Here is a 64,187-nt window from a genome sequence, read left to right as displayed (position 1 = left end):
TGATTGCTAAGAGGGAGGCAAAAAACAAGTTGCCACAGCCAATCTGCCACATTGGGAAAAATTCCTACCCGGCCCCCGTTCCAAAACAGGCAACCAACCGAAGTCCAAAGCAAGGCCAAACACGACCTAATTGGTGGGTGGGTGGGTGTTCGACAGCGAGAAGCAAAAGGAAGTCCCTACGTCGTGCTGCCAAATAAATACCCCCAACCTTGCCACAATGCTGATTGGCTAAAGGCCAGTGGCATAACTGTGGCACCACCAGCTTGGAGCGGGGCAAGCCCCACCCACAAGCCGGTTGGGGAACAGTTTCAGGGCCGAGCACAACATGGACCCTCTGTTAGGAGGATCCAACTTAGCAATGTACAACAATGGCTACTTGCATGTCCAGACCTTTTTTTTGGGGGGGGGGGGGGACTGAGAACCTCTGCTTAGCCTGCTGCATCTCTTATTTTGTGTCCAGACACCTGGTGATAAGGTGGCTCTGTTTTTATCTCTTGCTTAGTCACAGGCAACAAGGTTTCAAATTCAGCCACCTATTAAAGAAGCACTGATGTTTAGTTGTGCAGTCTGTGTGATCGCTTATGTTTGCAAGTTATAAAAAGGGCACGGAAACTCTCCTCTATGAACTTCAGCATAGACTGAAACCATGGAAGGTGCTACAGACTGAAGAGAAAGAGGTTCTTTTTATCATATGTGGTAGTCTTGTAGTAAGGTTAAAGCTTATTGGGAAATGATATATTATGAATGGGAAAGGATGTTCAAAATAACTTTTATTTAAAAAACCAGAAGCTTTTCTTTTGGGAATTATAGGGGCAGAATTACCTAAATTGTATAGAAATTTATTTATGTATGCTACTACAGCAGCAGGAATGTTACTTGCTCCAAAATGGAAAGAAGCAGAAGTCCCAGTAAAGGAAGAATGGATACACTTATGGAATATGCAGAAATGGTGAAACTTACTGGAAGAATAAGAAATCAAGATAACAAACTCTTTATAAAAGAATGGAAATGGTTTACTGAATATTTACAGATAAATTGTAAACAGATAAAAATACTAGCAGGATTATAGTGATATATATAGTATAGTAGTATATATTTACAGTAGATAATTAAATGAGTAAGTTAAATGAATTTAGGTATAAAAAATAAATTTAAGGAACTGCAGAAAGAGGAGGAAGGAAGTCAAATTTTGAAATGTTAAATGGATTGTAAAATTAATGAAATGTATAAATTTGAAATGTGTGTGTGTGTGTGTGTGTGTGTGTACGTATGTATGTATGGTGCTGGTCATTGCAAGAGTCCCTCCATTGCTGTCCTGATGGGTTCCCAGTGACTGAAGTGATGTGAGACATCTGTCTTGTGTTTTTGTGCTTTACTCTTTGCATTATTATTCACTCTGCCAGTAATTAAAATCTGTGTGCTCTTTGCCTTGTTCAACTACAACTCCCATCATCCCTGACCATTAGCTAAACTGATTGGGGATGATGGGAATTGTAGTAGTTCAGAAGACTGACGAAGACAGCTTTCAAAATGTACTGGTGGGGCTGTTTTTGTCCTCTTTATTCACATTGGCTAGACCCCTTGTCTGTCCTCCACAGACTCTCCCGGTTGGCTGATTTCATGCTCAGTTAATTTGCATCTTGCTTGGTACACTGAAGCAATGAGAATTTTATGCACCTCATTTGTACTTGGCTTCCGTAACTTCCTGGCCGTGATTATGTGGTGGGAAACAGATCCTCAGGATGGGCCCAGTTTTATAAGCTTACTTCTCGCCATTACTGCCTGGAGTGAGGGAAGTTCCTGCTAAAACCTTGACAGCTTGAATTATGAGAACTCGGCCAATTTAAGCAAAGGTCATTCACCATTTAATGCAGGGACGTTTGCTTCGGGGAAAGAAAGGAAGGCTTTAGCACACGTAAGGAGCTGCCAAAATACTTGTCGGCAAATAAGAGCTAAACAATGAAGGGTATAAATGGATGGCATTCAAGATGGGAAAAGAAATATGAGCTCTTTGGCAAAGGAAAAAAGACAACTGGGGGGAGGGATATTTGGGAAGTTTATAAAATTTGTACTCAATGAAAATGATGGGCAGTAAGTTCGGGACAAAGACTAGAGAACATAATTGACTGCTGCAAGATACATAACTTCCAACATTTCTCCGATGAAAATAGGGACATCAATAACAACAACAACAACAACAACAACAACAACAACACCCCGACCATGTGACTGGGTTGCCCCAGACACTCTGGGCAGCTTCCAACATATATAAAAGCATAATAAAACATTAAAAAACTTCCCCATACAGGACTACTTTCAGACATCTTCTAAAGGTTGTACAGTTACTTATCTCCTTGGCTTGGGGGTTGAATAAATCCATACCCTCCAACACATCACTGATGAAAATAGGGATGTCCTAAGGAAATGTGGAACAGTCCAGGATCAAATCAGAAACCAGGATGGGTTCTGTAAATCTGGGACTGTCCCTAGAAAATAGGGGCACTTGGAGGGTCTGGAAATGTGGTGCAGACCATAAGCTTAGATAATTAAAAAATTGTGAGTATTCACAATAGCTAAATGGAAGCTCCATATACAAAGGCAGTATACCTGAGAATGGGGTAGAATTTCAATTTTGTTCACACTAGAAGGCAACTACCTAATTGACACTGTCCAAAACATTGTCCAAATACAATCATCCTTCAAAATTCACATTTCTCTGAATTTTGCAGTGGAGTTCTCTGGCCAAGTAAAGTGTACAACAATGTATCTGCTAGGGGAAGCTGTGCATGATATTAGAGAAAAGAACACACAGAGATGCATTATTTTAGGGGAATTTGTATTGCAAAAATGTGCAGATATAGGGAAAATTGCTTACTAAGTTTGCATATTTGAAGAAACGGTACAATGCTGACGAATTTGTATGAAGACTTAAAAATCACAAACTGGTATGGAAAATGTGGAGAACTAAACTTAATGTTGGAAAAAATTGAGTGAGACTGAAATTGACCCATTTTTCCACCAGTAAGTATACTTATGAATACCAGCTCCTGCTTCTCAGATTACTAGAACCATCTAGATCATGGGTAGGCAAACTAAGGCCTGGGGGCCGGATCCGGCCCAATCACCTTCTCAATCCAGCCTGCGGACAGTCCGGGAATCAGCGTGTTTTTATATGAGTAGAATGTGTCCTTTTATTTAAAATGCATCTCTGGGTTATTTGTGGGGCATAGGAATACGTTCATATTTTTTTTTCAAAATATAGTCCAACCCCCCACAAGTTCTGAGGGACAGTGGACCGGCCCCCTGCTGAAAAAGTTTGCTGACCCCTGATCTAGATGGCCGTTGTAGGAACAAAAACAGACCTTTGCTCCAAGCCAGCAATTTTGTATGATATGCAAAATTATAATTCTATATGCTCATATGCTTCCAAAGTACACTGGGTAAACAATAGCCTAGACAAACAAGAGGAAGCAAATTTAATTTACAATTTGGTATTAAGTGAACCCTCCATTGAATATCTAATTTGTGTTTGCTGCCAGCTGCGGGGATTATGATTATGAATGATTTTATGGAACCTCTTTAAACATGCATAGTGTTGCATGCTCTTTCATATCGTGCAACATACCTATGAAGGCAGGTGGCAGCGTTCTCATTCCCCAGCTAAGCCAAGGTGTCTGTTGGCCATAATTGCATAGGGACAATGCAGGGTATCCTTTGATTCCTGTGAATATCAGCTTTAATCACTTTTAAAGAGCAAGTTTTTAACCTTATGGTTGGAAAGATGTGCTTAGAAGGGGGGGGGGGCTGACTGTCAGCTGAGATTTCCGATGGCTTAAAAAGCCTGCAATCTTATATGCATTTAATAGGGAGTGTCTTGTTGAAATCATAGGACTATTCTGGGCAGACAAGAATAGGATATCACTGTCAGTTTTCCTCTTTTTTTTTGCATTTTCTTGTTTTATTCATTTAGTGTACAATCTTTACAACAAAAGACTTCACATCCAAAATCTCTTTTGGAGTCTCATGTTTTCATTTATACTAATCTCTTCTCAGATTCCATTATTTTAATATTCCTTAATGTTTGTTTCCTTGTTTTAATTCCTTATTCTCAGGGGACGGCAGAGGACGAGATGGTTGGATAGTGTTCTCGAAGCTACCAGCATGAGTTTGACCAAACTGTGGGAGGCAGTGGAAGACAGGAGTACCTAGCGTGCTCTGGTCCATGGGGTCACGAAGAGTCGGACACAACTAAATGACTAAACAACAACAACAACAATTATTATTATTATTTTGTTGCATTACCCACTGTTTATATTTGTTGTTCCATCTTTGTTATGATATTATCCTATCTCCTTGTGCCCTTTAAGCTATTGCATATTAATTTTTAAGCTCCAAAACCAACTCTTTTCACGTGGACCTTTACGCATTCCCACTCTTCATAAATTTTTTGATTAGGACAACCTCTAATTGATGCTGTTAACTTTGCCAATTCTGCTGTCAGTTTTCCAGTGGTTGAGGGAGGAATATAGAAACACAGACCTGGAAGGGACCCCGCAGATCATCTAGTCTAACCCTCTGCAACACAAGAATATTCAGATCGGGATTGAACCTGCAACCTTGGAATGATCAGCACCATGCCCTAGCCAACTGAGCCATCCAAGCTGTCCCTCCTGGTGGCAAGCAAATATGGCTGAAGTTAATTATGAACCAGACATTTGGCCCTTTCAAATTTTTGGTGGCTTGTCTGTGAGGGTGGGGGGTAAATGGAAATGTTTGCAAGTAGAAGGGGACATTTATGTATTTAATAAGAGAGAGAAAGTAATTTGAGAGGAGAGTTTTTAGCTTTTCTTCACCACCATCTGAAACACCAGAATGACCCAGTTTGCTGAAGTAACTGAGGAAGCTGGTCATGCAATGGCTGAAACCTACAGCTGCTTTTCATTCAAATGGTTGTTCACAAACAAGCTTGTTTTTCTGAGTTCCATCAACTGTAGTGTCTACCAGCCCATTAGGCTTGGACGTATTTACTGTACTTGGAAACTATGGCAAATTGGACTCATTTAGTTGATGTGCATCTCTGCAATCCCGGGCCCAGTTTTCAGCCTTAAAATGTTTTTTATACACACACACACACACACACACATACACACAAATAAAACCTCACCACAATCTAGCAAATTCCACCTACAATTGAGAACATTGCAGCTATGCCAAACACCACACATCTTTTGCATCCTCTTTACACGCAAATACCTCAGAGTACTCTCAATCGTTTAAGGGCATTTCAAAACTTAATGGCTGAATATAGACTCCATTTTTTAAAAAAAAAAGCTGTGGATTCAGTTCAAAGCGTACGTGTATTCGGCTGAAATCCGAGCCACGCTTACTTAGGAGAGAAATGTATCGGGATCGAGACCTGAAACACAGAGGGCATGTCAGATGACGCACCTGTGGGCTGGGCTGTACCATTTCAGGATGAAGGTGGGGACTGCATGTTGGAATCCTCCCCAATGTTAAAAATGTAGCCTTACACAGACAAAACTAGCATGTTAGGGGACAAAGTGCAGGGAAGCTAAGTGGGGGAGAGATGTTGTGGAGAAAGCAGCAGCTGAGGAGAGGGTTACAGCCCACACACCCTCCTGTATCATTTGTTCTTCTCCAAATTACTCCCCTCTCAAAACAAAACATAATGCTCTCCATGGAGAGCCCTTTTTCTTGGACTACAACTCTTAGCTAGATGACTACAATTGGTCATCTCAGCTAGTATGAGGGATGATGGGGGTTGTAGTCCAACACTATCTGAACAGCCCCACATTGACTCTTCCAATTACTGAAACTCTGGCAGTTTTGGAAGGCAAAAGAGCTTGTAGAAAAGCTTTCGGTCCTAGATGCTACCAAGTAGGTTAGGTTCTTTTAGCTGTTTTATTTTATTGACAAAGTAACAATCATACACAAATAAGAATAAAAATGTCCACCCCACCACCAAGACCATTCCGTTGTAACTATCCAACCTCCCAAAACTTCAACACTTCTTGCGTTGCTTTGACCCCTTTCCATTTTAACAATACAAATTCTACGAACACCCACCATATCTCCTCAAAATCATTTCTCCTGCATATTCCCCATCTTATTTTAATGGCACATGCCAATTTATCGTTAATAGCTGTATCCCATACCTCTTTATACCATTCTTCCACTTTATATTCTGCTAGCCCCTTCCACTTCCTAGCTGTCATAATTTGTGCAGCTGTCAATAAATTTGTGAGCGAGTCCTTCATAGCCTGCGAATCTTCCACCCCATCGTAAATTGATGATAATGCTACCTCTGGACTTTGGGTCAGCTTTAACCAGTGATTTCTGTTATCTCCTTAAATACCCTTTGTCAGAAAAATTGTACATATTTACACCCCCACCACATGTGAACATAATTTTCAGTTTCCTGGCATCCCCTCCAACATAACATCAAATTTCCTTGTTTATTTGATTTTATCTGACTGGTGTTAAGTACCATCTCCAAACTAATTTATAAGAAGTGAACTTCTGAAGGCCCATCCAGTTTTCTATTCTGTTTTTATTCTATTGCCTTTGGAAACTCCCCAAACTGATGTCAGGGTTCTGTTGTCCGCATCTGCCCACAGCATGTGTTGTGGTGCCACTACTTGGCATTCATAAGCCTGCCCGTCCCCCTGTTAATTTTTTGGGGGGCCTGGCACTCTTGGTAGAACCAAGCAGGTGGATCTAGACACCTCTTTAATTACCGTATTTTTCACTCCATAAGACACACTTTTTTCCTCTTAAAAACTAAAGGGAAATGTCTGTGCGTCTTATGGAGTGAATGTCTGCTGCTCCCCGAGGTGCTCTTTGGGGCTGGGGGGGGAACCCGGGTTTCCCCCTCCAGCCCCACAAGCTCCTTTTTGGGGCGGGGGGGACCCGGGCTTCCCCCGCCAGCCCCACAAGCTCTGGGAGCTGCTCTTTGGGGCTGGGGGGGGGAACCCGGGCTTCCCCTGCCAGCCCCGACAAGTTCCTTAGCAGCTCTGGGGTAGCCCGTGAAGCCTCTGCAGGGCAGTGGGGAGCCTTCATCCCGCTGCCTGGCGGAGGCTTCGCACGGCTATCCCTGGCTTTTGCGGGAGGTGGGGGAAGGGACAGAGTGCGCAGCTCTGTCCCTTCCCCCATCTCCCGCAAAAGCCAGAGATAGCCGTGTTCCCTTTAAAGAGTGCACGGCTCTTGCGGGAGGTGGAGGAAGTGACAGAGCGCGCCTCTCTCACTTCCCCCACCTCCCGCAAAAGCCTCCCTTTCAAGAGCCGCACGGAGTGTGTGTGTGGCTCTTGGGGGCTTTTCCCCGAGGAGGGAGAAGGGCAGCCTGTCAGTGATGGGCTGCCCTTCTCCCTCCTCAGGGAAAAGCCTGCAATTGCCGCACACACGCTCCACGCGGCTCTTGAAAGGGAGCGCTGAGCAGCGCCTGGGATGCATACAGGCTCTGCTCAGCGCTCCCTTCAAATAATATTTTTTTCCTTGAATTCCCCCTCTAAAAACTAAGTGCGCCTTATGGTCAGGTGCGCCTTATGGAGCGAAAAATACGGTAACTGCAGTATCTGGACCTTGTATTGTGGGAAATTAAAGGGGTGCTGCCATACTGAGGAACGCCAATGGTGTTCACTGACAGAGGAAGGGGCCTGCAAGAATCTCTCTTAGAAATTCTAAAATATATAACGTGACTGTGATGAGTGAGAATCGTTCAGCGAGAAAGTAAAACCACCAGGCTCTGTTATTTCTGTCAATGTTTCCACAGCATTCCTCCAGCTTTTCCTTTTTTAGAAAAAGTTATTTCTCCTGTTGCGGTTTCATCAAATTTGCACACACAGGAGACCAGGGAGGGCATGAATTGTTGTTAGATTACCCTAAAAGGCCATGTGGAAAGCCGGAGGGTTGGGTTGCAAAGGAAAGCCAGCAGAATGCTGACATGCTGCTTTTGGAGCAACTTGCTATTAACAAAGCAAAGCCCGCCATTTCAATGGTCCTCTCGTTAGCACGGTGTCCGCCTGCCGTCATGTGCTAAAAGTGCTTTTGATGATAAATTTGCTCTGCTGGCCTAAGCAGATTTTGGTCTCAGAGGTACACTTTCCATCATTGATGAAAATGAAATTCGATGCAGTCGGCGTTGTACAAGGGGGAAGGGCTCTGAGAGGCAAAACTACTCTCCCAAAGAGAGATTTCAGACACAGGGCCTCTGTTTGCAAAGTGTCTCCTAAACATGTTTTGGTGGTTTCAAAGCTATTTATTAAAGGGACACTTTATTAAAGTGGCAGCGATTAAGTGCACCATTTGGGACAGGGTTGTATCAATATGTATTGCTCATTAATTGAAGGCTGGGGTATTGCCCATCTTGCACCAACTGAGCAGAAATAAGGAGGAACAGGAAGTTTCAACTGGCTGGACCAAACATTCCCTCGCATGTCTTCTCTAGCATTACAAGGAATGTTGTACTTGACTGCCTCTCATGGATCACATTCCACAGCAGCTAGGGCAGAGGAAGGTGTCCTGCTGTGCTACATATGCACCATGGTGTTTCTTCTCTCAGAGTTTTTCCTAGCAGTCATTCCTCCTCTGGTCACTGTTATGGATACACAACCTGTCTGTCTGTCTGTCTTCGGGTACTGCAAGGGCAGGGTTGATGTCGCCAGGCTTCACGTCATGTTTGCAGACATCTTTGTAACACAGAGTTGGTCTGTCAAGGGGTCTGGTGCCTGAAGCCAGCTACCTGCTGAGCACGTCCTTCCGTTCCGTGGACATGACCAAGCCAGTGTAGCTGTTGCTGAGACAGGACTGCAAACATGCTGGGAATATGGGGTTGGGAGAGCACATCTTTCTTGGAGATTCTGTCCTGCCGTGTGATGCCAAAATTCGTCCTGATACAGTGCAGGTGGAAGGCAAAATCAAATTTAACCTGAATTTGCCAGTATGATTGAATCCCACCTGAAAATAGTCATACTCTAGAATTGACCTTGGTTCTTATTCTTTGCATGCGTCAGTTCCGCATCTCAGCAAGCAGAGGTTACACACCACTATAAGTGAATTTCCTTCTTCTTAAGATGAGGGAGCTGAAGGGGTCCTAAGAACATTGGACTGAGAAAATATGTAATATTCCCCTGTCTTCTTTGTGCTTCTCTCAAAGCTTCACCTTCTGTGATCTATATTGAACTGAATATTTCTGAATCAATCCTACCCATGAGCTGTTCTAGTGCAGTTTTATATTTCTTATTTTGTTGCTCTTTTTTGTCTTAGTTGTTATCTGTCTGCTGAAAATGTCAGTCTACATGAAAATTAATCAGTATTGTAGTGTGCATTTATCCTAATATACGTATTTTTGTATGTTGTCCAGTATACAATTTTTGCTTGCTTCTTTTCCAATTTTCTTTCTTTCTTTCTTACTTCCTTCCACTTTTCACATGGAGAAATCTGTCCCAAAGCAAACTTACAGCAAGATTTCTGTTATTTTCATGTATGCAAGCCACTTGTTGTACACTTTCCTCATGTATACACATGAGGTACACATTGTTTTGGTTGGAAAAGTGCACCACAAAATTCAGAGGAATGCAAATTCCAAAAGATGCCTGCATTTTAGTTTGCATGTTCTTTCAGGAATTAACAATCAGATGTTGTTGTTGTTGTTGTTGTTTAGTCGTTTAGTCGTGTCCGACTCTTCATGACCCCATAGATCAGAGCACGCCAGACACTTCTGTCTTCCACTGCCTCCCGCAGTTTGGTCAAACTCATGCTGGTAGCTTCGAGAACACTATCCAACCATCTTGCCCTCTGTCGTGCCCTTCTCCTTGGGCCCTCCATCTTTCCCAACAACAGGGTCTTTTCCAGGGAGTCTTCTCTTCTCATGAGGTGGTCAAAGTATTGGAGCCTCAGCTTCAGGATCCGTCCTTCCAGTGAGCACTCAGGGCTGATTTCCTTCAGATAGGAGAGGTTTGATCTTCTTGCAGTCCATGGGACTCTCAAGAGTCTCCTCCAGCACCATAATTCAAAAGCATCAATTCTTCAGCGATCAGCCTTCTTTATGGTCCAGCTCTCACTTCCATACATCACTACTGGGAAAACCATGGCTTTAACTATACGGACCTTTGTTGGCAAGGTGATGTCTCTGCTTTTTAAGATGCTGTCTAGGTTTGTCATCGCCTTTCTCCCAAGAAGCAGGCGTCTTTTAATTTTGTGACTGCTGTCACCATCTGCAGTGATCATGGAGCCCAAGAAAGTAAAATCTCTCACTGCCTTCATTTCTTCCCCTTCTATTTGCCAGGTTTGCATTAAAATCAGAATTAGATATTCACTCTGTTCCCTTGTGGGCATGCTTTTCATGTTAAGGCTAGGGAAACCCCTGCCTGAAACCCTGAAGAGCTGTTGCCAGTCAGAAAAAAACAACAACCAGAATTGAACTAGATGGAGAAATGATCTGCCTTGCTTTAAGGTCACTTCCTATGTTCCTCCTAGTGTAGAATAAAAACGTAACATGATCAAGGGTTTAGGCATAAATCAGTCTCTTTTAAAATGCCTGGAAGGTGCATTTGAGCAATATTTTTGACAGGTGGGTTACATGTCAAGTCCAAACCATAAAAAGTAACACTCTTTAAACTTTTAAAGTGGAGAGAACGAATGCGACTGACGGGGCAGAGGTGAAGACCCATAGCATACCCTATGGTCAAATAAAGAAGACACAAATACGGAGGGCCGGGAGCAAGGCTCCCCATCATTTAGGTAAGTCCTAAATTTGGCCTGCAGCAAACAGATTAGTGAATCAGGAGTGAGGCCTATTCTTGCATGCTCCATCTATGAATTCCTTTTACCCTCTTCAGTCTGGGGCTCAAGTCAGCACTGCTGATAGATAGATAGATAGATAGATAGATAGATAGATAGATGATAGATAGATAGATAGATGATAGATAGATAGATAGATAGATAGATAGATAGATAGATAGACAATAAATCTCACAATTTTGACCCAGCATGACCTTGGGCTACTGCCAAGATTATGTTTACTGCAGATAGGCAGGCACATTCAATTATTGATTGGTGTCACTGTTCTCATAGGGAGCTGGCAGGGAACGAAGAGCTGCATTTCCTGTTTTCCTAGTGATAATTGCTATTCTGTTATTATGCATGCTTGAGAGCTGATTTATAATGCGCACAGTGCTTGCTAAGTTTGCTTCAGTGAGGAGTGGATAAAAATCCTATCTTTTACAAGCCTTCTGGGAAGAGCTAATTCAGCCAGGTTGTTCATGATTTACGATCCCTTATCCTAATCGGCTTTTCTGACGAGTCTGGTGTTAAGATACCGTTAGGTAGGTACAGACAAAAAGTGTGTGTGTGTGTGAAAAGGAGAAGAGGGAGTGAGAAGACAACGAACAAAAATTAACTGTTTACCGTGGTGAGGTTTGCATGACGTTGCAATTTGCGGAAGCAGCCTATCAATATCAGAAAGCCCTCCTGGATCAGACTGAATCCAGTATTCTTTCATCTTCAGAAAGTGTCTCTCCTCATCTGAACCTACCCTAATGTCCCTCAGTTCAGTACCTTAGAACATCTGCAGCAAAGAGTAGGGTTTTCTCTATGTTTATCCCAATGTTATGAATCAACTTCCCCCAGTACACACCTGTCTACTCCTCCCTCCAAAACTTTTTTTTATTATATATATTTTTATTCAGTTTTACAATATACATTTGAATTCAAACAACAATCATAAACATAAACATATAGGATCCCCAAATACTTAGACTTCCCTCCACCCCTCCATGGGTTCCATTGTCAATCTTTTTATACTGCATCATATAATTTCTCTATTTTTCTTTTAAAAATCCATATTTACCTTAGTTTTTAATACATTAGAAGTGTTACTATAATCCTGCCAAAGTTTTTAGTTGTTTACAGTCTTCTCTTAAATAACTTATAATTCCCCCCCCCCCCCATTCCTTATGAAAGTGTCTACCTTCTTGGTTTCTGATTTTTCTGGTCATTTTCACCATTTCAGCTTTGTCCATCATCCTTATCAACCAATATATATATATAAAATTGTCCAGTAGCACCTTAGGGACCAACTAAGTTTGTTCTGGGTATAAGCTTTTGTGTGCATGCACACTTCTTCAGATACACTGAAACAGAAGTCACAAGACCCTTATATATAGTGGAATGGTGGGGTGGGGGTTTCTCAGGAGGGTAGTGGGAGATGGGTGATTGACTCAATGGGTATGGTAAAGCTGTTGATGACTGTTAACGACTGCAATTAGTCCTACAGGAAAAAGCAAGGAATAGTATGCAGATGATTAGCATATGTAATGAGACAGGAATTCGTCTCTGGTTGGGAGTTTATCTTATTTCCATCTCTGGGCCACTAGTATCCACGCTGCTGTTGTCACATACATGAATAATCTTTTCTGCTCCTTTGGTTTTTCTGCATGCAGAATTCTGGTTTTTTTCCACAAATGTTATTTTAAACATTTTTTTCAATTCATTATATATCATTTCCCAGAATGCTTTTTTTATTTTGCACATCCACCACATATGGTAGAAAGTGCCTTCCTTCTCCTTACACTTCCAACATACATTTAAAGCAGTTCTATACATTTTTGCTAATTGTGTAGGTGTTAAATCTCAACAATACATCATTTTCATATAATTTTCCTTCAGCATGCAGCATGCTGTAAATTTTAAGTCTCCCTCCGAAACCTGAGATATTTTTGTAGGGCCCATTTGTCTGTATAGGACGATAATGTCAAAATTACTGTAACTGACATCTCCAGATGTATTTATAAAGTGGGATGAGGCTAAGCCCCAGAGAGGAGCTGCCAGCCATTGAAGTCATGCTACCACCGCATTTGGCTCCTCCCGGTATCCTGGCACCATGCACGTCATTAGCATCCCACTCTTCTGCGCAAGTTGACGTTTCTGCCCCCAGAGGTTGCTGAACTCCAACTCCCATGATCCCTGTCCATTTGCCGTACTTGCCAGGGCTGATGGGAAACAAAGTTCAACAGTATCTGGAGGGCTTCGGGTTCCACATTTCCGGTTCAGAAGAAGCAGAAAGGCGTAGAATTGGCTCCTTTCCTCTTCACCTTAAAGGCAGCTTTTGAGTTGGCCACAGAAAGCCCTTTATTTCCTCCTCTGCAGAGTGTGGTGGTTGCTCAGGAGAACAGAAGAAAGGAAAGGAATTAGAAACCGGAGGCAACAACACAAATCTCCCTCCTACCCTACCCCACCCCCTTTGCCTGACAAAATGGCCTCCATGATGATGGGAGTGAGGGGAAAGCAGAGGGGTGGAGTTCAGGGACAGTCTCAGATTATCCACCCTTCCTGTTCCCCATTCTTTGCCCACTAATTCAGGAATTGATTCAGGGCATGGTGAACAGTCCCTGGGTTGGCCCAGGGTGGCTTGCAGTTTGGGGTACCATTAAAGGCGACTACTGTAATGGTCAATTATTTGGTTTATCGTTACATTTTTTCATTGGGGCACTTCTTGGATTTTCTTCTTCAGACACCTACATGTCTTCTGCCAGCTCTCCAACCCTGCTTTTCCAGCACGATGGGCCCTTAATTAACCATCATTATCATAAATGTACACACACACCCATCAGGATAGCAACATTCTGAAGTGAAAGCAGGTGTGTGTGACGTTTGTTCCTAGAATTACTCAGTTGCTTACGTCCTGATTTGTCTTTATTATTATTATTATTTTACAAAATCCATTATGGTTTTATAGAAAGGGTAAGGTTACTCTCAATATATTTCCCACTGCAGAAAGCAACTGATTTTGCTGTTTGTAAATTACAGGTCACCTTGAAGAGCAATTGCTTAGCCGTAGCAGCTTTGCAACCTCAGTTACAGGCTAGAAATTTAGGCCTAGACTATCGATACTCTTAAGTGATGCTCTAGGCATCCCTTCTTTATCTCTCAAATGAGGGAGCGGAGTCTGCCTGCTTCCAAATCTTTGTTGCATTCGTTGTACGTAGTAAACCTGGATAACTAGTCCTGTAAACTGCCGGTTGCATGCCAACTCTCAAATGCTGTCAAATACGAGGTACCGGTGGTTTTTAAACCTTTCCCTTTGCAACCTGAAGGGTATCACTGGAGAATATTTGACCTGAACATCTGCAAAGGAGAAGAATTTTAGAAGCAAATTGTCTCTTTCATCTCTGCTAAGTACCAATCCTTTATTTCTTGTTCAATCAAAATACCTTCCAGCGTTATAATTGGCCTTGTGACCTTTTAGTGCTTCTTTTAAGAATACATTCTCTTCCTCTCTGGTGATAAACAGATTATCAGAGGGTTAAAAGCAAAACAGGCAGTGACTCTGAAATAAATGCACTATAGGAGGGCAAGCATGGAAGACTTTAATTGGATAGCAAGTGAACAGAAATATGGAGCCTGAGCTGGATATTTTTGCTGAGGGTATTTTGGATGAAAGCCTTTGGCAAATACATGAATCTGTAGGAAAAAGAGAGAGAGCTTTATTTCTCCCATCTCCTGTCTTTGATGCCCCCTATCATTAGTTCCTTAAGGAACCAAGGCAGGTGGGCCTGACACAGTTTGAACTGAACTGATTATGCTGAAGTAATTGCGCTTGGATTTTGTGTAATGCAATTAGCATCTGCTTAAAGATTTTCTCTCTCCTCTCTGCATCCTCAGAAGGGTCCAAAATGGCAAATGCAGAAACGCTCCCCGCTCCAGAGAAGTCATCCTAATTGTAACAACTGTTTTGGAACAGAGCTCCCGTTGCTTTTCTTAAGCGTTTTGAGAACACCTGAAGGCACCTAGCTGACTCAAATGTTACCTTTGAAGCCTAAGAACAGCTTCCCTGCGGTCCTGTTCCTCATCCAAAATGCATGCTTGCAAGTGATGGAGACACGGTCCAAAATGAACAAGATCAGAGACTGGATCTCATTGACCTGTCACTAATCTATTTAGAATTGGATGTAGGTATAACTAGTGCTTTTTTTCTGGGGGTACGCATACCCCTAAACATTTTGTGAATCTCTGTACTTTTGTCCATTTACTGTATTTCTTTTCCCCGATTTGAACTATAAAATGGTGATTTTCTTGAGTCAAAATGAGAGTACCCCTAAACATTTTTTTAAGAAAAAAATGCACTGGGTATAACACAAAAGGGGGGGGGGTCATATATTGATGACGTGTGTGATCCACACCCTGCAGAAATGTTGAAGATAGTCTTAAATTCTTGTTTAATAACATTCACCATGTGTGACCCTGGGTGAGTTACTATCTTTCTGCAGCAGTGTTCCCATCTAGAAAATGGAAAGCGTTTGACAACATTCAGTGAAGGTTATAATGTGGTCTTGGTGTGATATGAGTCCCTCCCCTCCACCACATACAGTACCTGCCCTCAACATGAGCCATGGCTGGCTCACCCATGAGGCAAGGGGAAGTGACTGCCTTGGGTGGCAGGATCCACAAGGGCAGCAGATTTGGCCTCCACAGAAAGCATTGCCTGCTGCCCCCACTCAAAGAGATAAATAAAGGCCAGTCTGAGGCTCTTTCCATTTCCCAAGAAAAGTGAAGGAAATGTTTTGGCTGATTAGTGATTCTGTTCAGTCAAATGCATTTTAGTGTGCGGCTTGAAGTCAAGGTATGGCAGCTTCGGATGAAAGCATCTCTCCTAATCAGCATGGACACCTCTCTTATTTTTTTCATGTCCTTGTTCTTGATATCGTCTTACCGGTTTCCAAATAACCTTCCCACTTCACAGGCTCCCTGCAGGGGATCCCGACTGTTTTGTCTCCTGTCACTTTCGATCATTAGTTTTTGAGAAAGCTTGGATCCTTGATACGCTTGGAGAATCCCTCTGTATGTTTGACCTAAAGTTCCACCACAAAGCGCCAACAAACTGATTACACATCTTAATTGATCCAGGCGACAAGCCTGTATTCACTTACCTGGGAAGAAATCCAATTGAACTTAGTGGGGCTTAATTCTAAATGGACATGTCTAGGATTGCAGTATGGAAAAAAACCCAACAACCCCGAAAACATTTGGAAAACTGAATCCTCCTAGGAAGTTCTACCTGCGTGGCTTGAATCCTTGAATCCTGTTAGCAAAGTACATTAGGATCCCACAGGATTCCCCTTCTGATTTCTGCAGCTTCAGCTTACTTCGTTTGCCTTTCTTTTTCTGAATCTTGTGCACATTTGTATTTCTGCACACATTGGATTACACAGCAGTGGGAGGGGGGAATGGAAGAAGCAAATATTAACATATATTAACAATATTAATATTTCCCCATTGAAATTTTCCACATAAAATTCAGAGTTGAATTTTGAAAGGTATTTTTTTCTTTTAAAATTTAGTATTTGGGGCACATGGACACCTCTTGAATATTTTGATTTGGGGAGAGTCCAAAAACGAAAACTCAAAAGCTCTCAGCTGACAAATGTTAACTATTAAATATTAACTTGCAGGCTGTCAGCTCTCAAATCTAACAATGTTCACCACCTAGCCGCTCCAATGAAACGTTTAACACGATTGCATGCTGCCAATAGATTCCGTATTCTGAGGTGGACCAAATGTCCCTTAGATCACCTGCTATTTGCATGCTGTGGTGATCCGTCAAATAGATAAATACCCTGACCATTGCTTCCAAAACCACCTTCCCAGTGCAATAATCCCTTTTTTTAAATAAGAGGCTATCTGTGTGAACTGGGTATCTCCTTTATAACAAAAGATCAGTATCATTAAGGAAGAATTGGCAACCTCTTAAATGATGGACCACTTAGATCAGAGAGAGAGAGCTTCTATCACCTTTGATCAAAACAATCTCTTCTCCCTTATCAGACTATCGTCTATGCCCTGACAATGCTGGAGGTTTGGCGGATGGGACAAAGGTAAGGGTCTTCTCTGTGATCCCATCTAAATATTGGCACTCTTTATTCCATCACAGCAGATGTTTCTGCTTAGGGAGGCTTTACCAGTGCCAATGTTTTGTCCAATGCCTTTGCTTTATCTACTGCACCTATGACTGTTTTTATTAGAGACAGTGTTGTTCAGTGGTTAGCGTGCCAGACTAGACCCTGGGAGACCAGGGTTCAAATTCCCACTCGGCTATGATGCTCACTGCCTCTCAGCCTAACCTACTTAACAGTGCTGTTGTTGGGAATTAAATGAGGAGACAAAGAACGGTGTATGTCCACTTGAGCTCCTTAGAGAAAAATGTGTGAGTGAAATGCAATAAATAATAATTAAAACAAAGATTATTTTGCTTTTGTTATATTATTATTATATGTGGAATAATTTTTAAAATTATTTTTAATGGTGTGTAAGCTCTAGAAGTGTGTGACATACATCTTCATATAAATAAAAACCAGTTTTGCACACCCATTGCCATGTACCGTCATGGCAAAGTACTTTATACCATTGCATGCCATCATCCACCAAATATTGAAATCAAATATAGTTGGGTGTCAAATGCCAGTATCCAATATTGAATGAATATTCTGTGAATATGCAGAGAATATCTGGGGAACATTTGAATTTGATCATGAATCCCACATTTCGGATTTTCATCTCAGCCATAGAACTTAACAGCTTTGGATCAGGCCATTTATTACAATCTATAAATAGGGCCTTTTGCATATTTCATGCAGCTTAATTACATTGCAGCACCTTGAGGTTTTGACTCCACCTATAGCTTTTAATTTGAGGTGGCACATATCTCACGAGGATTTAAAGGTGACCACGAAGACACAGCAACTGTCACTTTAAAAACCCATTTCATTTTGTATTTTAGGGGAGACTTTTCATTACACCGAAAGGGCTAGCAGCTTGTCCATGTGACCCTCCCATAGCTGAGGTTCCATGTTGTCTGCCTGAGATGTATTAGATAGTTAACAGTAAAGGTCACTCAGCACTTATTAACATTAGAATCTCATTTAGGTTCCTTGGACCCTACGGGCATTTTAAGTATTCACAATGCAGTGGCCTCATACTACAATGGTGAGTGCCTTTAGAAACTGGCGGTATTGCATTGCTCTCCCTGAAAGATAATAATAGATCGGAAAGGTTGCACACTCTTCATCGTGCATGTAGATCACCTCTGGTGCTATTGGCACTGCAGTTAAGTTTTATCCATATTTCTTCTCCTACTAAATTATCTGGGCTTTCTAGTGAGCTGGGGGAAGATGTGGCATATGCTGTTCTGTATAGAAATGTTGGTTTAACTCTTGTCCAATATACATTCATTTTTGTCAAGTGTTTGGCCTGTGAAAGATGAAGTTAAATTCAAACTGATGGCTAATTGCCATATCCATGCCCCGTCATTTGATGACTTGCATATAGTATCTGAGAAAGAGCGTCATATCACGACAAACACAATGGCAAGTCAAATCACTTGGATTGTATTTAGCCATTGTATTTACAGTGAGAAACCAAGCCCACCTAATGATGGAATGAAATAGGATTATTTAATAGCTACTCAGTAAGAGAGAGAGAGAGAGAGAGAGAGAGAGAGAGAGAGAGAGAGAGAGATCAACTATAAGTTAACAGCCGCCTCGTTCAAAACATTCACCTGCTTTGTCTGTGACTACAGACCGCTCTGTACATTCCTCTTCAAATCCATCAGAAACTGTTATGTAGTGTAGTTTCACCCTGGGCCAACAGGGGGATACTGTATATAGTTTTCACTCAGGTCTGTAGATAGTTTTCACTCAGGTCCGCGCCAGTTATTTTTGGCGGGAACTCTGGGCTGTTGTGGTTACAATGTTGATAGCCGGCTGCCTATAAATACAGGCCGGCTGAGCTGTTCGCAGTCAGTTCTATTCCAGCTTGCCATAATAAAGAGCTACTTGAAGAAATCGCTGTGCCGGCTGCTATGTCAACCCACGACCTAACACTGGCGACGAAGGTGGGATCGATGGACATCAGAGCACAGCCAGATGCGGCCAGCCTCTGAACTGAGCTGAATCACTGAGCTGAATCACAGAGCGAAATCACTGAGCGAAATCACTGGGCAGAACCAATTCAGAGCTGACTGTTCTGGCTAGAGCACTGTGTTCCATCCATCGCCCTTCACGCCGGCATCGGAATCATGGCTTCACTTGTGCCTCTACCGCCGTTTGCGCCAGCCTCTGAATCATGGGACTCCTACCTCGCTCGGTTCGACTGCTACCTCCAAGCCAACGAGCTGACAGCAGTATCACAGGATCGGAAGCGGGGCCTATTCCTCAGCCTCTGTGGGCCTGAGGTGTTTGAGACGGCCCGAGCGTTGGTTGCGCCTGAAGCAGTCCAGGCAACACCATGGGACACGATCCAAGAGAAGCTCCGCAACCACTACGCACCAAAGCCGTCCAAGATTGCTGCCCGCCATGCGTTCTACCACCGGAACCAGGCAGAGGGGGAGTCAATCAACAACTACACCACCGCCCTGCGACAGGCTGCAATGCACTGTGAGTTCCGAGACTTAGACGATGCCCTGATGGATCGAATCGTCTGCGGGGTCCGGGACATCCATCTGCAACGGCGCCTCCTAGCCAAGCCAGACCTCACGCTACAGAAAGCCATTGAGGAGGCTGTGGCCTCAGAAGCTGCTGAACGCTCCGCCCAGGAGATCCGCAAGTCCAGCAGCCCGCGTCTTGCTAGGAAGCCAGTTCCGGTGCATCATGAAGAGGCCAGCAGTGAGGAGGCATCCTCCAGTGAAGACGATGACGTGCACCAGACAAAGCGGGAGCGCAGGAAGTTCCAACTGAAGTCCAAGGGCCAACCGGAATGTGCTGGCTGCGGAGGCAACCATTCCCGTGCCCAGTGTCGATTCAGAGACGCCATCTGTAGGAAGTGTTCCAGAAGGGGCCACATCGCTAAGGTCTGCCGATCGGCTCCGTCTGACACCCCCCCTTCATCGACTCGCAAGTCCAAGTCTTCACTCCAGTCTGCCAAGGAAAGTTGTTTCGCTCTCACCAACTGCCACTGCCCGTCTGGAACCACGATTGGCCAAACCGACTCGCCTACGCGACGCAAGCTGAACGTCACGGTGCTCATTGAAGGAGCTCCATGTGACATGGAGATCGACACCGGGTCTGCCCTGTCCATCGTGTCATGGAGCACCATCAAAAGACTGGTACCCAGAGTGTCCAAAAGGCAACTCGACTCTCACCGTGTACACCTGAGAGACTACCAGGGAAACGACATTCCCGTGGTAGGCGTTGGCCGGTTCCGGATCGCCTTCAAGGATTTTTCGGGCCTGCTCCGGTTGGTGGTGGTCGAAGGTCAGCGGCCAAGCCTCCTAGGGCTAGACTGGTTTGATGCCCTCGGCCTGGAAGTCACCGGCATCAACTGCATCTCTAACGCAGAGACTGAGGGTCTGGTCAAAGACTTTGCCGAGGTTTTTGACGGCACCTTGGGCCAATATACAGGTACGCCCATCTCCTTTAGCCTTGATCCACAAGTCGCCCCCATCAAGCTAAAGCCACGCCGGGTTCCCTTTGCTCTCAAGGCTAAGGTGGACGAACAACTGGACAAACTGATCGCCCAAGGAGTTTTGGAGCCGGTTGACCACGCAAAGTGGGAAACCCCCATCGTCACGCCTGTCAAGCCAGATGGGTCGGTGAGAATCTGCGCTGACTACAAGTGCACGATCAACAAGGCACTTCAGCAGCACGCTTATCCGGTTCCTGTTGTCCAACACCTGCTGCATTCCCTGGGTGAGGGTAAGGTCTTCGCTAAGCTGGACCTTGCCCAAGCCTATCAACAACTGCCAGTCGATGATGCCACTGCTGAAGCCCAGACGATCGTCACCCACCGGGGGGCATTCCGTTGCCGCCGGTTGCAGTTCGGGGTGAGTGTGGCTCCTGGCATCTTCCAAAGCCTTATGGAGCGTCTCCTGCAAGGGCTTCCAGGCGTGGTACCATATTTTGATGACGTCTTGGTGTCTGCAGACTCACACCAGCAGCTGTTCGAGCGCCTCCGTGCCGTGCTGACCAGGTTCCAGGAGGCCGGGCTCAAGGTAAAGAGGGAGAAGTGCCAGATCGCCGTTCCACAGGTAGAGTTCCTGGGCTATCTTATCGATGCCTCCGGTCTTCATCCAACCACATCCAAGATCCGCGCTATCCAGCAGGCCCCCACTCCAAAGAACAAAACGGAGTTGCAGGCATTCCTGGGGCTGCTGAACTTTTATAACATGTTCCTGCCCCACAAAGCCACAGTGGCTGAGCCTCTTCACCGACTCCTTAGCACTAAGACGCCTTGGGCCTGGGGTCATCGGGAGACGGCGGCCTTCAACGCGGTCAAGGCTCTCCTTTCTTCAGACAGTGTGCTGGTACAGTACAGTGAATCCAGGCCGCTGGTCCTTGCCTGCGACGCCTCACCTTTTGGCATCGGTGCTGTCCTTAGTCACCGTTTTCCAGATGGAAGAGAAGCACCGCTCGCCTACTTTTCCAGGACACTATCTCCGACGGAACGGAATTACAGCCAGCTCGACAAGGAGGCATTGGCACTTGTGGCTGGAGTGAAGAGGTTCCATGAATACCTCTATGGCAGGACTTTTGACCTCATCACTGACCACAAGCCACTCCTGGGCCTCCTCGCCGGTGATCGTCCAACTCCACCGGTCCTCTCACCACGCATGCTGCGATGGACTGTTTTCCTGGCTGCCTACCACTACCGGCTCATCCATCGCCCGGGGAAATCGATGGGCCATGCCGACGCCCTCAGCCGTTGCCCTCTTCCAGCATTTGTGGAGGACCCGGCTCCAGCTTCATCGCTCCTTCTGATTGAGGATCTTCCGGCAGCGCCTGTATCGGCTGCCACTGTGGCCTCCGCATCTGCCCAGGATCGCACCATCAGCCGGGTGCTCAACTGGGTGTGGAGGGGGTGGCCACAAGGGCCCTTTGCATCGGAGTTCCAGCCCTTCGCAACCAGACAACATGAACTCTCAGCTCATCGCGGCTGTCTGCTGTGGGGAGACCGCGTCGTGATTCCCCAGGGACTCCGTCAGCGCGTCCTGGAGGCTCTGCACGTTGGCCACCCGGGAATTGTCAAAATGAAGGCGTTGGCTCGGTGTTACGTCTGGTGGCCTAATATGGACGATGCCATCACTGCCTGGGTGTCCGCCTGTCAAGCGTGCCAGGAGTCGAGGCCTGCACCACCGGCAGCTAAGGGACACACCTGGGAGACGCCAAAGACACCCTGGTCGAGGGTGCACATCGATCTGGCTGGCCCCTTTCACGGCCGGACCTTTATGGTAGTGGTGGACGCCTATTCCAAATGGCTGGAGGTCGCCCTGATGCCCTCCACCACTACCGAAGCTGTCATCCGGGTGCTGCGGGGCCTGTTTGCAACGCATGGGTGTCCTGATGTCCTTGTCTCTGACAACGGACCGCAGTTCACGTCAGGCACGTTTGAGCGGTATCTTTTGGGACTGGGCATCCGCCATGCCCTAACGGCACCCTTTCATCCATCCAGCAACGGGCAAGCGGAAAGAATGGTGCGCTCGACAAAAGAGGCACTGGCGCGCCTGGACCGGGGAGACTGGCATGAGCGGGTCGCCGAATACTTGTTCGTGCAACACATCACCCCTCATGCGGCCACAGGGAGGAGTCCTGCTGAACTGCTTATGGGCCGCCGCCTCAGGTCACCGCTCGACCGGCTACACCCAGACTTTGCCGTGGCTGAACCCCCAGGCTGTGCCAACGCACCACGGTCATTTGTCCCAGGAAACCAGGTCTTTGCCCGGAACTATGTGGGGGACATCCCTTGGGTGCCGGCCACAGTAGTGGGAGTCACTGGACCTCGCTCGTACCAGGTGGCACTCGAAGACGGACGCTTGTGGCGACGGCACATAGACCAGCTTAGGCGCAGGGTTGGGGACTTGGACACTACCGAGGTGCCCCCAACTGCGCTTGCGGCTCCAGAAGAGACACGTACAGATGGCGAGGCCCCACCTACACCTCCCTCGCAAACTGCCAGTGTGGAGCCGAACCAAGCCGTTTCAGAACAGACTCAGACCACTCCACTTGCGGAGGCTCCACTCACAGCAGCGGATCCAGGGGAGTTGGTTCCAACGCCACCTAGGGTCGCACCACAGCCTCAGCGAGAACTGTGTGGCCCTCCGGACTTGGCTACCAGCCCCCGGCGGTCTGGCAGAGTTTCCAAGCGCCCAACTCATTTAAAGGACTATGTTGTTGGACAGGTATCACTGTTGGTCTAAGTATGGGAAATGTAACCGATATGCTTTTGTGCCTAATTGAACCATTACGCGTAGTGCTGTATATAAGGAAACCATTACGATTGTAACTAACGCCTTATCTCGGTGGGGAGGGGTGTTATGTAGTGTAGTTTCACCCTGGGCCAACAGGGGGATACTGTATATAGTTTTCACTCAGGTCTGTAGATAGTTTTCACTCAGGTCCGCGCCAGTTATTTTTGGCGGGAACTCTGGGCTGTTGTGGTTACAATGTTGATAGCCGGCTGCCTATAAATACAGGCCGGCTGAGCTGTTCGCAGTCAGTTCTATTCCAGCTTGCCATAATAAAGAGCTACTTGAAGAAATCGCTGTGCCGGCTGCTATGTCAACCCACGACCTAACAGAAACCACCAAGCCAAACTACAACTTCCAGGAGGCAATAAAACAATCTATGTGCACATGACACCATCAATATGCATACCCTAAACTAGTGAGCAAGGAGAGAATGATCAGAATACAAATATTTTCCAAACACTCACTAAGAAAAGGTAAAGATAAAGGACCCCTGGATGGTTAAGTCCAGTCAAAGGTGACTATGGGGTATGGCACTCATCTCGCTGAGGGAGCCGGCGTTTGTCCACAGACGGCTTTCCGGGTCATGTGGCCAGTATGACTTAACTGCTTCTGGTGCAATGGAACACCATGACGGAAACTAGAGCAGATTCAAACCGCCGACCTTCTGATCGACAAGCCCAAGCGGCTCAGTGGTTTGGACCACAGCGCCACCCGTGTTGAGATGGACACCACCGCCCCATAGTCGCTTTTGACTGGACTTAACCATCCTGGGGTCCTTTACCTTTTTACTCACTAAGAAAGTACCCCTTTAGCCCTCTTGTAGCTGCATACAAACCAGTTTTCAGAGATCGCGTGGCTGGTGGCTACTTCTGAACAGTGTGAATGAGATTCATCTTAAGGGTCTCTTCCACTGAACTGGCATCCTGCCAGGAGGGCGTGGGGAACACCAATTCTGCAAGAAAGAACCATGCAGGTATCCCCACTCCTGGAGTAGAACAATTCAGACTCACACCCCAGCCATGCATCATCTACTCATGAAAGAGTGGCCTCCAGGTATATCTAAAGGATACCTTGGCATGGAAAGAATCCATGTTGGGAGGAGATATGAGAATTTACTTACTGGACAGGAAGGGTGGGTGATTACTTCTTGCCCTTAAATGAATTTAGGGAGTCCAAATATGGAGGGTGCATATTTTAGGAGGGAGGTGTATTGCCAATAATAGAGTTAGAAGAGTATATTAATGGGACCTGTATGGGTTTTGATGGTTTTCATTTCTTTGAGGGGTGGAGAATGGAAGGGAGTTTAACATACTTTGGTTCTTGTTCTGTCACAATTTGTGGTTGTGGTTGTTTTTGCCAGTGTGCTGGAAGAAGCAAAGATCACCGGTGTCGAAGCAATGATTTTTCAACATCAACTTTGTTGGGCTGGTCATGTTGTGCGGATGCCTGATTATCGTCTTCCAAAGCAACTACTCTATTCTGAACTTAAAAATGGAAAGTGTAATGCCAACAAAAGAAGTTTGGTCAACAAAAGAAGTTTAAAGACTATCTCAATGCAAATCTTTAAAAAGTAGTATAAACAACAACAACCAGGAAACACTGGCCTGCAAGTGCTCCAATTGGAGAACAGCCTTTACCAAAGGCGTCATGGACTTTGAAGACACTCGAAGTCAGGACGAAAGGGAGAAACGTGTTAAGAGGAAGGCATGCTTGGCAAACCCTCACCATGATCAATGCCTGCCCAGAAACCTATGTCCCTACTGTAGAAGGACGTGTGTGTCAGAGGCTTAATGCTGTCCAGCTGGCCATAGATAAGACTCCGGGCTCCTAGCCAGTTCCAAACAATTTTATTTATTTGACAAAGTTCAAACGTACATCTCCAGCATTTCAATTAGCGTCCTTCCCCTTGTGCGCAGTTGCTGCCTCTAATCTTTCTTCTTCCTTTTCCGCATCCAGCATGCAAGTCTGCGAAAACTCCTCCCCTTACTTCCTCTGTGTACCGACTGACTTGTGCCAGGCTCATCCTCCTCCCCCTCTACGTCAGACCCACTTTCAAACGACAAGCTGCTGATAATCTCTTTAGGTTCTCTATAACTGCTGGTTTCTGTCCTTTCATCTTTTCCCGTTTGCCTCTCCCTGACAGTGTGGATCCAGAATTGGCCTCCATAGTCACTTACGGACCCACTGTTAAAACCATGTTTATGGAAGACAATATTACTCAGCTACAGGTGATTGCCAAAGAAGAAGAAGAAGAAGAAGAAGAAGAAGAAGAAGAAGAAGAAGAAGAAGAAGAAGAAGAAGAATCTTCGTATTATTTATTTGTATGTACAGCACTTCATTTTTTATGCCAGCTGCCTTGAGCCTTTGAAATAGGAAAGGATTTTTTTAAAAAAAATCTATATAAATAATGAAATCTCCCATGTTTGGGTTTTGAAATATTGGCAGATCTCAAGACTCCTTGATTACAGCATGTGTTTACACTTCTTTCTTCAATTCAGCTATCTCTCTTGTTACCTGGCTCCCCCACCCCACCCTTTTTCACCTTCTCTCTTTTGCTTCCCTGTCTGGTATCCAGCCAAAAATGACTCAGCAAGATCATCACTTCCTGGAGAGCAAGGAAGAGAAAGTCTATATTTGCTGAATAATGCAGGCATCGGACTGTTTTCAGGGTTCTTGTCATACATCAGTGAAGGACTATAAAGGGAGACCAGAAAGTGACAAACCTTGTCTTTTGAACCTTTGTGAGTTTGAACGTTTGTTGGTGACTCGGTGAGATTTTGCTTTCTCTTTGTGCCAGAAATAAAGCAGAACAACAGGAAAGAAAATGTAACATATTGTAATATGTTTTCAAGCTCAGAGAGGGGTGAAAAAAAGGTGCTTCGTTTGTAACATCAGGCTGAATGACATACCCACTTCTGTTTCATGGAACATATTGGTAACAACCCTCTTTTTATACCAAGAATCACTTCCAAGGTCTCACGACCACCCACACCCCAGTTATACGCTGTTCAAAGTTCTACTTTGTTCAGAAAAATACAATAGTTTGGATTTAAAGGGGCTTCTGTTCTTTTGGTTAAAGATATCATAGACTCTTGGAAATAACAAGCTCCACAGCTCATCATGCCCAGGAATGCTGCTGATGCATCATTGTAGGGCAGTGCTTTTTTTCTTAAAAAATGTTTAGGGGTACTCTCATTTTGACTCAAGAAAATTACCATTTTATAGTTCAGATTGGGGGAAATAAATACAGTAAATGGACAAAAGTACAAAGATTCACGAAATCTTTCAGGGTATGCATACCCCTGCGTACCCCCAGAAAAAAACACTGATTGTAGGTGCCAATAAGGGGGTCAGGGAAGATTCAAACAGTCACCAGGTAAATGGGAACAGAAGGAGTGATGGTTCTGTTAGCTATCATAACATAGAATAATAGAATCTTAGAGTTGGAAGGGACCAAGGATCATCTAGTCCATATTTTAAGGTTGTTCAAATGAATATTCTACAATGTAAAATAGAAAAACTTAATAAAAATTATACAAAACGAAAGGTTCCCACCCCCCAAAATGTTTAGCTAGAATCTCCTTTCTTGTAACTTGAAGCCATTGCCTTGAGTCCTACCCTCCACAGCAGGAGAAAACAAGTATGTTCCCTTGTCCACTGGACAGCCCTTAAGATATTTGAAGGTGGCTCTCGTATTTGAGAAAGACTCCCTTTCTCAAAATTCCTGTGCCATCTCTTTCTCTCCCTCTATAAATGCCACTTCCCAACATTTCACCCCATATTCCCTGTGTCCATCACATTCAATCAACACCCACCCACCTCACTCACACACGAAAACAAAGATCACCACAGCCAATCACAAGCAAACAATCACACCCTAGGCCAACCCCAACCTCTCTCACCACCAAAGGAACACAAGTGAACAACACAAGCAACGCTGACACCAAACTCTACATACATTAAACATAATAGAAACACCGCCACCCGAGCCCACCCCCATCCATCTTCCCTCTCTCCACCCCCCCTTTCTTTTTTCCTTTTTTTCTTCTCCCCCTAATGCCTCAACAAATGAAACGGATTTGTAAAAATGTTACATGGGGGGGGGGGAATACGAGGCATTACACTTACTTCTGTAAAACAAGAAAATCCTTAATAAAATATTTAAAAAAAAGAAGAAGAAGAAACTGTGTCAGAGTTATGGCAGTGGAGGCTGATTCAGCTCTCAATAAATCCTGTTGAGTTCTATGGAAGAATAGGTTGAAAGCTTGATCAAAGTTAAAAGGATGAAGGGATTGACTTCTCAGTCCTGACACTAGACTCACCATTAAATTCACAGGTAGAGGACCAATTTCATCGCTGCCTTAGTAGTCATCGGTAGTCATCAACTGGGTGCCTCTGCCATCAATTCAGAGTGTTGGTGCTGACCTTTAAAGACCTAAATGATCTTGGCCATGTATACCTGAAGGAGCATCTCCACCCCCATCGCTCAGCCCAGACACTAAGGTCCACCTCCAAGGGTCTTCTGGTGGTTCCCTCACTGCAAGAAGTGAAGCTACAGGGAACCGGGCAGAGGGTCTTCTTGGTAGTGGTGCCCGCCCTATGGAACGCCTTCTTATCCGATGTCAAGGAGATAAGTAACTATACAACCTTTAGAAGATGTCTGAAGATGTCTGTTCAGGGAAGTTTTTAATATGCTGGAAGCTACATAGTGTGGCTGGGGCAACCCAGCCAGATGGGCAGGGTGCAATTATTATTATTATTATTATTATTATTATTATTTACAATGAAGTGGGTCATGTTACTGACAACCCAGCTATGGAATGTTTACCCTAGGGAGTTTCACTTCATTACCTTTTTTCAGCACTGGATGAGAACTTTTCAAAAAAATAATAATATCAGGTTGCAAACCATTTTAACCCCTGGTGAATTTGGGGTTTTGTGGTATTTTGATTGAGGCTTTAGCAATAGAGTAGAATCAGATGTTGATGAGCCCCATTGAGTTTGATGGGACAAAATAAAAATGTGGTAACTGGCAACACGATTAAGAGAGGGCAAAACTTGCTTTGCTGTAAGAACCTGGTATTTTCTTTAGCTAATAATTATTTTAAATCAAAGAAGATATAACTGTATAACAGTATTTTATTTATGACTGAGTGAAGATGGCCTCCCATAATTCTCCAGGCCATTTGTGAGTGGGTGGCAGTGGAGAGTGTCTCAGGCAATCCAACTAAATGGGTGGGGTATAAATAATAAAATTACTACTACTACTGCTACTACTACCTAATCAAATAGCCTTCTTAGGGAGTGCAAATCTTCAGAGAATTTCTCAGAACATTTCTGTGAAATCTTGGCTCACAATGTCACATGAAACTATAAATTCATACTGGCAGATGAAGGAAGCTCTGAGTTAAGAGAGGAGAACTGGAAGGAATAGGGCACAAGGTCATCGCTAGTTGCAGAAATATTAAAATATATTGAGTTGGAATCACCCTTGTGTTTGAAACTTCCTCTTCTTGAATATGGGCATAGAAGTTGGGAGATCCCATTCTGTCAAATATTCTTGAGGGTGTGTGGCTAAGATTTTCAGTTCGTTTTTGAGAAATTTCAGCTCTTATGATTATTAAATAAACACATGGCTTTCATATTTTCAGTAATAAGCTGTGAGTCTCCTACAAAGACCCTGAGTTATGAGTGCACTGTCTCGCTCTTTTATTCCCTTTGTTTCCCTCTTTTGCTCCCCTCTTTTATTACCCCTTTCCCAGAATAGGCTAAAAGTGCCAAAGACCTACTGCTCAGCGGAAAGCTCTTTCTGGGCAACTCTGCTATAAATATAACCATGTGGCTGGGCTCTGTGATTACCGTCTTTGAAATAATGGTTTGTCACTTTTGCGTTTACGATGCCACTGATCAGTTTTTTATAATCATAGGAAGGCTCTCTGGGTCTGCTTTTTGTTGCCTCATAATCGCCCGTCTTGTGCGGATGAAGCCTCTGAGCTATCAGTTTTCGCGTCTCGCTGCCCAGCCTGGTTGTGTGATGGAGATTGAACAGCCCCTGCATCTTATTTGTTTCTAATCATATTACACTTGTCTTTAGGGCCTCGGCTGCGGCACCTGTGAAGCTCTATCATCATGAAAAGCCAAAATCAGATTGTAAAAGCCTCTGCTGTTGTTGTATCTTTCGCATTAATCTGCATCCCAAAACAATTCATGCTACTAATGGAAATGTGGACGACTCAAACTGATAAGGGCCTAATCCGTGTGCTGCTCTGAATAGCTTTTATTTCTCTGAGAAACATGACTGGAACACGCTCAGTTGTTCTTCCTTAGTTTGACTGAATAGGAGCCTTATGACAGGAGAGTCAGTCTCTTTGACTTTCATCTACACAAGTGGAAAATAGGCAGAATTTGGTTGAAGGCTGAGCTGCTCGTTTTTATTCCAGGTCTGCATACCCTCCAACAAAGGGATTTGGGTGGCACTGTGGTCTAAACCACTGAGCCTCTTGGGCTTACCGATCAGAAGGTCAGCGGTTCAAATCCATGCAACAGGGTGAGCTCCCATTGCTCTGTCCCAGCTCCTGCCAACCTAGCAGTTTGAAAGCACACCAGTGCAAGTAGATAAATAGGTACTGCTGTGGCAAGAAGGTAAATGGTGTTTCTGTGCACTTTGGCTCCTGTCACAGTGCTCCGTTGTGCCAGAAGCGGTTTACTCATGCTGTTCACATGATCCAGAAAGCTGTCTGTGGACAAACACTAGCTCCCTCAACCCGAAAGTGAGATGAGCACTGCAACCCCAAAGTTGCCTTTGACTAGACTTAACTATCCAGGGGTCCTTTACCTTTTTTCAGCATGAGGTCACAATGGCCAGTCTCTCTCCTTCAAGCAGCCATGGTCCTTCAGGCAAGCAGCATTACCATGGCAGCATGGGGTCACAATGGCCAGTCTTTCTCTTTGAGCATCAGCACAAGGTCACAATGACTAGTCCCTCTCTTTGGTGCTGGCAGCATCAACATTAGCCCACAATGGCCAGTATCCTTCTCTCACTGAAATGAGCAGCAGCAGAAGCATGCTGGGACACAGCCTTCAGGGGTCGCATAACTCCATAGCCTCCAACATTTCTGAAATGAAAAGAGGGACGTCCTATGGAAAAGGAGGACATTCCGGGATCAAATCAGAAACTGGGACTCATCTTGCTTTCAGGCCAGAAACTGGGATGACTTCTGTAAATTTGGGACTGTCCCTGGAAAATAGGGACATTTGGAAGGTCTGGGTTTGGTTAACCTTGTAAACTCCATGACACTTGCCAAGTCAAAGTGCCAAGAACCATGGGCCAGGGGAAAGTTTGGCAGCAGGAAGATTGTGACAGGAAATTCCTCCACCCTCTTTTTTTGCATAACCATGATGGGGAGCCATGTCATGCGAGCATTTTTGCAAGTCTGTCCATTTATCCAGTTGCTTCGTCCTTTGGCCAGAGATTGGTGCAAGGCTGGCATAAGAGACATGCCTGATGGCAGTTGTGCTTACACATCTGGACACACATCTGTAGGGCTTGATCAAACTAACTGCAGGGGCATCGCTGGGCACAGATATTTAGAAACTGCTTCCTCCTTCAAGAGAGGACACTTGCTCCTGTCTAATAAATGGCTATTGGTTTTCAGGGGAAAGGACATATATTCTAGACCCCACCCCCATCATTGTTGTTTGACACCATCATTCTCATTCAGTTATTTCTGTTTCATATACTTGCATGAAGAACCTTAACGGTACACTGCATCTCGTCACCAGAAATAAAAGTGTTATCTCCTGAAAGGTCATGTCTCTTAAGATTAATGTATTGCGCTGAAAACAAATACCACTGGCAATTATCATGTGAGCAGAACCACCACCACAACCGGGCTCTATAAAAGAAAAGGTGCTGGCTTTCATTCCGTGCTACTCGAGATCACTTGCAAAGTGTCTGTTGGCACTTCCTGTTATGAATCCACCTGTCACACATCACATTTCATCAGCCGAGGTGGAAGAAAAATATAATGCAAAAAAGACCTTGGGATCTCATGTATACATCTCATCCAACAACCGCGGCTTTGGCTTGACATTTGCAGGTTGCTTTAGATGGGTAGTGGTTCCACGTTCAGTTTTATGGCGTTGTTAAAATGCACCGGGAAGGTGGAGAGGGTGTGTGAGTTGGCAACAGATTGTGGGGGAAAGCGTACAGCCTCTTCAATGACACCAGCGCCTGTCTTTTATACAAGATCCGCTTCAGGCAGGAAAAGCTCTTGTGTTGTCGCTGTCGCACATGAAGTAAGACATGGGCATCCTGGTGTCAGAGGCTGGAATGGTGGGGACGACCCACCCCCTTCTCCTGAACCTTCCCGAGAACAGGAGGGCAGTATGGATTTAGAACAGTGGTTTGCAGAAGGTCACAGTTCAGAAGCTGCAGAGGGGAGAAGTTGGGAAATATTGGAAGAGGAACAACAGGAAGAAGAAACACCAGGGGAGAGACAGCTGAGAGACCCAGTGTCTTTGGAAAGCATTGCTGACCCCCCTTCTCTCAGGACCAGACGTGCATTGAGAGCAGTGGAACAGAAAGCTCAGAGACAGAAAGCTCAGATTAGCCGACACAGGGTTGACGTAGAATAGGAGAGATGGAGGGGGTGGGACTTTACTCGGAGCAATGCCATTATCTAAGAGAGACTGCATTCCTTCATCTCTCTCTGTGAATATACTGAATAAATGGCTTGGGAAGGACTATTATTGTTCCTCTGCTTCTTGGCTGCTACCGTGGGATTTCCAGAGGTTATGGACTGGGCCAAGAGAGAAGTTTCAGTGTGCTGCAAGGAACCAAGGGTGTTGTCCAGCAGAATTCATACTCAGAGGAGTCCTATTCCTACAAATTGTTTTAAATGGGTCTGCTCTGAGTAGGACTCAGCTGGGTGGTTCCCCAGTTATTTAGTTACTGCCATCAAAGAATGCAGCCAGAGAAGAATGGGGGTGGGTAATTTCACAGCAGCATTTTGGTCAAGAGGCCACCCAGAACACCAACCCAGTTAAGACATGCCAGGAAATGGGGTGCTAAAGTTTATCCTGAGCTGAACCACTTTGGGTGCCATGTACGAATGCCCCCCTACAAACAAAAAGCACCTCTTTTATATATATATATATATATAACTTTTATTAAATTTTCTGTTTTACAATTTAGAATACTCATTTAAACATCCTTAAAATATCAATGACTTCCCTTCCTCTCTTTCCGTGGTACATTTTGCATATCATAAATCCCTGCATATTGTCCATAAACTAAACCATTCAGTTTTCCATTATTACATCCATCAAAACTTATTTACACTGTTGAATTTATCTTAATCCTGCCAAGTTTTCAAGTGTACACAATTTCCCCGCATATATTCAATAAACATTTTCAAATTTTCTCTAAACGTATGTTCTTCTTGTTCTCTTACTTTATATGTTACGTCTGCAACATGTTGCCATTCTTCTTTGGTTGGGACCTCGCTCATTTTCCATTTTTGGGCTAACGAAACACGGGCCACAGTAGTGGCATACATAAATAACCTTTTTTCTCACCTGGGAATTTCTGTCTGAATTATCCCCAACAAAAAGGACTCTGGGTTTTTATTTTGAAAAATACTTTTAAACATGTTTTTCAACTCATTATGGATTATTTCCCAATACTCTTTTACCCTTTTACAGGTCCACCACACGAAAAGTACCTTTTTTCATGTAGAAAGCTAACGTATCAGGAAGAAGAGTTGTACTCACACAAAGAAGACAACTTGAGCCATGACTTTCTTTTATCATACAAAGGAGTTCTGGTGTGAATCTAACTGCACTGATGGAAGCAGCTGGTGGCCTCCTCTTCTGATGTGAACAGGGCAAGTCTACCCTGCCATACCTATAGGCAGTAACTGACTCCATCCTTGCTGGCCACAACCTTGCATGAGGCTTACATCATAAAAGCGGTCGATTGTGAGCTATTTTCACTTGATCCCACTGTGTGTATTGTAAGCTTGAGTTCAGTATGGAGATGTGGAGGCTCCAGCTGCTTGATGGGAGTTGGGAGATGGGCCTGGTCCCACCTGGAGTTGCCAAAGGTTATTTAAAAGAACAGTGGGCTAGTGGCCAAGGAGGATCCTTCACTATTGGTGGTCTTGAGGAACATAAGGCTGCCAAGTAGGTGAAGCTAAGCAGGAGTGGGTCCGGTAAGTGCCTGGATGGTGGACCCCATGGAAGTCATACATATGTTGCCTTGAGATCCATGGTGGAAGAGTGAGTGGGGTATAAATGTAAGAAAATGTTTGTAGACTACTGTGCTGTCACTTGGAGATAGGCTGGAGAAAGGAGGAAGGAGAAAGGAGGAGGAACATGGGTGAAGAAAGCTCGTCTCCTTTCTGTCTGAGGTCTGGGGAAGATGCAGGTGACACGGTGGTCTAAACCACTGAGCCTCTTGGGCTTGCTTATCAGAAGGTTGGCAGTTCGAATCCCCATGACAGGGTAAGCTCCCGTTGCTCTGTCCCAGCTCTTGCCAACCTAGCAGTTTGAAAGCACACCAGTGCAATTAGATAAATAGGTACCGCTGCAGCAGAAAGGTAAAGGGTGTTTCCGTGCACTCTGATTTGCATCACGGTGTCCCATTGCACCAGTAGTGGTTTAGTCATGGTGGCCACATGACCCAGAAAGCTGTCTGTGGACAAACGCCTGCTCCCTCGACCTGAAAACGAGATGAGTGCCGCAACCCCATAGTTGCCTTTGACTGGACTTAACCGTCCAGGGGTCCTTTACTTTTACCTTTACCTAGGGAGGAAGGGCAAGTGCTGACCAGAGCAGGCCCAGACCCTAACCTACCCCACACCCTGAAGCAATATGGAGAACTGAAGTGGGCTGTTCAAGAGCTGAAAAGACTAACTATTAACTATGATTTCTTCCAGATAGTGAAGCACCATCTGCATGGCTTCTTTTCAGAATCATTAACAGCACCTTCATTTATCACGAAGGCCCCGGTAGCCTTTCTTCTCATCTTTGCCATTTTATGTCTATTTAGAACACAGCTCTTTAAAACGTCCCTAGGAAATCTATAAAAGCTCGGTGGAAATAATTCTGCAAAGATTTTTATAGAGAAGCTCGTGGAGCACAATAAATGCTTTCAGTTCGGTGTGCATCATGCTAACTACAAGGCTTCCATCACCCCTAATCTATATAGTTGGCCTTTCTGGCATCGGATGGCAGTGTTTGGGAAGGCAAGAGATATCTGCAGGGAAGAATTGGGAAAGGCAGCTCTACTGCCGGGGTGATTCGGACCCTCAGGCCTGGGGGCTGAATGCAATTCTCTTTTTTCTTTAAATGATATTTATTCCAAGTTTAAAATTACAAAAAAAGGAAAAAAACAATACAAAATACAAAGAAAATTTAACCATAACAAAGCAAAAAGTGACAAGAAAAGAGTGAACAATAAAATAGAGTAAAAAAGAAGACGAGACAAAAAATATAAAAATACATTGAGTTAAAATAGAACAAAAACAGATTAAACCTTTACATAACCTTTTCCCTTTACTTATTTCCATGACCTCCTCTCACCTCCCAGTTTTGTATTCTAGTTCAGATCGTATTTCCAGCAAATCCTTCTAACCTTATTTTCATTTGCGTATTTTAATTTAAGATAATGTAGTTAAACATCCTCTGTTTCATCAATTTCATCAACTCATTTTTGCTTAATCCTTTGTATCATATCTACCAAAATGACCTAATTTTCTTTTTCCAACATCTTTCTAACAGTCTTTTATATTACAATATTTTTGAAGATATATTTTGAATTTTTTCCAATCTTCTTCCATCGACCCTTCTCCCTGGTCTCGAATTCTGCCAGTCATCTCAGCCAGTTCCATGTAGTCCATCACTTTCATCTGCCATTCTTCTCGGGTGGGTGCAATTCTCAAAGCTTCTCTATCTGACCCAGGCAACATCTCTTTGGAGCCTCACCTCCTCCTTGCCCTTCTTCACACACACCCTCAGTATTCTTTCCTAGTTGGCTTGTTTCCTTGAAAAGGTCTCTTACATCCCAGGATGGAGAGGGATGTGTAACTGTGTACAGAAACTAGCCTGCTTTACAGAGGCAGAATTTAGATTGATTGTTCCCCCTGAGCTCCTTTGGAGGGAGGGCAGGATATAAATTTTATTTTTTAAATAAAAAATAATATGATGCCTCACCTGGTGGGTGGGCGGAGTAGACTACATGCATCCACCTCTCAAGAGAAACAGTGAGGATCTGGCCAAGCTAAAGTGCATCCCAAATTTAAGCTGCAGTGAGAAAACGCCTAGTCACATCCCTGGCCATCACCTGTCCTAGCTACAAGAGGACCCAAAATTGGTCTGCAAATTTCATCTAGGAAGAAGAAGATGAAGAGTTTGGATTTGATATCCCGCTTTATCACTACCCAAAGGAGTCTCATAGTGGCCAACAATTTCCTTTCCCTTCCTCCCCCACAACAAACACTCTGTGAGGTGAGTGAGGCTGAAAGACTCAAGGTCACCCAGCAGCTGCATGTGGAGGAGCGGAGACGCGAACCTGGTTCCCCAGATTACAAGACTGCCGCTCTTAACCACTACACCACACTGGCTCTCAAGGAGAAGCCATGATGTTCTCTGTGGGAAGCGCATGTATGACTCCCCCCCCAGTTATACATTCCTCATCATATAGTGCGGTGTGCACATATCTCTACACTAAAGACCTGCAATGATTTGACACCAAGCGTTGATTTCCCTGAAAGAATTCTGGGGATTGAATTACATTGATCAAGGGTGCTGAGAGTTTTCTGTTTAAGATCTCTTGGTCCCCGGAATTGATTCTTGTTCTGTGAGGCAGAGAGAAAGGGCTACCACATTTTCAGAAGTTTACAGAGGACCATTTGCAAGGACGCCAGAAATGCTAACATTTCTCACAATAAATTCTGTATTAGTTCAGATATACTAGCAGGTCTCTCTAGATTAGGGTTGCCATATTTCAAACAGGGAAAATCCAGACAGAAAAGTTGTTGGTTTTGGGGGGGGGGGCAGAGCTGGCAAAATTGCAAAAAAATAAAAAATTCCATTGTCCTATACTGAACAACCTTACATTTACAGAGCAAAATATCCTCTTGAATTATATACCCAGCACATGGAACCTTACAAAAAGACAATCTGAGTGGACTCTCCATGCCCTTACCACAACAAAAAGACTGCTACAGATGAACTGGAAAAATAAAAATGTGGCTCCCTTCTATGGTTGGATTGAAGACTTATACAAACTGGCAACATATGAACAACTTGCATATAAACACAGACTTGCCATGGACAAATTCAGTGATATTTGGAATCCATTCTTATAAATACTGTACTAGATTATGATCTGATGAAGTACAATAACAACTTTGTAAACTATACAGTTTTGAGTTTTTCTTTACTTTCCCTTCTACACAGGTGCTGTTTCTCGTTCTCTTTTTCTCTCTTATTTACAGCTCACCATGTTTAGTGTACATATAATTATGTACTTTTTGAACTTTCAATAAAGATGTCTGGAAAAAAGAAAGAAATGCTGTTTTTGAGCTATTTTGATGGGAAATCAGCAAAAGGCACTGTCAACATGGACTGCCATAGGTCCAAATTTTCCCTGTTAACGATTTTCACCCAGACACTGCTGCCGACTGCAGTATTCTGAATATGTCCGGGACGTCCCAGACATATGGCAACCCTGCTCTATATAAGATTTTCCACAGACATTCTGAACCGTGGGAGCAAACAGAGATTTTGGATTACCATCTCACTGGTGCCCTGAACCCTCCCAGAAACATTTTCAAGTACAGTGGAAGCTTGATTAGCTATCTCAGTTGGAGGACATCTGTAGCCATTTGAAGGGGTGATAGCTGACAGCTGAGTCTGCTAATCATATTACCCATGCTAATCAGTGTTAATCAATTCATGCTGAACAATGATCAGCAGAGGGCATGACCTCATTCCAGTTAATCCGGACACCTGTGAGTGCAAAAGAACAAAGATTATGGGAAATTAATTTAAATCCAGGCTTAAATTCTGCACTAAATGTTATGGTCAATTTTTTTATTGACTTTGGAAAGATCAGGTGGAAGCTGTAACTTTGAAACAGGGACGCTTGAGCAATTTGATCCACAGCTCTAGAACTAATGTGCAGCTCAGGATTTAGTTACCCAAAAGATTTTGCATTTGTCTGAATGCCCTGGTGCAGTTCTTGGCAGATGTAGTTCAGACAGACAGATAGACAGATATGTTTATTTAAATAGTAAGCATTGTGATCTGTTTATTTTTTTAATCCTACAAATTAATTCAGAAACCGGATGGAATTGAACTATTTGTAAAAGCATATGAATGTAACACAAACCAGACAGATACGGATTTATCTATCCCTATTGCAAAATTAAGGGATGCGGGTGGCGCTGTGGTCTAAATCACAGAGCCTAGAGCTTGCCGATCGGAAGGTCGGTGGTTCGAATCCCCGCGATGGGGTGAGCTCCCGTTGCTCAGTCCCTGCTCCTGCCAACCTAGCAGTTTGAAAGCACGTCAAAGTGCAAGTAGAAAAATAGGTACCGCTCCAGCGGGAAGGTAAACGGCGTTTCCGTGCGCTGCTCTGGTTCGCCAGAAGCAGCTTAGTCATGCTGGCCACATGACCCGGAAGCTGTACGTCGGCTCCCTTGGCCAATAAAGCGAGATAAGCGCCGCAACCCCAGAGTCGGCCACGACTGGACCTAATGGTCAGGGGTCCCTTTACTTTACCTTTATTGCAAAATTATTGAGGGTGTAGTTAGATTTGTTCCATTATTTTACTTAAACATTCTTTTAACCATGTACTTTTTCAGCTCACTTGTTTTCATGGCGGAAACTTCCACTGATTTCAATAGTGCTTACATCTGGGTAAATGTGCACAGGGTTGCCCCATATATCCTTGTTTGTTTTGATCAATGGAATGTGGGAAAATGTAAGTGTTTTAGCCTCCCTCTTTCTGTCACTTCTTAACTCTTTTGATTTGGGTAGGCATCAATCGTGGGCCTTCTCTCCAATCAATCCTGCCATCCTAAGCACATTTTTAAAGCTGTAGGAAGCGCTGGGGCATATTCCCAAGTCTGTGTATGCAGAAGCGAACACAGCTGCTCTCCCTGTGCAAAGGTCAGAGGGGGCAGGGTTTCTGTTGAGGCAGGTGATTAGCTGTGGGAGGAGCTTATCAGAGCTTTCAGGGCGGCAGCTGAAGAAGGAGCAAAAAGGGTTTTCTTGTGTGTGTGTTTCTTTGTGGCTGATTAGCTGCTCTCCCTGTGCAAAGGGATCCATCTTTTAGATTTAGGGGAGCTAGTCTCAAACGTTTGTTGGGGGAGACCTAGGTTTTTTGGGGGGGAGTTATTTGTCCTGTCTTCTCGCTTTTTATGATGGAGGACCGCTGTAGCCACCCCCAACGACACGTTCTCAAGATGGAGGGGGAGGGAACAACTGCAGTCGCCTGCGGTTCCTGCGCAATGTTTGCCATCTTGCCAAAGGTTGCAGGCAGCTTTACCTGCAGCAACTGCATGTTGATTGCCCTCTTAGAAGACAAAGTCCAGCAACTGGAGGAACGTGTAGCTACGCTCCAAAGAATTAGAGAGCTGGAGCTCTTCTTGGAAGCAACAGAGCACACCGTCTCCACCAAGGAGGAGACAGGGGACTCCCCTGAGAAGGAGGCTAGTTCACCAACACAGGAGCCAGATATATGGAGAAACGTGACTCAAAGAAGTAGGAGGCTCAGGGTTCGCTCTGATTGTTTAGAAATACACAATTGCTTTGAGGTCCTCTCCCCTAGCATGGAAGACGAAGAGCAGACTCCATTTGAGGATCTCTCCCTCATTACAGTCGATCAGGTATATGAAGACGAGCAGCAAAGTCAGTCCTCAGGGAATGTGCAGGCGACCTTGGAACGGACAGCTCATGGAAGAACCCCGACCAAACCTAAGAGGAGGCGTGTAGTGGTGATAGGGGATTCCCTACTGAGGGGAACAGAAGCAGTGATCTGTGGGCCTGACAAGATGTCTCGGGAAGTGTGCTGTCTCCCCGGGGCTAAGATCCAAGATGTAACTGAACGACTGCAAGGAATCATAAAACCCACTGACAAATACCCCTTCCTCTTGGTTCATGTGGGAACCAATGACACTGCAAGCAATAGCCTCCAGAAGATCAAAAGAGACTACGAGGCTCTGGGCAGGAAATTGAAGCAATTAAATGCACAAATTGTCATCTCATCTGTCCTCCCAGTTGAACGACGTGGCCCAGGGAGAGAGGGGAAAATAGTGGAAGTGAACAGCTGGCTTCGCAAATGGTGTAAACAGGAACGGTTTGGATTCTTAGATCACGGACTGCAGTTTCTTGAAGATGGGCTTCTGGCAAGCGATGGGCTGCACCTCACAACGGTTGGGAGGAATGTTTTTGCCAAAAATCTCAGAAACCTCATCAGGAGGGCTTTAAACTGACTAATGTGGGGGAGGGAGACAGTGCTCCTGAAGGTAGGAGTCTATCAATTGATGAAGATGATCATCCAAATGTCATAGACCAAATGGAGCAAACAGCACGCAGACCTAGTGGTGGGAGGAAAAAATCCTTAAATAAGAGACATGGGGGAATGATTAATGGACTTCAGTGTCTGTACACTAATGCGCAAAGCATGGGAAATAAACAAGATGAGCTTGAGCTCTTGGTACAGCAAACTAAATATGACATAATAGGCATCACTGAAACCTGGTGGGATAAGTCCCACGATTGGAATGTAATAATGGAGGGATACAATCTATTTCAGAGAAACAGCCCAGACAAGAAAGGAGGAGGAGTGGCGTTATATGTCAGGGATGTGTATACCTGTGAAGAGATCCAAGATTTAGAACCTCAAAGCCAAAGTGAGAGCATTTGGGTCAAAATTAAGGGAGAGAAGAATAACAGTGACCTCATTGTGGGAGATTACTATAGATCCCCAAGCCAAACGGAGGACATAGATGATGCCTTCCTGGAACAGATGGCCAAGCATGCAAAAGGAAGGGAGATAGTAGTAATGGGGGACTTCAATTACCCGGATATTTGTTGGATGTCAAACTCAGCCAAGAGCATAAGGTCAAACAGATTCCTCACTGGCCTTGCAGACAACTTCATTGTCCAGAAAGTGGGAGAAGCAACAAGAGGAACAGCCATTTTAGATCTGGTCCTAACCAATGTTGCTGACCTGGTTAGTGGGGTAGAAGTGGACGGATCATTAGGCGCGAGTGATCATGCTCTTCTGAAGTTTACTATACAGCGGAAAGGAGCAGCCAAGCATACTAGGACTCAATTTCTTGACTTTAAGAAAGCCGACTTCATAAAACTTAGGGAAGTGCTGGGTGAGATCCCATGGACAGTAATACTAAAAGGAAAGGGAGTTCATGATGGCTGGGAGTTTGTTAAGAGGGAGATAGTAAAAGCACAACTTCAGGCAATACCAATGAGACGGAAACATGGAAGGTGCCTAAAGAAGCCAGGGTGGCTATCTAAAGAACTTTTAACTGAGTTAAGATTAAAAAAGGATGTGTACAAAAAATGGAAAAGGGGGGAAACCACCAAAGAGGAATTCAAACAAATAGCCAGGACGTGTAGACACAAAGTCAGAAAAGCTAAAGCACAGAATGAACTCAGGCTTGCTAGAGAGGTTAAAAGCAACAAAAAAGGCTTTTATGGGTATGTTCGTAGCAAAAGGAAGAACAAAGAAACAGTTGGATCACTCAGAGGAGAAGATGGTGAAATGCAAACAGGGGACACAGAAAGGGCTGAACTCCTCAATGCCTTCTTTGCCTCAGTCTTCTCCAATAAAGAAAACAATGTCCGACCTGATGAATTTGGAGCAAATGATTCAGCAGAGGAAACATAGCCCAGAATAACTAAGGAGATAGTACAAGAATACTTGGCTAGTTTAGATGTATTCAAGTCTCCAGGGCCAGATGAACTGCATCCAAGAGTATTAAAAGAACTGGCAGATGTGATCTCAGAACCACTGGCAGTCATCTTTGAGAATTCCTGGAGAACAGGCGAAGTCCCAGCAGACTGGAGGAGGGCAAATGTTGTCCCTATTTTCAAAAAGGGGAAAAGAGAGGACCCAAATAATTACCGCCCAGTCAGTCTGACATCAATACCAGGGAAGATTCTGGAGCAGATCATTAAGCAAACAGTCTGTGAGCACCTAGAAAGGAATGCTGTGATCACCAATAGTCAGCATGGATTTCTGAAAAATAAGTCATATCAGACTAACCTGATCTCGTTTTTAGACAGAATTACAAACCTGGTAGATGAAGGGAACACAGTGGATGTAGCCTACCTTGATTTCAGCAAGGCATTTGACAAGGTGCCCCATGATATTCTTGTAAAGAAGCTGGTAAAATGCGGTCTTGACTATGCTACCACTCAGTGGATTTGTAACTGGCTGACTGACTGAACCCAAAGGGTGCTCATCAATGGTTCCTCTTCATCCTGGAGAAGAGTGACTAGTGGGGTACCACAGGGTTCTGTCTTGGGCCCGGTCTTATTCAACATCTTTATCAATGACTTGGGTGATGGTCTCAAGGGCATCCTGATCAAATTTGCAGATGACACCAAACTGGGAGGGGTGGCTAGCACCCCAGAGGACAGGATCACACTTCAAAACAACCTTGACAGATTAGAGAACTGGGCAAAAACAAACAAGATGAATATTAACAGGGAGAAATGTAAAGTATTGCACTTGGGCAAAAAAAATGAGAGGCACAAATACAAGATGGGTGACACCTGGCTTGAGAGCAGTACATGTGAAAAGGATCTAGGAGTCTTGGTTGACCACAAACTTGACATGAGCCAACAGTGTGACGCGGCAGCTAAAAAGGCCAATGCAATTCTGGGCTGCATCAATAGGAGTATAGCATCTAGATCAAGGGAAGTAATAGTGCCACTGTATTCTGCTCTGGTCAGACCTCACCTGGAGTACTGTGTCCAGTTCTGGGCACCACAGTTCAAGAAGGACACTGACAAACTGGAACGTGTCCAGAGGAGGGCAACCAAAATGGTCAAAGGCCTGGAAACGATGCCTTATGAGGAACGGCTAAGGGAGCTGGGCATGTTTAGCCTGGAGAAGAGGAGGTTAAGGGGTGATATGATAGCCATGTTCAAATATATAAAAGGATGTCACATAGAGGAGGGAGAAAGGTTGTTTTCTGCTGCTCCAGAGAAGCGGACACGGAGCAATGGATCCAAACTACAAGAAAGAAGATTCCACCTAAACATTAGGAAGAACTTCCTGACAGTAAGAGTTGTTCGACAGTGGAATTTGCTGCCAAGGAGTGTGGTGGAGTCTCCTTCTTTGGAGGTCTTTAAGCAGAGGCTTGACAACCATATGTCAGGAGTGCTCTGATGGTGTTTCCTGCTTGGCAGGGGGTTGGACTCGATGGCCCTTGTGGTCTCTTCCAACTCTATGATTCTATAATTCTATGTAAATGTGTTTAGGGAAAGGGCAGTAGTCAGGAAACAGCACTTCCACTTCTAAGTCAAAAGAACAGCCAATGAACTCCTTGCACTTCATTGATTTAACCTGTGTTCCTGTAAGTCAGCCATACTGATCAGTCACAGCAGGTCTGCTGACAGCGAAAGCAAATTAAAAATAAATAAAAATACTGTTATTGTGTTCGAGGTGTATTACCAGAAATGCAGCTGGCAAAGAATTCCACACCCTTATCGAACCTTCTTATGCATAATGGATCCCCTTTGATTTTTCTGATGCTTGAGGTTGTGAACTTATTGGATTTATGTCAGCAGCTAGAATTTTTGCAGGGGCTATTATTTGGCATGTCCAATTTTATTTTGATAGTGGTAATGAGCTTTGATGGGAGACTTTCTCCTCCTGAGAGATGTCTTCTGCATAAAATCTCAGTTCTGTGGAAATGGAAGGGGAATCTACCCCGAACCAAATTATAAATAGTAGCACTGGGAGTACCGCTTTAGGCTTTTGAGATAGGGGTTTCACATCTTAATGAAAGGTTTATTTATTTAAAAGGTTTATATCCCAACTTTGGCTACAAGAACCCCAGAGGTAGGGTGGTCGTTTATCACAACACTAAAAAGACGGACACAGGTCTCCGTAAAAATTGCCTATGCCAAGTATGGAAGCAAATTTAGAAATAATTGCTATAATTATACAGTGGTACCTCGGGTTACATACGCTTCAGGTTACATACACTTCAGGTTACACACTCCGCTAGGCCAGAAATAGTGCTTCAGGTTAAGAACTTTGTTTCAGGATAAGAACAGAAATCGGGCTCTGGCGGCGCAGCAGCAGCAGGAGGCCCCATTAGCTAAAGTGGTGCTTCAGGTTAAGAACGGACCTCCGGAACGAATTAAGTACTTAACCTGAGGTACCAGTGTATACAATTGTAGCAAACATCTATTCAAAGCGGACTTGGCATGGGAGACCCGGATGCCTTGCAGGGCTTTCGAGGGAAACATAGAGAAGTCAGTGAGGCTGAGGTCATGGGTGTCAAGACTAGGCATAGAGCCGGAGCCCACAAAAGAGGGAGGCAATTTATAAAGCCCATTTCACCTACATCTGAGGTCCCATGGGGCCAGTCTGGGAGCTGGCTGGTGCAAGGTCAGGGACACAGTGTGGGGGTGCCAGTGGGGCTGTGGAGGAACCCACTCCTTTGGAGAGGAAGGCCGTGCTGTGGGCTCCGATGTGGGGGCACCTAGTTTGTTCCCCACTAAGTGCTGCGACGGCTGCTCAGGCTCCCCCCAGTGGAGGAGGGCTGCCAACACTGCTTGCCCCTGGTGAGGGGAAGGGTTGCTCTGATGGTGTCAGCAGCAAGGGCTGGGGGGGAGGTGCCGTAGCAGGATCCGTCACTCTCCACACTCTGTGCCTGCCCCCTCGTGTGCAGTTACCTCCCCCGGCACACCCGCCTGGTACACATGCATCTGCTCCAGGTACTGCTGTTGTTGTTGTTACCATCCCACCCATTCATCCGGGTTTCCCCAGCCACTCTGAGCGGCTCCCAAAAGATTAAAAACACAATAAAACATCAAACGTTAAAAACGGCCCTAAACAGGGCTGCTTTCAGATGTCTTCTAAAAGTCAGATAGTAGCTTATTTCCTTGACATCTGATGGGAGGGCGTTCCACAGGGCTGGTGCCACTACCGAGAAGGCCCTCTGCCTGATAAGAGGTCAGGCTACATGGCTGTGCAAGTTCCAGTAGGGGAGGGGAGGGGAGGAGCTGATATTATTTATTAACTGGCTTCCATATCTGTCTGTCTGTCTGTCTGTCTGTCTGTCTGTCTGTCTGTCTGTTTATCTATCTGTCTACACTAGGAAAATTGTAGGGAAAAGTGTATTTCTGAGGTTTGATGGCTCATAGCACCACTTTTTTTGGAGTAATACCATAAAACTATATATCAATGGAAAGATGATTTATTGAAGCATGTAATGCAACAAAGTTTGTTCAATTATCTGTATTCTATCAAAAGTTATAGCCAAATAACCAGAAAATGTTTGATCTGCAGTAGCTTTCCTTCATTTGAATGTAGCCAATGAGCATGAGTGAGCCAATCAGGTATTATGGGCCATCAAACCTCAGAAAAACACTTTCCGCACAATTTTGGCCACTAGTGTATATATCAAGCCGATATACAAAATATAATAAATAAAAGACAGTTTAAAGCAACACACACACACGAATATGAATTAATAATAATAATAATAATAATAATAATAATAATAATAATACAAAACAGACCTATTCATCCTGCTGGGAAAGCTTGTTGAAATGAAAATGTACAAAGCTAAAATGTGCATATGCTATTCTACCCAGTTCTGCTGCTAGGACTGCTCACTTCTGTCATGTGGCCCCCAGGAGTATGCACAGAAGGGATTGTGGCCCTCAGTGTGGGCAAAGCTTCTCCGCCACTCCTAGCATCTTTACAAGCATCAGGAGTACTTTACGGTCCTCTGCACCATCACAGCAACTGTGTGAGGGAGGGAGAGTCAGGAGACAAAACCCTTCCCAAACTTCAGAGTTTTAGGGCTAAATGCGAGTTTTGAGTTTTGAGCTCCTGCATTCGAGCTTAACTTTCACCGAATGCATCAATGGACGATGGGCAATGAAATGCAATCAGAGCCGTAACGCTTTGCATAGTAAGCAGTGGAGATTAATTGTTATAGCGTCAATGCCAGAAACAATCCCAATAAAAACATTCAGAAATCCCTGGGCTTGCATTGAATTAAGTTAAATTGCCTCCAAACGACTGTATAGGCTGTCCGTCTGACAGCAAATCACATTCCCCAGAATAAAATCACATTGTACATTGGTGGCTATAGGAGCTGCTGTGCGTGATGAAACTGCTTTGTAAATAATATTTCATATTAACAAATTCACGGGGCACCCCTTATGGGAAAGGGGAGGTTGAAATATTTTAGAGGTGCGCCAGCAGTTCAGTTCATCGGTGTCAACTGTAGGAGTTAAAATCTTGCCAGTGCAATTGCCTACATGCCTGCAGAAAAGTGAGTTCACTGGAGCTTACTGCCAGGCTAGTATTTGCAGGATTACACACTTCAGCTGAATGAAGTTTCCTCCATAAACGGAGTGGATCTTTGGCAAATATTTTCAGTGGTGCTGAGAAATGCCTCACCTTTTTGGATTTTTTTCAGAAAGCCCTGAAAAAGGGTTTTCACACAGACACACAGACACAGATACACACACAAACACACACACACACACACACACACACACACACACAATGCCTTTACTGCCCCAGACGTTCACTTGCCACCATTTGCATACAGAAGTATCTTCATGTTGCCAGATCTGATTGACTACAAAGTATTGTGTGCAGTGGTGCCTCACTGTGGGAAAAGGCAGAAGCCCTATTCCTGGTGGCACTATTGTCAGGTGTGGAGAGTCCTCCCCTCCCTTCGGTAACTTCCCAGATAAGAATTAACGAGCAGTTGATAGATTCATAGTCCTTTTATTACAGCATCCTATTGCAAGCACAAATACACAGCTCTCCGTAAGGAGGCAGTTGCCTAGTCCAGGGGTCAGCAACCTTTTTCAGCCGTGGACTGGTCCACCGTCCCTCAGACCTTGTGGGGGGGCGGACTATCTATCATCTATCATGAATTCCTATGCCCCTCAAATAACCCAGAGATGAATTTTAAATAAAAGGACGCATTCTACTCATGTAAAAATATGCTGGTTCCCGGACCATCCACGGGCCAGATTGAGAAGGCAATTGGGCCGCACCCGGCCCCGGGCCTTAGGTTGCCTACCCCTGGCCTTGACCAATCATCCTTCTGGCTTCCGCAGCATTTTGGGCACCAATGGGAAGTTCCTCCCTCCCTCTGACTCCTTTGTTCTCTGATACGTTCGGACCTCTGAGTCCATGGAGAGGGGTGGGGTCCTCCATGCTCTCCAGTGACGACTCAGCTAGCTGCCCCCTCCCTTCTGGTTCTGTTGTCATTATCTCGTAACTGGATAACTCCACCCTAATCTGTTCAGCTCCTGTCTCTCTCTCTCTCTGCTTCTGAACATGCTGTGGACAAGGGAGGCGATTCTTCCCCCTCCAGCTCTCCATCAGAGAGAAGCTGGTCTGCCATAGAATGCATTCCCCAGTCCTTGTCTTCAGGCCATTCCCTGACAACTGTGCTCATCCAGACAGGGATGGATTGAGGCGAAAACAAGATTGCAGAAACTCTAGGCTGGTGGCTATTTCCCTGCAGGTACATGCACAAATCTATAGGATTGCGCTGGCAAGTTGTTAACTCCTCAGCTTCACCACCAGCTCTTCCCTTCACCCTGCCCCTGCCCTAACAAGCATAATGTTTCCATGCGACCATCCTTCAAAATTTGCAATTATCCAAACTTTGCAACGCCATTCTCCAACCAAGCAATGTTTACCAAAATGCATGTATCCTTTTGGGGGACTATTTTTGTATTTAAAAAAACACCGCTGTCAAAGGAAATCGTGGGAGCAGGAATTGAGATAGGAGCAGTGGAAGTGAAGCGATAAAATAATTGTATTAGAGGGATGTCTGTGATAGATAAGTGTTTAATGTATGATGCAGTAGAAAAAAGTTTAAGAAAAATACTGTGGAGGTGAGGGGGGAGTCAGTGTGTGAAACAATGTAACTATTTAATTTGAAGTCAATTTGTAAAGAATTGAAAATTCCATTAAAAATATATTATTAAAAAATGTATGTATGAGGGTAAGATGTGCATCCAAATGAATATATTGGTGAAAATCCATCTTTTCCTGGGAGCAAGCCCCACTGAATACTGAGTATTGTTCTGTTAGTCCCTTAGCTACTATGCCATACCAGTTGTAGACATTATTGTAGCAGCCACAGCTCCTTCATCACATACATATATATAGATTTTTCAAGGTTCAAAAAGATTCACATATATTAGGAACCTTTAGCAGAGTAAAACAAAGGAATGTATATGCTGAGCCAGGGTTTTAAATGGTTTGCCGTCGCCGCCAAATTAGGACAGACATTTTAATGCCTCATGTTCTGTACGTGTCAGGGACTTGGCAAAAGGGGAGGACACTGGAAAGGGGGATGATGTCAGAGGCTGGGCAGAGGAGGAGGAATGGTGGAGAGTGCCTCCCCATCCTGACCCTTCCAGGGAGGCAGAAGAGGAAGACAGTATAGATTTGCAACAGGGGTTTGAGGAAGGTCACAGCTCAGAGGCACATGAGGGGGAAAACTGGGAACTCATGGGAGAGTCAGAACAACACCCGGCTGACACTTTGTCATTAGAAAGTATCCCAGACCCTCCATCTCCCAGAACCTGGCAAGCCTTGAAAGTAGGAGAGCAAAGAGCTCAAAGACAGAGGGCACCTAGCAGCACCCATAGAAGTGACGAATGATGAAGTGGGAGAGGGGTGGAGATTCACTTGGGACAATGCCATTATCCAAGAGGCTGGGTTCTATAGCCTCTCACTGTAAAGTGTGGAATTAAAAAAAAGACTGTAAGAAACTTTCCCTTGTCTTTCTTCTTTCCTGGGCAACCAGCTAGGAGCCGTTGACAGCACCCTGACAGTATGCATCCCTAACTACTTAGAAGATATTGTCAGAAGACCAAGGGCTGGATCCGACGCTGAAGCTTTTCTAAGTCGTACCACTCCGAGCTGCAGAGGAGGGCTGCATCTTTGTTCATGACCGCACGGAATAAATTCCTCAATGTGAAAAACTGTGTGTCAAAAGAAGCCTTTAAAAGGAGGTTATCTACCTTCAGGATGCCAACTTGCCCTCCACATTGAGGAAGCCCAGTGTCACATGACATCAAATGCACACCTTGAGCAATCGGGGGGGGGCATGAACCAGGTGCCTCCTGCAGAGATCCCCATTGCCCCCTGCCCCCGCACAGCACATGTGCACTTGCCCATTCACAATGGGGAATGGGGAGTGCAGAGGGCACGTTTAAAGGCAGGAGGCTGATCTGTCCCCGTCCCCCCAATATTTGGGGGGGGCTTGGCCCCCTGCCCACAAATATTGAGGGGTCCAAAGCCCCTTCCACCGCTTGTAGTTGGCACCCCTGTTCAGGATGCCTTGTTTTTCCATTGGGGGGCAGTATTAAAAAATGTACCATCCCTCCCACATCTGGAGTGAAGTGTTGCAGGCTGGTAGAAGGTTTACTGACTGTTGCGTGTGTAAACTCTAAAGAAGGGAAGTCAGAGGAAGTTATGAAGAGGGGATTATGTTGCGGGGTGGGTGGCATCCAAGTAAATTATCTCTTAGGAGAGAGAGTGGCATCTCCTTTGTTACCAGGCCCCCTCACTTCCAGACAACTTCCAGCTTCAAATTATTCTCCCCATCTGTTCAGCAATTCCCCATTAAGCATGTAGCATGTGTATTATTAGAAAGATCATACAGCATAATTGTATAGTGACAAAGGCACACAGGTGCTGAGTGTATTTTGGGCTTCCTTGCCTTTCACCTGGTATGCTTTTTAAAATAGGTTTACTTTTGTATTTTAAAGAAACAAAAAAAAACCCCCTGCCTATTACATGCCAGATGTGGTAGAAGGAGGGTCTATGTCTGTTACAGGATCACTAGCTGTGTACAGTGGTACCTCGGGTTAAGTACTTAATTCGTTTCGGAGGTCGGTACTTAACCTGAAACTATTCTTAACCTGCCTGAAGCACCACTTTAGCTAATGGGGCCTCCTGCTGCTGCCACGCCGCCAGGGCACGATTTCTGTTCTCATCCTGAAGCAAAGTTCTTAACCTGAAGCACTATTTCTGGGTTAGCAGAGTCTGTAACCTGAAGCGTATGTAACCCGAAGCGTATGTAACCTGAGGTACCACTGTACTCAAGGAGACTCATAGGACTGTCAGTGAAAGCCAGTGTAGGTCACTCAGTGTCAGAAGTAACAGGTGTGATTTGCTCCTTTTGCAAAATGTCCCAAAGCACATTTCAGTCCAGTTACATTGAGCATAATGGTACAGGTAAAGGACCTCTGGACGGTTAAGTCCAGTCAAAGGCAACTATGGGGTGTGGCACTCATCTCACTTTCATTTGTCCACTGACAGCTTTCCGGGTCATGTGGTCAGCATGACTAAACCGCTTCTAGCACACCAGGATGAGTGCCAGAGCGCACGGAAACGCCATTGGCCTTCCCGCCACAGCAGTACCTATTTATCTACTTGCACTGGTGTGCTTTTGAACAGCTAGGTTGGCAGAAGCTGGGACAGAGCAACGGAAGCTCACCCCATCGCACAGATCCAAACATTCAGTGGGAGCCATTAAAAACTGATTTCTGTTTGTCAGTCATACAACTGCAGGATGAAACTTGGAACTGTTATATGTAAACAGGTAGCTCATCACTGGGATAGGAATAGATAGAGAGAGCTGATTTTTGCAAATGCCTTGGAGGCTTCAGCTCTCCAGGAGCCACATTGCTCTCCCCATATTGCCTCTGCCATTGGTGACCCAACCACTCAGTATTGGAATCAAAGAGCCAATTTTTGAGTTTCCTGAATCTCTGTTTCCTTTAATGGGGCACCTAAGACCTGAATAGGACTCTTATCTGTATCTGTGTATTGCTCAGTGCACACATATTATCTGCTTGCTTCAGACATGGCATGGGCTCCTTTTGCCTAGCAACGGAGGCAACGTATTGGAGACAGTTAAAGATTTACATCAACTCGAAAGGCAATTGAGGAATGCACTCAGAAACTAAGCTGGCTCCCTTGCCCAGAAGACATGTATCCTTTAGAAAACTCATTTTCAGAAGAGAGGGGAGGGGAAACCCATATGCCATCACGGAGCTTTTCGCAAGTCTCACATCACCCTCTCTGTTGACAGCTCAATGTTCTAGCCAAGAAAATGTACAACACTTGACTCCCCAGTGACAATGTGCTTAAGTTTGGGCTTTGAGGTTCGAAGCTCCTCTATTGGCAGATTAATCACACACACACAGAGGGTAACAGGAATTTCATCTTCCCCTAGGAAAAATGGGGAAAATGTGCACCATATTCTGACAAAGCTGTACCCGCAAACTATTTCTATAAATATTACCAGATGAAAGTGCCTGGCATTGGCCTGGAATTCAAGGGAAAAATATTGAGATTTTAAAACACATTGTGTAATTTGTTAGTTTTAGATAAGTTGTGTACAGACACATAAACCTGGGCAGGCCACAGGCCTGGGCAGGCTGGGTCTTCCTGTTATATACCTGCTGGGATTGACAAGGCATCTGACCCTCACCTGAATCTCATAGCTCTCCTGACGGGTGCTTTGTTCTGCAGCCACAGTGTGGAAATAAAAGTTGAGATTGCCCATCAGATACCAGGCACTCTACTATTCAAATTAGGCTCCAGTGTTTTTGTTACAATCCCATCCTCAATTAGGTAATCAATTTTAATCTAACATGCAAATTCTCAAAACTTTCTTATTTGTTAATTCGAGCAAATAAACTACTGCTCTCACTTCATTACAAACAGTATTTCTACCTGAAACACACTTCAGCAAACCTGCTCCTCTTTCTTTCACAGATATTTTGTTGCCATTTGCAACTGTAGCTGCCTATGATTAGTTATCATTTAACTATTGAGGGAAATAATTAGCATCACATGTCATGTGTATGAAAGTTGCCGAATCAATTAACAAACCAGAAGGATTACTGTTAATAGCACCTGTTTTCCTATAACTTGAGATAGCTGGATAGTTCTGATGAACTGCAAAAGCATTTTTAGTTTGCTTTCTGTTGCCACCCTGGAACTTTTCTTTATTAGTGCCACTTTGTTTTGTATGATTCCTTGCAAATAAAGGAAAACAACTTTTCTGCTTTGATAGGTTGATAATATAATTTTGGTTACTGAGGATGAACAAGATTGTACAAAAACAAGATTGGGTGCAGGCCTGGCCAGGACATAGGTGTCCTGACGGTGACAAAGGTGACCTGTGTGTGTGCTTGCTTGCTTGCTTGCTTGCTTGCTTAACAACTGTTGGGATCTTCAAGATCCCTGCTCTCCCTTCTTATGGTTGTTGTACTGGACCTGGAGACTCCAATAGACAGCATTCCATGTCAAAAGAGAGGGCACCCTATCAAATGACAAGGCAAGCACTACACGGAGCAGGGCCTTTTCACTGGTGGTGCCCACTGTATGCCTCACTCTTCCCAGACCTATTCTCGTTTGGTCTGTATTTTGGAGCTTTATAATTTAGGAAGACTTTGGAAGAACTGGTTGACAAGTCTTATCAGTCGCTGATGTATGAGCGGATTTTATTTGCTGCTATTCTGGGCTTCTGGTGCACCAGGCTTTACACCAGCATAATAGACTTGGCCAGGATGCCAGAAGGGATACAATTTACGAGCTTTCTCCATTATCTGCACAGCAGCGGGTGTTAAGTCAACAGTGCAAAGGCTGAGCTGAAGCGTTTCCTGCTGGTTACCTGCTTTCAGCAATAGGGGTCACTGTTTGGTAGAACCCAATTGGTTATCTGTCAGGTTCTAGAGCTCCCTATTGGTGGCTCTTAGGTAATTCACAAAATACAGAGTCCATTCATAAAACACAGTGTTCATTCATAAAGCATTAACATAAATCTCTATTGCTACATATTGGATGTATATTTCAGTGGTTGAACATACTGGTTTATGGCCATGCTGTAGTGTAGTGCTTCTGCGACTGTGAATAAAAGGTGGCTGAGCTCATTGTCTCGGGTTTGGGTTGGGGAAGAGGTGACAAAACTGATTTCCAGTAAGTCCCCTCCCCCTTTATCTTCATAACAAGTCCTTGGCTCTGTACCCTGAATAGTGGCACCAGGGCCTAGAAGGTGCTGGGCTTGTCAGTCCAACCCCTGTACAGTCTCATCAGGGCTGACCTTAAGGCAATTGGAGCAATTTGGCCAAATTGGGCCCCGCGTGCTGCTCCAAAGCCCCCCCCCCCCCGGGCAGGGTAATCTAGATGGATTTTATTTATATCTCTAAGATTTTGCAAACTTTGGTTGTGGACTGGGGCCCTATTAAAAAAAAAATATGTGCCCCTCTGCTTCAAATTGGGCCCCACTGGCTAGCCCTGAGTCTCATAGTTGCTGGGCCTGAGTTTCCCTGGCCTTGCATCAAGTCTTGGGTTTACAATTTTGGGAGAGAGGAGACTGCCTGCTGGGGAGCAGGCAGGCTGGCGAGGCCCCCTAGATTTGGAGGCCTGAGTTGTCCTGTCCTCACATGAAGTCTTGGGTTTGCAATTTTGGGAGAGGGGAGACTGCCCACTGGGGAGCGGGCAGGCTGGTGAGGCCCCCTAGATCTAGAGACCCTAGGCTTCAGCCTACTTAGCCTATACATTAATCCGGCACTGGGTTCAGTCCTACTTGGCACTGCTTTGTCAGCATATTTGTTTTAGGAAACATGCTAGCGAAGCAAAGTTGTGAAGCCTGCAGCACTACACCCTTGGCATGTGATTCCTGAAGTGCTGGGGCATGCGCTTGGCTGTTATGCCAGCTCTGTTTAGTCTCCCCTTTCTTCCCTCTGCCTCTCACACTGTTGCCCCCAACACGTTCTCTCTCAGTGTAGCTCAGGCTGCAGATATCACATCTGCTCTCACCACAACCACCAACAATGCCATCTCCTCCCACCCAGTGGCCACCACTTACCTGGCTGCTGCCGCTGCCACCAAATTGCAAGAAGCAGCTGCCTAAGTGGACCCACATCGCTTGCCGCTACCCCAACGGACTGTCACATCAACTGTCACCATTATTGTGTGGGCCATGACCAATGGTGAGAGACTGAATTGCCCAGGCCCAATATGGAGGTGGTAGCCTCTTCTTCTCTCTTCATCACACTCCATCCTGGTCTCCTCTTTCTGTCCATGGGCCTCTGTGGTCTCAGCCACACTGAACAAACCACAGTTCCCATGATTATTGTGGGTGGAGCGGCTTTAAATGTATCTTGTGTACACAGCCTAACATAGCAGGTTGGATAGTGGAGGCACAGTCACTAAGCCCACCCCTCTGTCACATCTCTGCACATGGCCCCGCCACCCTGCATATGTTGAAGGGCAAATGTCTGCAGTGGGGAGCCTCCTTTACACTCGGAGGTTCTCTGCACAATGTAGAGCCCCTGCACAAAGTGATACAGGGAGCCTACATGAATACAACAGCTCCCCACTGCAAACGTTTGCCTCTGCTATATGGAAGGCAGTGGGGTCAAGGCTGTAAATGCAACAGACGGAGAGGGACCAGCCACACTATCCCTCACGTGGGTCCATCTGCACCGGAGGTTCTGTGGTGGGTGGAAGGGGAGACAAGGAGGCTAACAGTAGGTGGCGCCAGATGGTATCTAACACCGAGTAAACTGGCAAAAACGTATAAATCAAAATTGAGTAAGTGTTGGAAATGCAAAGAGAAAGAAGGTGCTTTCTGTCATATGTGGTGGTCTTGCAGCAAGGTTAAAGCTTGCTGGGAAATTATATATATATATAATGAACAGATGTCTTCTAAAGGTTGTATAGCTACTTTTCTTGACAACTGATGGGAAGGTGTTCCACAGGGTGGGCACGTCTACTGAGAAGGCCTGGTTCCCTGTTACCTCACTTCTCACAGTGAGGGAACCAGCAGAAGACTCTCAGAGGGGGGCCTCAGTGTCCAGTTCAGATCCAATAGACCCCCTTCTCTTTTAAACATCCAGCACCAACTGGAAACTTCATCTTTTTAATTCCAATATGCATTTTAACTGAATGCAGATTTTATAGTTTTAGCCAATTTTCATGTTTTCAGATTTTATAGTTTTAGCCAATTTTTCATCTCTTGAGCTCTGCTTGGAGACGATTGTATTTAAGAAGTGTATGAATTGTCTATATAAAATTATTTGCTCCTCAGCAAGACACAGGGAAGGGCAAGGACTTGACCATCTAGCCTTGGCCCTTTGATCACTAGAAACTATACAGTCTTGGCTACACATAATATTGACCCACATGAAAAGCAGCCAGACTCTGAGTGATCCGAATTCTGAAGGCTCCTTCCTGACAGCCAAGAAACAGCTGGATGGATGGCCTTGCCTTGAAGTCATGTCCAGAGGGACAGAGATGCTGCTGGCTGGTGGCCTTTTCCCATCTGTGATGCGAGAAGAGATTAGGCGAGGAAGAGAACAGAAGGGAAAAGCCCCTCGGCCAAAGACATCTCCCTCCCTCTTGGCAGGATTTCAAAGCAAGGCCTTCCAGCTGCCCTCAACCACCACAGGGAAGAAGCTGTCAGACTCCTGATCGCTCAGAGCCTGGCTTCCTTTCAAGGTGAGCTCAGTATTATATGCGGCCATGCTCTTATTATCAGCTTCTTCTGAGATTTCACCATGGACTCCCACACACTTTCAAACATGTCTAAGGAGGCTTGAAGCACACTTAAAAGGAAAAGAAGTAAAAGTGAGATGGTTAGGAAGCTGAATTATGTGGTCAGTACTGTTTTTCTGGGCTTGTGCAAGAGTGTGGCATGCACACAGTCCTCCTCTTCCTTACGTCTGGCTATAACTCAAAGTTGACCCATAGCCCAGCCTGACTGATCCTTAGGAAGGTAGACACACCAAAACAGAGAGGGGTCAAGCTGCCTCCAGACCTGAGGGCCCTCCCAGCCAGGTGCTACTCAGTGACCCACTCTAGCTTGCCCTGCTCCCTCCTGCAGCTTCCCACTCGCTAGGATTATTAACAGTGTCTTTGCATCAGGACCATCACCATCATGTGCAGCGAATGGCTCACCATCTTGACATACCCTCCAACATTTCTCCAAGGAAAATAGGGATGTTCTGTTGTTGTTGTTGTTGTTGTTGTTGTTGTTGTTGTTGTTGTTATACCCCGTCCATCTGACTGGGTTGCCCCAAGCCACCTTGGGAGGCCTCCAACATACAGTCGTACCTTGGAAGTCGAACAGAATCCGTTCCGGAAGTACGTTCAACTTCCAAAACATTCGGAAACTAAAGTGCGGCTTCTTATTGGCTGCAGGAAGCTCCGTTGGATGTTCAGCTTCCAAAAATAGTTCACAGACCGGAACATTCACTTCCAGGTTTGTGGCGTTCGGGAGCTGAAACGTTTGAGAACTAAGCTGTTTGAAAACCAAGGTATATAAAAATATAATAAAACATTAAACATTTAAAAACTTCCCTATACAGGACTGCCTTCCAATGTCTTCTGAAGATTGCAGACCTATGTATCTCCTTGGATCGGGGGGCTCACATAACTCCATACCCTCCAACATTTCTCTGATGAAAATAGAGACATTCTAATGGAAAGCAGGGCATTCTGGGATCAAATCTGAAACCAGCATGGCTTCTATAAATCTGGGACTGTCCCTGGAAAATAGGGACACTTGGAGGGGCTGTCTTGATATCCCCTCAAATCTCCAGTGTAACATCACATGGAACATTGTGGGGGCAATAAAAATGGTGGCTTCTTACCATCCCATCAGGAAATTCAGATGAGACGGCTAAACACAAGCAATGGGGACCCTCCCAGGGCACGAGGTCTCCAGGGGCTGCGGGGGTTAAAAGGGCTGCATATGTAACAACAAAGTGGCCTTTCTCATATTTTGGAATTGGTTTTGATTTTTTACACATCTTTATATCTCACCTTTCCCTCATGAAGCTCAAGGTGATCCCCGTGCTTCTCTCCTCTGATTTATCCTCAAAACGGCTTTGTGAGGTAGGTTAGACGGAATGACAGTGACCGTCCCAAGGCCAGCCAGTCAGCTTCATGTCTGTGTGGGGATTTTTACCAGAGGCTTCCCAGTCCTAGTCTAATACTCAAACCACTACACCACACCTTTGCCTTCCCTCCCCAAAAGGTTACCTACCACCGCAGCCATCTGCTGTGATCCTAAGTGTCTCTTCCAGAACATCACTGAGAGCAGCAAGCGACCACTGTCCTGGACATAGCCTGCTAAGATGCTCATATATTGCTAACCCTGTCCATGAAACCTATTCTATATACCAGTGGTTTTCAAACAGTGTGCTGTGGCACCCTGGGGTGCCTTGAATGGTGGTTGGGGTGCCATAGGCAACAATGGCCTCTGTCCCTCTTTCCTTCCTTCCCTCCTCTGATGCCCTCTTGTGTCTCTGCCTCCCAAAGGCTTGCACAGCTGTTTGTTGCAGCAGCCCTGGCTTCAAGCTCCACAGGCGAATGGTGCCTATGGGGCTGGCCAGGGGGTGCTTCCCAGGCCCCTGTGGGGCAGTGTGTGGAGGCAACTCTATTTTGGGCAAGGGGAGGGCAACTCAGAACCCAGGGATGGCAGCAGTTACCCAGAGGACTAATAATAATAATAATAATAATAATAATAATAATAATTGTATTATTAAAAAATTATTATTTATATGCCACCCATCTGGCTGGGTTTCCCCAGCCACTCTGGGCAGCTTCCAGTGGGATATTAGAAACACAATAAATGATCAAACATTTAAAACTTCCCTAAAAACTTCCCAAGGAGAGGAAGCTGAGGGAACACTCTGCAAAGGAGGGTGTTTGAAAAAGGGTGAGAGCAGGCAAGGGGGTGACATAACTGGACTCCTGAGCCCCACAGGGGTGCTGCAGAAAGGATGTAGTTGGTCAAGGCAGCCGCAGACCCAAAAAGGTTGAAAACCTCTGCTATATACTGTAGTGATGGTGATGCCTATCAATCTTTCCACAATTCAACCAGCTAATGAAATACAAAAAAAAAGAGCAAGGATTGCTTTGCACTTTCCCCCCACGGCTGCCATAGACGTAAGCAATGTGCAAAAGAGCAAGAAAAACAACAAAAAATCGATCCAAAGCAAATGAGGAGGCTGAAGGGCATTTCGTCGGGATCTCAGCCTATCCCCACGAATTGTTATTGGAAAGCCCGGAGCTCTGCTTATTAAATATTAAAGAAGAGCAGTCCAAGTATGTTAGGGGCTAGCCGAACAGTATGTCTTTTAAAGCTTAATAAATATAAAAGGTGCCAGGCATTACCTAATTTGAGAGACCTTTCTGCCAGGAAGGAGCCCGATGATGTATTGTCCTGTCGCTCGGCTGATGTAGTACGCAGAGCCTGGGCAAAATGCATCCTCAAGACTCACAGGCTGGGCCGTTCTGGAAATATCAGCTGCTTTAATTTATTTTGTGCAAGGGATGGGGGTTAAGCAGGTAGTAATAGAACTTAGCATTTATATTGCAGGTTCCAAGCATTCAAAAGGACCACACATGGGTTTTCTCAAGAACCTCCACCTTCAACCTCCCTGCACTGTGCGGCATTGCAATTTGCTTTTACTTACTTAAAATCACATCTATGCTGCCATTCACCGGAACGACTGAAAGACATATTACCAAAAGAAAAAAGAAAAAAAAGAGCAATCCAATAAAGCCACACAGTTTAAAAAAAAAATTAAATTGAAAAAAATGCTACCCAGAAGCGCATTGATATCTGGTACTAAGAACTGACTTGGTTGTGTCCCTCTAAGTACCATTTGTTGGGGTGTAACAGCAGGGAAGGGCTGTTGCCTTCATGTCCTGCTTATGGCCTTTCCAGAAGCAACTGGAAAACAAGAAATTGGGCTAGATGGACCACTGTTCTGATACAGTACATTTCTTCTTCCCTTCCATTCCAATGTCTTCTGCTAGCAAGGGCCAAATATTTTTTTGAGCTCCTGGCAACCTGCTGTCAGGCTTTGGGGAGTCGGTTTCCTCACCCCGTGGCAGTAGATAAGAAGGTCAAACGAAAAGAATGTCTTAGCAATTAGAATCTTTAATAATCGCAGTGAGAGAACAATGAACACGTCTCCTAAAAATGGCATGCTCCCAATTAAGGGTCACTCCCCTCTCTGTCTCTATCAATCTATGTCACACCTATGTTTTGTAATCTGAGCTTGTGCCCTCTATGCATTCTGTTCTGCTCTCCATGACTTTGGAGAAGGGGGGGTGAATATTATCCAGAGACTGTGAATCTGTTAACTCTCTCTCTTCTAGTGTTTATTTTGCTAGCTGCTCCCCACCCAGTATTTCCTAGCTTCTGCCTTCTGAACTATGCCCCTCTGCAAACCACTGTTCCAAATCTATACTGTCCTCCTGCTCCTGGGAAGATTCAGGGTCAGGGTCAGGATCAGGGAGAAGGGGTGGCTCCCACCATTCTTCCTCAGTGCAGCCCTCCCCAGCATGGCCCCTGACACCTGCCTTCAACATCTTACCATTGCCAGGGCCAGCAGCATGTGTGCTGCGCAACTTGTCAACATTGCCACCTCACACGTCTTTGAATCACAGTGCTACATGATGTTCTCTAGGAGACAAAGTAGTGACCACATGCCTCCTTGCAGCGTTATGTCACCTGCCCACCAGTAAGCTGATCTCTCAATCCATATATTGCCAGGACTCCAATACTCTCTGTACCAACCTGCCCATGCACTTACAGTAAGTCGTCTATGGACACTGTTTCAGGTGCACCCTCCATCTGAGATGAGGTGCACACCAAGTGGAAAGAGCCCCATCTTGGTTGGAGTGGTCCAACTTTGGGGTGCTCTCCACAGAGAAGTTTGCATGGTACCTACACCTACTCTGGTGCCTTTTAAAGGGCAGACCAGTGTGAAGCACATTACAGTAATCTAAGAGATTGGTTTGTTGGTAGGTTGGTTGGTTGGTTGGTTTTCATGAATGAGGGAAATAAGATATTAATCTGTAAGAAACGGCCACAGCCAGATCATCAGCTGAAATTACTAAAAGGTTGTTTTAGATACCTGGATCAGCATTATCATAGCCATTGCTATCTCTGTACAGTAAGCCCAAAATTTATGTGGGGGTTGTGTTCTGGGGATTGCACCTAAAGCCAAAATCACATATAGTTAAAATACTTTGGTTTCAATTAATTCATTTTTATAAATACCACGTATTAGCTTAAGATCTGTTTAACTAGAGTAGCACACACACCCTTTTTTGCAATGTAAAGGTAAAGGGACCCCTGACCATTAGGTCCAGTCGTGGCCGACTCTGGGGTTGCGGCACTCATCTCGCTTTATTGGCCGAGGTGTACACAATATCTATTTTTCTTTTCTTGTCTTTGTCCTGTTTTGTTTTCCACATGGGTACTATTTCTTGTTTCGTCTTCTTTTTCATGTGCGCTTACTCTTACTCTGTGAGCTTCTAACTTACACACTTTTAACTTGTACACATTCAGCTATTCATGGTAAAGCCACTTCCGACATCAGGAGGAGGTGGGGTTGCGGGCTCACGCCCCCAACGCGCATGCGGTGGCTGGTTTTCAGCCCCGTGCGAGCCCTCGGGCCGCGTCATCCCCTGAGCCAGCCAATCGGCTGGCTCGGGGTGTGTGGCCTGCCTCATTTAAGGCGGGCGAGGCCCCGGGATCCCCCTCTTTGGTCTGCGCAGCTGCAGAGGTTTCCCAGCCACCCGCCCTTTAAGGTTTCCCTTCTGACATTGCTATGGACTCCAGCTGGTCGCCGTTAAGAGGCCTGGTAGGAATTTTTTCCACTTGGCAAATTGACACCGGCCATTTGGTTTTTCACCTACCTTGTAGCAAATCGTCACAACTCTTTGGTTTTGGCGGTTAGGCATTGATAGGGGTATTGTTATGTAGATGTGTTGGGGGGGAGCACCATCACCTCCCCCAAATATTGAAGGGTAGTCCGGTAAAGGATTCTGGGGGGCGTTGCCTCGTCCGAAGCCTATGGAGGCCAGGGCCTAAAGTGCGCCCCCAATCAGTGACCCCAGGGGAGTACCTAGTTGATGGGCATCAGCAGGGCTCCCCCTGCTGGTGTTAACCCTTCCCAGTTTTCAAGCAAGCAGGCTGAAGCCTGATAGTCTGTTAGGACCAATGCCTAAGCCAATACCGCTCTTACCTGTAACCAATAAAGTTGTGGCCAACTTTAAATAATGTGTCCTGTGTCTTTATTCCTACCGGGGGGAGGCAGGAACTCACCACACACAAAAAATTTCCATGGGTTGCCAAAATCTTTTTCCCCAGATGCCCACCCCCTTTAAAATTCATTTAATTTTTTTTTACCATGAATAGCTGAATGTCTACAAGTTAAAAGTGTGTAAGTTGCGGGCTTATTGTATAACCATCTTGCCTCTTAGTTGGCAAGTTTATTGTCCTCAGGGGGCTGGATCTGACTTAGGAGCGTCCTGTTGCTGAACCTTGGCAGAAGACCTCCCAACTTGCCTTGTTCAGTTGAAGATTTTGTTGCCAACTCACTGCTTTCTTTACCCTGCCTGGTTACAACAGCAGGCCCATTGAAACGGTGCCAGTACTTTCCAGAACAATAAACAGGGTGGTGCACTTGGGTCATACGGATCCCTCTCGAACGAAAACCAGAAGACCTGAAGTTCTTTCACCCTTGCACCCAGGGCACCTTCCTTGAGTAGCTCTCTCCCCCTTCACTGTGCCCAGCTCAATATTTTTCTGCCATAGCGCTGTGATGAAATTACAAATCAAGCAGGTATAAAAATGGGTGTTGTCACAATTCCAATCCGACGCCGGCTCTCAACCTCGCTGCACCTGCCGACGCTGTTTGTTGACAGGTACAAATCACCAGCCATCAAGGAGCGAACCACAGAACTGACAACAATCCACTTTTGGATATCTGAAGGTAATTACATAGCTTGGAGCCTTAAGAGGTTGTGTGTGTGTTTTTCCCCCTTCAAGAAAAGCAGGTGGGCTGCCGGGGTTGCTTGAACAGTTTTTTGGAAACTAATAACCACTAAACAATTGGGGGACATTTTGAAAAGGGCACAGCAAAAGGCAGCATCCTATGGGTCTCATGAACACCTTTTACGCTATTTTCAAAACTCCGAGCATATTTTCATTCCAAGTTTGGTTTTGTTTTTAAATTACGATTTAAACCCCAGTGCATTTCTCAATGCATGCTAATGTATTTCAGCATAAACCTGAAGAGGCTGAGCTCTGCTGTGTTGCTAGGGAATCGGAGGCCCCCTTTGGCCATTTTGTTTAATTAGGTGGCCTTTTTTAATGATGTGCATTGTGTAGGCTAATTAGCAGGGTCTGGACCACTGCCATACAATTCCTCCTTTAAAGATTCTGTTGCTTCCCCCATCATTCTTGGAATAGATTTTGCTTTCTGGTTACGGACGGTAATGAACAAAGACCACAGATGGTCAAATACCATCACATAACCTACCTGGCTTTGTTTACGGGAAAATAGAGCTAATCCAAAATGGATAAGGTTGGCATTTGCAATCGGGGAAAGCCAATTCCATTCCTCATCACTTGTTAGATGCCTTTTAGCAGAATGTCCAGCATAGCTAAAAATCAGAATAAATGGAGAACAACTGCAGCCACAAATTTCTGTCACTACATATGTAGAAGAGCTATTTGTTATTATTATGTGGCTGTAAAGAAGCTTGCTAATTCTGGACAAAGCTGTGCCTGGTGGTAGGGATAATGGAGAGATTTGATTCTTGAGAACTCAGAATCAAAATGACCCAAGCTGTTCCCACCCACTCACCCACTCTGGCCAATTTGCAAATCATAATTCCATAGTCTACTGGCTTTCACCTTTCTGCCAATGCAGGAACACAATTATTGTCCCTTTGTATAAAATGTATACGTATAAACTAGCATGTATAAAATATGAGGCTTTGTCTATGCAAATATAAAATGTTCAGAATATCAGGCTTTGTCCATGCAAATGAAAAAGGTTTGGGTGCTACAGTTTTGCATATCTATAAAATTACTAAAACAAAACAAAACAAAAGTGTGCAGGACCAGTGTTGACATACAGTAAACAGAAAATATACAGAGACGTACATGTACAATGCATGTAAACCATAGCAGTCATCGTGTTGAACCACATATTTAAAAAATGCATTTTAAGTGAAGAATTTCTTTTTTTTGAAAATAATCAAACAAACAAGAACAGCTGATTAACTTCAGAACAGGACAAAATAATGGGTGGGCAAATGCAAAAATGAATTAGCTGCCCCATTAAACATGGAGACTTAATTCTGAGTAGAAATGCCTATCATTGTACTGTAAGTTAACTATACTGTGAACAACTTCCTAGTTTTTAGCTCTAGCACAGTAGGAGACATGCATAAGCCTCTTTGCCTTTTGCGGGGAGTGGGGATTCTTTGACAGCCCATAAATTGCCTAGAAGAGTACCTGCACACATGAGTCCATGACTTTATTTCTTAGTGCCTTGCCCAGCGGTGCCAATGAAGGCCTTCACGGGCACCATGGCACCCATGGGCATCAGGTTGGCAACCCCCTGGCCAGACCATTGTCGATCCATTTATTGCTGTGTACTCCAGGTGGCAGGCGTTTAGATGCCCCGGTATTTTTCAGCTCTATTGCTCAGAATCCTATTAATGGTGCTGCCATGGAATAAACCTGGAATCCTCTGCCTTTGAAGCATGTTCTCCAATTATCCAACAGGTAGTGGCTGAGTCCTGTGGCTGAGAAAATGAGCGGCCTATCAGGAATCAACTTCATATATAATGCAATGATATATAATGACTTGGGGGGGGACATGTGTAAAATAACATTTTCTTTTAAAAAACAACCCCAAAGCTTTTCTTTTAGGAATTCTAGGTGCCAAAATCCCAATGGAGCAGAAAAGATTATTTATGTATGCGACCGTGGCTGTGCGGATGTTATTGGCCCAGTGATGGAAAGAGGATAAAGTCCCTACCAGAGAAGAATGGCAGATCAAGTTGATGGATTATGCCAAAACAGCAAAAATGGCCTGAAGAATCAGAAATCAGGAAGACCAACATTTTAATAAGGAATGGGGGAAATTGAATAATTGAAAACAGTTAAAATCATTAGTAGGATTGGAATAACACTTCTTTGGAATCTTGCTTTTATAATATATGTTGGATATGTGATTGTAAAACTTTAAATTGAAAAACCAAATGAATAAATCCATACACACACACAAAAGGAATATTCATATGCCATGACATCAGAAAGTCAATGCACGACATCCATAAGCATTCTCCCAGGAGGCAAATAGATTTGTTTTTTAATAAAAGAAAACCTCTCCAAAGGAGGTGGTCACTACTAAAACACACACACACACACACACACACACACACACATATGGATGCTCAATAAATAATAATAATAATAATTTATTATTTATACCCCGCCCATCTGGCTGGGACTCCCCAGCCACTCTGGGCGGCTTCCAACAAAACACTAAAATACAATAACCTATTAAACACTAAAAGCTTCCCTAAACAGGGCTGCCTTCAGATGTCTTCTAAAAGTTTGGTAGTTATTTTTCTCTTTGACATCTGATGGGAGGGCATTCCACAGGGTGGGTGCCACTACCGAGAAGGCCCTCTGCCTGGTTCCCTGTAACTTGGCTTCTTGTAGCGAGGGAACTGCCAGAAGGCCCTCGGTGCTGGACCTCAGTGTCCGGGCAGAACAATGGAGGTGGAGATGCTCCTTCAGGTATACTGGACCGAGGC

At 44.8% G+C, this 64,187-nt stretch overlaps 1 long non-coding RNA gene across 1 annotated transcript; it reads right to left on the bottom strand.

Moving 5' to 3' along the window:
- Nucleotides 1-14,365: 14,365 nt before the first annotated feature.
- On the bottom strand, nt 14,366-31,923 carry LOC308476955. Its single transcript, XR_013986270.1, has 3 exons — nt 30,087-31,923; nt 25,975-26,037; nt 14,366-16,204 (listed from the first exon to the last, which is right to left on the bottom strand). It is a non-coding gene; the product is annotated as an uncharacterized lncRNA (long non-coding RNA).
- Nucleotides 31,924-64,187: the final 32,264 nt, after the last annotated feature.

The sequence above is a fragment of the Podarcis pityusensis genome (genome assembly GCF_964106645.2).
Source record: "Podarcis pityusensis genome assembly, chromosome: 5".
NCBI lineage: Eukaryota > Metazoa > Chordata > Lepidosauria > Squamata > Lacertidae > Podarcis > Podarcis pityusensis.
The sequence above is the reverse complement of the archived record's forward strand: the minus strand, read 5'-3'. Positions and strand labels throughout refer to the sequence as shown.